Here is a 72,089-nt window from a genome sequence, read left to right on the forward strand (position 1 = left end):
AATATGATTCTATTAATAAAATATTATTTCAAGGCTATATGTATCATATGTTTACAGAAGCTTTTTTCCTAGCACCAGGAAAGAAGAAACTTCTTAAGGATCCTTATTTTAATTTTCAAAAAGACAGACTAAAATTCCTGTAATCCCAGCTTTCATTTTTAAGCATGAAGCAGGAGCCAGATAACACACCTAATCCAATGTGCTAGCAAACAGAGAGAGCAGACAGCCTGCATGGCCGCCCCGTCCCTCCTCAAGGATAAAGGTTGTCTTTGAAAGCCTCCGTTGTTCTCTCTGCAGTATCCTGCCTGTTACCACATTGTAACTGCAATGCAAATGCAAAGGTAACCGCAGCACAGATGCACCATACAGCCCATCCCAACTATGCTGTCAAGCAACATTTTTTATTACAAAGGGGAACTTTTATGATGCAAAAGCGTATTTCCTCTTTACAGCATTTCCTCACTTTAACAGTTTTTTTCTACAAAGTCTGTTTTAATCTCAGTTACAGATCATTCATCCTGCATTCCACATCCAAGGTTCTCCAGCCTTAAAAAGTTGCATGGGTTCAAACTTGTACACAGTTTTTAATCAGGCTATGCCCAATGTCCAGTGTTCTGAGTTAAACTCAAGCATGCTCATGTATCCTGAGGCACAGTGTGCCTTCCAGGCAAAGTTCAACACTGATACTACAACATCACTGATTTATTTTGTTGTTATTCCAAGACAAACAAAGCTATTCTGGCTGGGACCTGTTATCTTATGACCTTCATGAGCTTCAGAAAGTTTCTGAACTTTCTGAAAGATGATTACCCTCTTAGGCAGCAGCTAAATAAGCCCTTTTTCTGTGTTTACCCACTGGCTGAGGCTTGGCTATTTCAGGTCCTGGTGAACACACAGCAAGACATATTTTTGAGGGTCAAACAATGCCCTTAAATCTCCCTAGAACTGAGGGCGACCTGAAAGCTCTTATTTAAGTTACAGGGACTCACAGATGTCTAAATACACTCAAGGCAGTAGTGGGGTCCTTCCGAGCCCCAGAAAGCAAGAGCAGGCTGGGGACTTTTGAGGCCAACAGCTTTCCAGCTGTGAGTGACGGCAGCTTGGCTCATAGTCCTATACCTGATTACAGCTTGGAGACTGCAAAACGCAGGCATAGGTAGGAGAGGGCCTTGTGCAATTTTGGAGGGAATACGTGGTCAGCATGGATAAAAGAGCCTAATGACGAGCACTGTATTTGCAGCTGGAGTCCTTCTTCCCTCTCATGGTCATGGTGCTGCCTGCTCTGTGGCCGAGGGCATGGGCATGTTGAGAGGACCCTGGTACCTTGGGGGGGATTTGCAGTATTGGCCCTAAACTGTAGCTGCTAAGTATATGTAAGGCAAACGCCTGCTTCCTCTTTTTTCTACCTGTGGCTATTTAGGCTGGTCTGAGAGATCACTAAGTATAATAGGATACAAATAAGGGAATGGGAGCTTAGGTTGAATAATGAAAAAATTTGTAACAAATGTTAAGTACCTAAACTCGAATTATTTACAATCACACTGGACACAGCACTGGAAGACACAGCTGAAGAAAGGATGCAAGCAAACTCTAATTTCTGATCCTGAGCTGACAATACCTCTTATGTGTATAATAAAATGTTTTTGGCTCTGAACATGTGAAATAAGATAAAATGGGTTTATTTCCTCATCATATGCAAACCTATTATAATGTCCAAAGTATGACTGTAGAGAATGGCAAAACCCTGATCTATGTATACTACCTGCAATAATCCCCTTTTTGTCTTTTGTATATTTGAGCAAATCTCCCTGCTGGGTTTTCAATGGGCAGATGCTATGCAACATCTAAACCAATATGCTAGGTGTAAACTCACATGGTTATAGTAACACCTGATTCTTCAAGCCTTGTCCTTGATGCACTCTGATGTTGAGCTCAAAAGTGCATTTTCTCCAGTCTGATTTCTGCAGCTGTTTCCAGATCTTTGTCTCATATCAGATGGTGCCTTAAGGTCATGTTATCTTCCCCATGGGCTGGGTCTAGAGTATGAGTCAGGAATGTAAACTGAGGTTTTAATCAGTAGCAATTAAAGTAAAAGAATGGAAGAGCAGCTGCTGGAGTTGAAATAACTTAGGAAACATCAGTCTCATCACTCTGCATAGCTTGTGCATGATTCCCACTGTGCCTGTGTTCATTAGGCCATCTCATGAACCACCCCCCAAGAGGGCCGTGAAGGGATACTGTTGGGCTTTTTGGTCCTGAACCCTAAAGACAGGAAAATGTAACACCTCTGGCAGCCTAAGGGCTAAACATGGTAACAAGCAAACAGGCAGCCTGAGACACCCTCAGCTTTAATGGGCTGCCTTTTGAGGATGTACTGCCAGGCTGAGCAGTAGCTGGTGAGAGGGCTGGGATTCTTCTATCATGGCTCGTGATGGTGCCAGTTCATTTTGCCTGCAGTTTTGTATGGGCCCAGAACAAAGGGTTGAATCTTTCTTGATAGCACGTTCCTACTCAAAAGAAAAATCCCACAAAAAAAGGCAGGTAACCTAAACCCCATGTCTGTGCACAATATAATGCAGTATTTTCCAGAGTTTAATTCTATTTAGCAAGTGAGGGAGAAGACAAAGCACTGATATTTAGGAGCAATGGCAGTAGCAAAAATGTAGGAAGAAATGAGGAGAGGAATGACTAATTTTCTGGCAATGAATTAATGTCTATATTCTGTGGAATCCACTACAACATTATCCATACTAATTAAGCATTCCTACTAAAACAATGCAGTGAAAGGTGGTTGTACTGGGTTGTGGTTAAGACGCTATCTCAAGATAAGGGGACCCGGGGTCAGTTCCTCATTCAGCCAAAGACTTTTTGGATGCTACCCAGTATGTTTAAATTCAAGGTTTCAATTCTCCTCTCTGTAAAAGAACAAGTGGGGAGGTTATGTTTCCCAGATCTAAGACTATGGCGAGGATGATTCTAATTATGTTTGCGATCTCCAGTGGTTATATGACCCATGGTAAATTTTACTGGCAAAGACCAGTTAAGAGAGGTGAAGAGAGAGGATGCCAGGTGCTTTGATAGGCCAGCAATACTGTACAAAGAAAGCTGTAACAGATCTTGTAAGTAAAAAAAAATCATTTGCAGGAGCACTCTGATGCCAACAGGAGCATTACACAGCTTCCCTTCAGTAACACTCTCCTGTTGTAGAAAAGTCTAAGTCTCTGTACCTAGATTTAATTTAAAAATGAATTTGCCCTTTTAAAGGAAGAGGTAAGGCTCGAAAACGCATTTGCTGCATCCCAGCAAGTAGGTTCACTAATAACAACAAAGACCAAAGACAGATTTTTTGCATTAGAGAGAACACTTTATTATTTCTCTGACTAACATTCTTTGCTTTCTCTGGAGTCCTGCTGAAATGCTTTTGATTGCATACAAGTAGGAGATCAGTTGTAATAAGGCGTGTCATTGTTTCTCATCCCTGTTCACAGCTCTCAGTTGTTGCCAGGTCTGATAGACTTCGTGACTTTTGAGCACTGCTTTGCTTTCAAAGGGACACTATCATAGAACCATTTAGGTTGGAAAAGACCTTTAAGACCATCAAATCAACAGAAGCAACCCAAAAAGTTTGCATCCCCTTCTTAAGGACAACTTACCGGGAGACAGACATACTAAGTAAGGCATTTAAAAATGCTCAGCATTGGTGTTTCTTTCTTTAAAACAGCATGTGATTTTCACAGAACTAAACCAGTGCTTGAGTATTTCTAAAAGCCCCCTTCCTTAACTTTAGACTGCAGTTCATTCCTATGCTACTCTGTATTCAGGTTTACTCTTTTTATATTACTTTTGCCTAGCGCTACTTTTTGGGCAGTAAAAGTAGACTCGTTCAGGTTTCCTGGTGTTTATTCATTCATGGCATATGCAGTGTCACTTGGGTTAACAAGTTGTTAGAAGAAAAAGTTAGATTTTAATTGTCTGTTTTCTATCATATTTTAAAAAATTATAAAAACAATTTCCTCAACATGTGGTGCTGTAAGTTCCCTTCCCCTGTGTTGTTTTTGGACCTGGAGTACTTTGACAATGACCTCTTAAAAAAAAAAATAGTATTTTTAAAACCTCTTAGTGGAAGGCATTTGACCTCAGTTATTCAAAGCAAATGCAGAGGACTAACAGACCTATGAAAATGATCTGTGATGGGAAAGCAACGTTGTTTGCTCACCTCCCCAGGACACGTTCTCTTCTGCAAGCACGTGTGGGACTTCTTGGGAACCCTAGGAGAACTAAGTGCATCTACCCGCAGAATTTAGCTCCCCGATATCCAGAAATAAGTTTGGACACAGCTCAACGTCACAATGCACTCATTCTAAGTTTCTGGTAGGAGCTAGACTTTTGGCCCGGAGTGACGAAATGAAGAGGCCTGATGACGTCCTCTGTGAGGGCTCTGCTCGAAGGACTGTACATCCCCTTCTGGGTAAGAACAGCCGAAATAGCTCCCGTGCCAGCAGTTCAGCATGGGGGTACAGGACGGGCTCCGTTCGTGCAGGAAGGCTTGTAAATACATATGCCAAAGTCTTGGTTGCCCTAAATGTAGCTTAGCTCCCCTGATTTCAGAAGAGTAATGCCAGATCATGTCAGCTTATAATCCAATCCACACAGTTTTCATATTTATATATGAATTTCCTGTTGGTTTAATGGACGATTTACCTACTGGTTTGTTGAAACAAACCTCACTTACTAAAGGTATCAGATGGGGTTTTTTAGTGCTTCTTTCCCCTGTCTGAGGATCGTATCATGGGAACTGCCTTTAGGTGCTTAGAATTTTTCTTCTCCTGTTACCTAGTCCTACATGTGCAGACATAGTCCTTCAGTTATCACTTTGCACGTAATTGCTCTAGGGAGTATGATGACTTCAAGTAAGAAAATATGAAGCAGGATCAGATGAATTGCTTAAGCTGCACAGACCCTAACCTCTTGTGTGCGTGTATCTACTACTTCAAAAACAAAGGCAAGACTCCACTCCCTTTATTATATATAGATTATCAACAGAATAATTTTGAAAATGCATTTTTCTTAAAATAATCACTGAATCACCAGCAAATAACTCTTCCAGCAACTAGCAAAGAATGATGGGTCTAAGTTCACCCCAAAGTGTCTGAAACGTAGTGGTTCTAGTTAAAACTCTTTCTGGACACAGTTACAAATTCCAACAGCTATGTGAGGGAGGATGAGAGGAGCAAGGGATGATAAGACCTATGTAAAATCAGTTTTGTCGCTGTTGCTGATGAAATCTCAAAGGAAAGAGGCTTAAGGACCAGTGAGCACATGAATACAAGCAATACAAAAATAATAATTTTAACTTCATTGGTGCTTTTATAATGGAGATAGTGAAACAGCTTCTTGTGTATACTCACAGAGTCTGGAGACTTTCATTCAGCATGTGAAAAACTACTATGTCCTGAGCAGTGCACTTGATGCTTACCCACTGTAGAAAACTATCTGTATAAAATAGTCTGAAAAGAATTTGCTGCCAATCAGCATTTCAAACCTCTCTGTATAAATGGCTGTTAGAAAAAAGGCAGTCATCTGAAGCTCTGTCTAGTGGTAAACCTGGGTGAAACTTCACCTCAGACATCCTGAAGAATGCATCTTTGGTTATTCTTATATTAATATATACAGTGACAACAAGGTGAGTAGGATTAAAAACACAAAACAGCTACCCTCTGGTCACTCAAGTCTTACAAGAAATCAGCCTCTTTTTTCTGAGATACTTCCTGGTTCATGATGGCAACACCAATCATGTGAAGATAGTTACGTTAACCGACGTATAATCTCATTTGTCTTCAGTGGTGTTATGCTCTGACTCAATCCTTTAGTGAGTTATAGGCTTTTGTGGTTCGCGTATTGATGAAATCCGTCTTCTTAAAGTCAGCCTTTGGAATGAAAAAAACCAGAATAGTTCATTATCTCCCGTGCTGATTCTGCAAGGATGGGTCCAGCTGCCTAAAAGTTAGATATGGAGCCATGGTAGGGGTGTAGGCAGAGTCCTCTCCAGTCAACAGAGACAGAACAGGCATCTCCGAGGAGTGACTCCGTTCAGTCTGAGATAGGTGAGATGAATCATTGGAGTTGCTTAACTCTCTGCACTGACTGTACGGGGAGCCTATTCTTCTAGCGCAGCTCTACAGGCTCCTAACTCTTAGGTGACTAATGTTAGCTGAGATTAACCCTATCTGAACAAAGAGTACAGGGCAACGCCAAAATGACTCAGGATATTATCAGTCTCATTTGATCAAGTGATTTCTGTTGCATATTAGACTGACTTTTCAAAAACGTCAAGGCATTAGGTGGCCTGCAGTTTTCAGTGCTGGTACGGTACCAGTTACGGTATCTCTAGGGGAGCCGATTGGCACAGGAACAGCAAGTAATCAGCATTTTTTGAAACTCTGATCTGACAAATGTGTCTTTTAGGCATACCCAAAGTACCAGTGACTTCAGAAAATTCATGCCATCAGGGATATTGCCATACAGTAAAATAAGGAATGTAGTTGCAAAAAACCAGAGACAACAAAATCCAGGTACAGTTTATATGGGTACAGCATCCTTATTCTTGAACGCAGATTTCTGGTTTGTGGGGCAGTATACAGCTGAGTGTGGTGCAAGACTGTTAAAGGATAATACACCAAGTAACTTTTTTTGAGCAAATTTTAACAAAAAATCTACAAGAAGAAACAAGCTGACTAATAAATGCTAAAGGCTAGAGCTTGAAAAAATGGAATAGTTTTAGGTTATAGGGAATTTTAGGTGACAGAAATTCTGAACAGCAAGAAAACAAGGAATGAAAACAGTTTGAAATACAGGTCGAAGGTAGGTAGGTTGACGTCAGCCTAGCTGTGTGTTGAAAAAGCAGTCCTAGAGCTTCAAAAGGAAAGAAACAAACTGGCTTATTGGCTGATTCATGCTGGTTATTTTTTTGTTTGATTTTGACTGTGGCAGTAGATGTTTGCCAACGCCTTTCCCAGCCCTAGCTTTTTGTCTGACTATAGCTAACACCTGGGCTCCCAGACCATACAAACAACAAGGAGAACAAAACCGCTCTGGTTTTAAAGCACGAAGCTGCCTCCCCCTGCCTTTGCTTTTGGTGGCCCCTCAGCCCCTCTTGTGTCAGGGTGGTTCAGTCAGGGGTGGACGGATACCTACTGTGCATCACTTCTCACCATCTGACACCTCTGGCAGGCAGCAGCAACGTTTTCCATAAACTTTGCCAGTGGATATAAAACCATAGAGGGAGAGAATATGAACACAGATGAGCAAAAATTAAAGGCTTGCATTACTTGCCCAGGATTACGCACAAGTAATAGAAACACCAAACTCAGAGGCCACTTGAAATCCTATCATAGGTTGTTTCTTAACAGTGCAGAAGTGCTCAGGGCCCCAGAGGACAAATGAGAGGGTTCTAGGTCTGAAAGGATGTCTTTGCTCCAACAAAAACATGTCTTTGCTCTAACACAGATCTTACCTTTTTGTAAGCGCTGTGGAGATCGGTATGCGACCACAAGGAGTAGAGGAGGACTGAAGCAGCCCTACTAGCTTTGCTGAACATGTTACTGCAATTTTGCAAAAAGAATGATAAAACATGTTTAAATTCCCACTTCATAATCACAGTGCATGTGCAGACTTCAGCAAATGTAACCTCGTAGCATTTGTTCTGTCTCTCTTTCCTCCTAAATGCTGTTTCACTGCCCTTTAGGTATCCTAGCAGGTTTCATGCTGTCCTGACTACTGAAGCAAATGAAACATGCCTCCCTGCTTCACTCATTCTTCAAAATTAGGGAGAAATGCAGTACTTCGCAGCCTTCATCTTAGAGCAGCTATCATACCTGAATCTATCATATAGCTATCATTCCTCATTTTCAGCTGAGGAAAATAGAAGCATTCAAAAGGATCTTTCCAGCAGGTAAAATCTCTGGTTAGGTAGATAGGATATAAACTATTCAGAGCCTCATGAGGCCTCCTTTACTGAGATGAATTTCCTCTTTCATTTAGTAAAAAGAGAGGAAGGCAAACAGAATAATTATTCATAAATTAATTCTCTTTTGAGTAAATATTGGTTGCATGTGATTACATGTTAAAGAATGATTAAAGGAATTTCAAATCTATTATCTAAAACGCCACTTTAGAAACAAGTTTTAAGTACAGTTCTGTAAGTTCTATAAAATATATCCCTGTGCTTTACTGCTAAAGGTTATCAGGGCTGTGTTACAAGGAACAGGAAAGACAGAAACTTTTGGGGGACAGATAAGATCTGATGCTCAGCCACTATATCTATCAGAATACAGATAATGTGCAGTTATCTTCTGAGGAGTTATTTAAAATGCTGGAACGTGGCAAATTTAGCTGTGCACAGAACAGGTGTTACAAGAGATTTCTCTGTATTTCCCAATATGTTCAATTCTATTCAGGTCACAGTCACTTGTTTAAGCTGTCCCGTACCTTGAGATGCAGTGTTTTTTCACCCCAAGTGGCAGAAGTTGTCGTTTCTTTTTTCCCCAGGGAAAGGAGGAGGGAGAGGGGAAGGCTTCTCAACCATCTTACCTGTCGTTCATGCTGATGGTAATGATCTTCGGCAGGCCGTCAGCACTCAGGAGAAGCCGCGCGTTGTGTGAATTGCTCTGCGTCAAATTGTACAGGGTGTAGCAGATGGACGCTGTGGTTTCACAGACAATATCAGACGCCGGGACAGACTCAGGAAGTATTGAGACCAAATCAGGCAAAACTTCTCTAGCTACAAGTCGGAAGAGAGCCAAGCAATTCCATTACTAACAGGTGCAGATTTACCTCGGCGTCCTACAGGACCTTATTCCTCCCCTTATCACCTATCGGGTGCTGTGTGCTCCCACAACAGAGTCATGGTGTCATACCTGCATCGCATCCCCATGATTTAGGTTAAGCTGTGCCCACGCTAAATCGGACAGTACGTATTTAGCCTCGTACACGATACATTAACACCGTGCGTACTGTAGTGAGTCATAAGCATGGGCTAGCAGCAGGCTGCCACTTCCTGAGGAACCCCGTGTGTCCTATAGGTAATCATGGGTATAGCGATATACAGCACACTGAGAAACGGTGACTACAGCACAACTGTAAGTGCTGCACTTGCCCGTGGTTGGCTCTACGGGGATGCACCCACTCAACCTTCTGAGCCAGGGTGTAAGCTATTTATTTACGAAGAATGTCATCTTCTGAAGTCCATCCCTACTCACGAAACACCTCATTGCTTGGACCACACTGGATGCGACCCCACCGGTCGATCAAATGGCAAACAAGAGCTCTGGACAGCAGCTGAGGCCCTACCGTACACTGTGAGATGGATCTGTGCTGTCTGGACCAGAGCTAAGGGAGAAAATCACAGCAGTCAGTAAGAGCTCGTAGCCAGCTGCTCCCACTGTAAGCAGCAGCACTGGGCAATAGTTTGGGGCATTTCGGGCCATTCTCTTCTCCCTACCCTGTGTTTCACTTGGACAGAGTGCTTTGCTCTCCGTGAGTTCTGGTCATTCCTCCAGATGGGTGTGTGATGAGGTTCATGCATATTGAGATTAAACTACTTGCAATTTAGAAAAGGACCTTTAAAACTGAATGAAACACCTGCTGTGCTAAGTATCAGTCAAAGCAATTATGTCAGACATGAAGGTCTGTTTTTCCTTCCGTTGGTAAATCAAGGAAGGCGATTCTCAGAAAGTACGTTTGGAGTATCTTGAAAATGTCAGTTCAGAACAAGTGCTATTTTTTCAAGTACAATAGGAAATTTTCTGCTGCTTTTCAATCATTTTACTTTTTGAGATTTTTACATTAAATTTATCTGAATTTGATATCAAGGGTTCATTTTGCTTGATAAATATAGATACTTTTATCTAGGAAACAGTATGGACTTCCAAATGTTTTCCTTTGGCCAAAATCATTTGAAGAATTTGACCTGAATTCACACGTGTTTTCAGTCAATCAAAAAGAACACCTTTTCATGGAGAAAAGATTCACCTGAAATTCCCCCAGTTCTCTCTAACACGGGTAAAGCAAGGAAACTGCGAACGTGCGAGATGAAGCACCTTTCTCCAAAGCTTCGTGCTATTATGTCCTTCCTACATTCTTTCATCAATTGTTTTTCCTGATGAAATCCCACCTTCTCCTCAGTTTAATTCCTTCTCTTTCTGGGGGATTCACCACTTGCAATTTTTAACAGCATATGGATTATCCCTTTAAAATCAGCCCGAGAACATGTTTTAATATTTTCATTAATAGGGAATGTTCTCTAAGGATTAAACAGTGCCCAGGAGACTGTTTACAGAATTCTGGAGGTTAATCTGCCCCATCAACCAGCTGGATGCCTGTAATTTCCTTTCGCCTTTTGGTGGGAACACAGAAAAGGACGACAGATGATGTGAATTCATTTTATCCTATCAGGAGGAAAAAATTTCAAATATACATTAAAATGAAATGAGAATACTCAGAATAGAAATAGCTTCTGATGTGGAAATAATTACAACATTTTAGAAATAAGGTCCTCTAAAAAGACTGAACTATTTTTGCTATAGCATCTTCTAGCTTCCATTCTCAAAACACCTATGCAGGAACACTGTGTGAGCTGCAAGCTTCCAAAGCTTTGTGTCTAGAAGAAGAAAATACGATCTTTGCTAGAAGAATTAGAGATATTCTATGATTTCTCGCAGAGGATTGCGTAGCTTTGGCAGCACAAAACTTGGCACTCGTCTCCTTCTTTTAAGCAGAAAACCCCCTCCCTCTCCAAATCTGTGTGGATTTTACTTCCATTATGTATTTTTTGAAAGTAACATCAATGGAAATATCTGATGAGGAATACACAATTTAGAGAAAACTTGAGGTTAGAGTCTTTCTTAGGCAAAACTCTTTAGTTTCAACCCTGTATAATGACTGCAAGTATCTCACCTAAAAATCGACTATACTCACATATCAGTTTTTTTGCATGTTTTTTTTTTAAAGATGGAAACTTTAAGATAAAGAGAGCAGAGAAAGAAAGCCCAAGAGACAGCGTTAGTCTTTGCTCACCTATATCACTTTGCAGAGAGGTGTTGCGAGACAAGTTCCTGAGCAGTGAGACTGCTGTCTTTTTTACTGTCGGGTGGCTTACATGCAGCATAGTTCGAATACTTGGAAGGCCATTTGCCTTCTGAACAACAGTCCGGGCCACCGCAAACGGCATCTGTTATAAGGCATGTGGTAATAGTGTGCGATTACCATGAATGTATAGCCTCATAAAAAAATGCAGCAGGTTCTCTACAGCAATTTAAGCACGTTTACAACAGTTCAAATCCAGAGCTACATACGAGTTGCAACAGAAAAGGAAGGTGATAGAAAAGGAGTTTCGAGCCCTCTTTCTCCCACCTGCTCTCTGGCCAGTTCCTCAGAGAGACGTCATTAGCTTCTTCACCACTAAAGTGATCTGCAGTTCTGTTAGAGCCTTCCTCTCCCTACAGGACCGATTACGCTCCACAAACCCACTTTTTTGGTGCTTTTAACAACTACTCATCCCTCATTATGCAATGAATTAGCAAATTCCACACGTGGAGGTGTACACAGAGTGAGGAGAAGCAGTCCCCATATTTGCCAAGCAAGAAATAGCTGCACCACTCGTTATGACTTTCCTTTCAGTGTTCTTCGATTTGCTTGATCATGTCTGTGAGCCAGTGACTCGTTAGTGGTTATTTGAGCTCAGTGTGGTGGGCATGTTGCACTGCAGCCCTAAACTCTTTGCATTCACATTAAGAACTAAACAACAAGAAAAAGAAAAAAGCTGACTTACCGGTCCAGTGCCAGCTGTGAGGTTCTGAAGAGCTCCCAGGGATGCTTCCTGGGTATAGTTTCTGGTACTCTTTGCTATTAAGGAGAGATATATCCTGATCAGTGTGGAATGCCAGAGCGATTCAACACCTCTGGGATTGCTCTTTTCCTCAGGTAGTGGGGTGTCCTGCTGCTTCTAAACATGCAAACAGATCAAGCCCTTAGAAACAGTGACCTTATATGACTTAATGCATCACAAGCCAAACTAGCCATTTTGTAACTCTCTATGACCAGATTATTTGCAGATTGTCAAGTCGTGAACTCAAATGACAACGTGTAAGATTTCAATATTTAATTATACTGGCCTCTCCATCCACAAAAAGGAGATAGGTGTGGGGGAAGCTGCTTCTCATCTCTCAGCAATTGACACTAGGGGCTGAGGTCAATGAGAAACAGAAATGACCAGCTAGAGTTGTACTGTGGATCGAACAGGATAAGGCAGAATATGCTCCAGCAAAAACAATAGATGGGGAAGGGTCATCAATACTTTTATTTCGCTTTTGCCCTCCCCTAATACATGCTTTCCCTCCAACAGTTCCCAGTTGTCAGAATATTTGTGATCTGTACCACGTGGCATCAAAAGAAGAGGTCCTCAGATAGCGCAAAAGCCAGCAAGTCATGGAACTGGCAAGTCACTTTGTGCTGGTTTCGCTGGTGAAACCATCACAACACCCACTCGTTGGTAGGGCACTTGCACAATTGCCAAACATGGTACAGACACCACTTAGATCCATCAGACGGCATGAAACTGAGTGGCGGTATTCCTCAACTAACGAAACACTGAATTGCTATGTCATTTTCAGCACCAGCAGCTGAGCCAGATAATGAGTGTTAGGAAAGGCTATCAATAAATTTGCATTCTGGGGGCAAGTGTCACGCTACCAGATACATCACTAACAGATTAAGTAGATTACAGCCTTATTCTCCAGAAGCTGCTACAGCTGATTAATAAAATGACATGTAACTAAACATGTGCTTTACCTCTTTTACTTTTCTGCTCCGTGTTCCAAAACAGCCTGGTGTTTTATCGTTGTTAGAAACATTTCTTCTTTGCATATATATGCTCTGGGCATAGCTCTCAGGGAGCTCTATCTCTAGCTGGTAGGAAAGATTGTGAAGAATGCACACGCAGTTCTCTGTGGCCTATAATAACAAAAGAACAGAAATCTTGAAAGCTTTGGCATGCGTTGAAGGGACATGTATAGACACAGGAAGAGCTTTCATTTTAGGATCTTCAGCAAATAACTGCAGAGCTTCTAATGGCTTACAGAAGAGCTAGTCTTCATGCCAGTGATCCACAAGACTGCATTTACAGTGATAAATTAAACATGCCCTGGGATGTTGCTGAGCACTGAGGCCAACTGGCACACAGGGCTTGTGTTCGGAGCAGGGTGCATGCCTGTTGGAAATGGTCCCGGGACATTATAATTCCCGAATTGTGCCTGGGAATTGTTTGGGCGAGTGCTATTTGGCACAGACCAGAAGCGTGCCAAGGAATGTTTAAGGGCTTAAGAGTAAAGATGATCACGTACACACCTTGCCGTAGTGTCAGCAAAAGAAAAGCTTTGTATCTTTCCTAAGGAGGAAGCACTTTTCTGTGGTAGAACGCTTTTGTAAATTAGATGTGCCTTTCTGGGCACGGCTAAGGTCTGATCTGCAATTTCTGAGTGATGAGTCTAGTGGCAAATAGCTTTATTACCAGTTCCTCCCTTTTTGAAAGTAAAAAAGGAACGAGTGGTTTTAAGACAAAATGCAGCAGCGAGCTATTGGCACAAGTGTAATGTGCTGGATTCTCCCTGAAGCTAATGGCACTGAATACAAGGAGATGGAGAAGCTCAAGTAACTAATCCTAGAACAGAGCTATAAATGTGCAGTAATTACCACTACACAGCACAAGTTATAGCAGGCACGCCAGAAGTGTCTCACAGGCTGCAGCTAACCTTCTCGTAAGTGATGCTCGTCTTCTCACCCAACTTCACCCAGCTAAAAGACAAGCATCTAGTCTAAGCAACATTCAGGGTTCATCTGCAGGCAGTGGAGGAACTGGCTTCTCTAGGTGTCCATGTCCTTGTCGTTACTGGCTTAGGCAGCAAGTATAACTTGTAAAAAACTTAGGAAAATGAATCCCATTCTAAATGATGCAAGCTCCTTAATTACATTGCCACTCAAAGGGATTTAGGTTCTTCATTTCCTCAGGGGTATATAGCACTAAATATACAGGAGAGTAACCAGATTAATTTTTTAAGCTTCTAGCTAGCTAGCTCTCTGAGACACCTAAAAAGGGAATATCTGACTCTTTAGGTGTTCAGGATCTCTGCAAGCTGTGCCTTTATGTAACTTTTTTAAAAAAGAAGGAAGTTTCTAGCTCTCTCTGGTGATTCTGAAAATGTTTTCCCAATGCTAAGGTACGTTATTCTTTTAGATTACAGGATGAAAATACTTCAAAAAGCTTCTTACTGGACTTTCATCTTTGGTGGCAGTTCTAAAAGCCCTGGAAATAAGTATAAGTTTGGTAGTTACATCACAACAGTTTCTTAACACTGGTTTCTAAACAAAAAAGAAATGTTCTCTTAGCAGTTTCCCCTAGGAGAAGACCTTTCATCTCAAAGAATACCTTGTCATTAGGCTCGTGGTCCGCAATAGCTCCTTGGATATAATACACAAGAGAATCAATCAAGCCGTTGCATTCTCTCATTTTTTTCCTTCCTTCCGGGCCGGCAGAGCTCATGTTTCTGTACAGGAAGGAATATGTTGGTGAGAAGAGATTTAGTCAAAGATATTTCCTTGTGCCCCTCCGACAAACTTTTCCAACTAAATTGTAAAGATACTGAAGTTAAGGCTGACTGCTTCCTTTCTTCAGAGCTGTAAAACAATCTGAGCCTCTGCTGTGTAAAACTTTCGCTTCAGCGCACTCCCAGATGAAAACAAACGCTCCAGAAAAACAAACTGTTCTCTTTGGATGGATAAGGTAAGACCTGACTCAAATCTTCATCTCAAAGTTCAATTAATCGTTTTTAAACAGTCCAACAAACTGGACTTTTTTTCTGTTATTCCATTTTTAGGTATATTTCTAATATTTAGGACAGTAGCTGTGGCAAAATGCCAGAGGAAAGATACCTGTAAAAACATCCATGCACACAAAAGTCCTTTAGCATTTACCTACACCAAACCCGTTCTCGATCCAAGACGACCCATCAACAGGCACGGGTTCTGAGAGTTGTAGCAACATTTGTACATTAACACGTAAAGACAACCGATGTCAGTTACGGGGCCAAATTCACATGGCAATTCATGTGCTGGTGGAAACGCTCCGAGGGGTGCTAGCGGGCAGGAGGGGGGGCGAGCAGCAGCCCGTCCCCACCGCTGGCCGAGAGGCTGAGGGGGTGAATCGCGACGTGCAGCGGGAGACAAGGAAGAGGGAAAAATACACCGTGCTCAGCTGATTCCCAGCTTCCCGGAGAAGCTGCTGGCATCTAAGCAGAAGCAAGCTGAAGCCAGTAGAGGCTGCTCAGTCGGAGAGGGAAACGCCAGATGCCTTCTGCAGATGCCTTCTGCTGTTCTACCACAGCCGCTCAGACACCGCGCCGCAGGCTTTCTGCTCCCTCCAGACCCAAAGGAAGCCACTGGCTTTCAAGTAACGTATTCTGAGCTTTGTGGTAACCCAAGTACAACTTGAAAATGAATTATGAAAGTGATTTCAAAACTCTTGAAAAGCCAAACACACACTTGCTGCTTGAAGTTTGGCTCTAAATAAGCTACTGATTTCCAGGGAAGTAACAACACTTACAAGTTTGGGGTATAATTATTTTTACAACTGAACAAACTCTGAGTTATGGAATGCTGGAATTATAAACCTAGGCCTCATTATTTTGGACTCCCGCAGCTCTGCTGGCCAAAAGGCTGCACACAGTATCACATTCCAGCTTCTTTGTTTGAAATAACATTAAATATAACCCAATCTTAGCATCCATCACAAACAGAGAGGGATATGTTCCTTTAGATAGTTTCAGGGTGGTTATTTTGCATGCTTACTTTACCCGCTGGAAACTACAATGGTTTAAAATTTTATTAATGGCAAAGCCAGTAAGGTACAGCTTTAAACCTTCCTGTGGCTTATGACTGTAAAATGAATGTTGTGTTTTATATGCTGTCAATGCAGTTCTGGGTTTTTTTTTTTTTGGCCCCGGGAAGTACATATTCAAATCAAATACTAATGCATTGTAATTATAGTTTTACTTTAGGTCATGCTGTTAACAGTATCCCTATTTACGAGTTCATTTATTCTCTCATGGAATTTTATATCACAGACTCAACAGTCAGATTCCTCAATATGGCCTACTACAGACATCACTTCAGAATTTAATTTTACCTATATTTGTCACATTTGAGGCATGTCACCCTTTCATATGTTTATGGTTATGCTGACAGAAAGGTACATGTTACAGCCCTTCTGGTGCATAGCAAAAATAGTTTCTGAGGCACACAGACTAAAAATACTATTAAAAGATAAGTGTGGAATTTCCCTTGCCAAAGACGCTTCAGCTGATACAGTGTTTTGTTTTGTCACAGTATAATATTCTAAAAATCCTTGAACTTTTGACAACTACAATCATGCTGAACGGCTGTGCAAGGAGAGGCCATCACCTAGCCTTGCTGTCTAGCATGAATGTGGTGGGGCACATCGCTTTACAGCTCAGGAGGCAGAGAAGAGCCTGAACCAGAGGCACTGTCCTCTTCTGCAAAGGAAATGAAATTACTTAACTCTGTTTCACGAAGAAGCTGATGCTCAACTGTTCATCCAGTCAGAGATATCAGTGTGTGTCTGTGTGCACGCCTGTACACATATGGCCACTCTATTCTCTGCCTTTCTCTGTTTCCTTATCACCACAACATGGACTGGGAAGGGAAGAACTCCTGCTCTCCCACTCGCCCAAATACAGTTGTAACCACCTTACTCTGAACAGGGTCAGAGCTGGTCTGAAGGCAAAGAAGAGCATCTCAGCTCACAGTGTAAGTTTGTTTGCTACTTGACGCTTGAGACATTCCAGGAAATAAAAATATTATTAGATTGGGAAAAAAGAAATGTTTCTGAGAATTGTCACAGAAATGTAAATTAAAAAAAATAAATAAAATAATTTTGAAACAATGGCAACATTTTGCTTAGGAAATTGCAAAACTTACTTCATCTTGGCTTCCCAAGATTTGAGGTTCCTGACAACTGGAACACCTCTCTCTGAGCTCAGGAATTGGACTCTTTTGTAGTGGAGCTCCTGGAGGCCTTGAAATACTCAGTGCTTGGGCAATTGCCACGGTTGGGCTGGTCCACTATTGTGGCTCATGGCAATCCCCATGGTTAGACTTCAGGGCTCCCTAGAAATCTTCAAGTCTGCTGTGCCAGTTTGTTTTACTTGCTTTTCATCAGAAGTACACTGAGACAAATACATCTGTGCAAAAAAGATGAGCTGGAGTCAAGATCAAGAGTCTTCTCATAGGAAAACTCTTCTGCTAGCCAATTTCTGCTCTCTCTACCCTGTGCTGGTATTGAATGGTTGGGAGAATGCAGCCTGGGGAGAATGCAGCCTTAGGGAGATTGCTGCTTGTAGGGATGATCTCCTTTGAATGACTTGGAACTTAGGTTTTGGCATCATCTAACTACTAAAAATCTCTGACTTCCAGCATGCTTAAATATGGTAATCCTGGTGACGTGCCCAAACTATACCATATGCTAATGTGAATGCATTGTGTCTATCTACATGCCTCATTTATCTCATCCTGTACTTGCTGCTTCTGTTCTCTCTTGCACATATTCACGGTGTAACTCTATCTGTAGCTGAAATAGCTATTTGCCCACGTTCCTGTGGCGTTTGTGGATGATCAGCTAATTCCCTACTGGGAAATATTGTTTTGATCCAGAGATGTGAGGTAAATACAAAGAAATGTAATGTAGTAAAATCAAGTGTGATTTCTGAAAGAAACAGAATGATAATACATGTTTGGTTAGATTGCAAATGGCACCGAACGAAAGGGATACTCCCTTTAAGACAGCACCGAGTCACACACTGACCGACTATGTTGGAAAAAGTTTTTGCACTGCTGTGAATGATCTACATGACTGATAAGAAGAGGGCTTTTGCTCCTGGGACCCCTTCTGCTGAAACTGATCACTTGAATTTAACTCAATTACGTGATAACAATTTCCTGAGGTAGTTCGGGAAGTTCTATTCCCTTCATGCCTTACACAGTTAAAAAATGCAACAGGGAGGGAAAGGCATCCAGGGATCTACTTAGTAACTACAGGCACCAGGCTGCAAGCTGCTTGCTGGAAAGAACACAATTCCTTTCAGGAACTGGGGGAGCAGATAAACTGAAGAGGAGGCAAGAGAAGATAAGAATGGATGGAAATAAACTTAAAGGAATGGTAATGCTATGCAAGAGGCCTCAGTTCAAAGACTTGTTATCAACAGTCATTTGTTTTATGGTCTTTCTCAGAAGCTTCCATTATGAAATTGAGCTGCCATTACGCTTTCGAACACACGGTGAGAGCTTTGGCTTCACTCCTCTCCAGAGCAAATGGAAGTAGATGTTTATGCAGCCTCCTGGTCTGAAGTGCAATGATACTACTTCCTCCAACTACAGCTTTCCACCGTCCTCGTGGGTCACTCTGTAATTCACAAAGAGCTTAAAAGAGAGCATGAATAAATAGTACTGAAAAAGGCAGTGTTAATTCTATTTTACTGGCTGGGGAACCAGGAACAGAGAGGTTAGCTGACTTCTCTGGAGACAGTTGTCTAGAAAGTTTTGAAGAATTAGGATACGTAGGGCACAGGATGCTCCAATGACAGAGCAAGTAAAAAGGAGGACTTTGTAATGAAACATAGCAGTTGTGATCACTAGCTCCAACACTTAAATGAAAAGTTTTGCAGGAAGAAATATGACCACTAAACATAAATTTTGGAAAGTTCAGCATTGCAGAACTTTTGGGAACAGGTATTTCAAGGTTAAAATGGAACAAGATTATTATCAGCTTTCAGGGTATAATACAGACAGACTTCTGTGAAGCCTTCCTTTTAATCAGAGGAAGAGTCATGCCAGAAATTGACTTATGTATGTAACTAATATTCAAAACTATATATTCTGCATGCTGTTGGCATCTTACCCTTTCAGGCTCAGAGAAGGAGCATGGAGGAGGAGGCTAAGTATCTTGAAGCTTTCTACCCATTTTTATTGGAACTGGAGACAGAACTGTTATGTGTAGGACTTTCAGGCCAAGAAAAAGTGACTTTACCTTTCAAATCCAACAAGACTTGACTGCAGAAGTCTGCAATACTCCTCTAGATAGTTTAACACACCAATTTTACTTCAGCTCGTTGTCAGGCAACCAGCCTTTTGATTTGGCTTACTCTGCCTGTTCAGGGCACACTGCTTTTTATCATATTTCAGGACTGAACAATACCATTACTTATTCTAGCTGCTAATGCAGAACTGTGTGGTGTACCCAGCTTCTTTTTATTATGTTAAGTTTTGTGACCCGCGGTTTCTGCAGAAGCAAAGCTTTCAGACAAATTACAGACCTAGAGAATGGGATTAACAAACGCTTCTAACGTCAGATTTCCTTATCAGTGACTGCTTAGACTGACGCAGGCAGCCGAGAGCCAGGATAATACAATACTGCTGGCAATAACTGGTTAGCAGAACAGGGAGTGTTCTGGTCATTCACTCATTCCCGTGTTGGTATCTGCAATATGATCTGCTAGATGTGGATTCACTTCTCCTACTGAAATTCTGTCAATGAGGATGAAGAGAGCTTTAATTTACTAGTTGGTAACTGTGTGGCATGGTACATACGCCCATGGCAGATGATAGTGTTAGATTTGGACTGTGGATGTCCCTTTCAGTCAATAGGTGCATGTAAATTTTTGAAAAGTAGTTTTGGCATTCTCCTATAACTAAGTACTGCAGCATGCACTTCAAAAGTACTATTTTTACCCTGTAATAGAAGCTGCAGGCTACAGACTTTATCAACATGCACAACAAACATGTTAGTATTACAAAAGGGAAGACTAATTACAGATTTACACTCTGGCAAATATATATATATTCTTTAAACATCTTCATTAGTAACATCATTCCCTCAGCGCACAGTTTTTTTTACTTTGTGGTGTGCTCTTCTCTAGGTTTTCAGCACTTCTTTGTGCAGAGATTTTTTTTTAAAATTAATACGTAAGGAAGGAATACTTCTAGTGACCTGATTTGTGAGGTGTGTTAATTTCCAGTAAAGAGACGCAAACTGATTAATCTTAAAAATCTCAGATATTTGGTCTGTACAAATATAGAAGCCTCATTAAAAACTATTCTCTGCCAGAAAGTATGTTGGCAATCCTGCAGATCAACTTTACCTGTGAATTAACAAGTTCTTCTTGTTCTAATTATAATTTTCAGTGTTCGAGCTCTTAAAAATGAGAAGGACTAGAATATGGACATCATATAAGGCAAAACTGGGCAGCTTCCCAGCCTCTAAATTTCAAACTTAATTCCTTGTACTTTACTAAGAAGAGTTAAAACTCAGGACATGCCTTTGCACTCATACATTACTCATTAATTATTTCAGACTATGTCTTCTCATGCATTTTTGACTGTGTAAACAAAAGACATGCATCTCTGATACTCATAGTTGTATTTACTTAATGTGCAATGACTTTGAACTTACAAACACAGTTTTATGGACTGGTTTTTTAAAGGTGTTTTTATTAAAGATGTGATTTTTATACTTCAGTTATTTAGGGGTGTGTTTACTGAGGCCTTTGGTGTTTCTCTGTAGTAGCTGCTACTCTGTTCGTGAGGCTGTTAGCTGATTGCAGTAGTAAATACACAACTCTAAATCTATTCATCCACCCCATGGCTGCAGCCTGGCCTCAATTTACTTGAACTTGTGCAAAAAGTTGGACAGGGCTTACTTTGGTTTCAAAAATGGCTTTTTCCTAATTTAGGTTAAGTCATTTTATGATCAGTTTAGCTATAGATTACGACACGTCAAAGTAAGCATCGTTGGCAGCAGCTGAAAACTGAACAATCCTTTGTGCTTGTAGGTGTCATGTCCCCTTTCCGAGCCATCTATTTAGATGAGAAGTGATTATGGCTCATGATTAACTCTATGTATTTACCCAAAGGGTCCTTGGAGATGCTACTGAATGTACCTATTAGCTGTGGTTTATATGCTGAGTAGAAAAAAGACAAACTTGGCCACTGCCGAGCATGTTCTGCTTACTACCCCAAGGACTGCTCCCATGGCTGGTAAAGCTGGTAGGACTCAGCAGGTATTACAGCACGTGAGCAGAACTTACCCAGCACAAATGGCAGAAGACACTGTGGTCCCATTAATACCTAATATTGCCGTAGATGAAGATGACTTGCTCAGTCTCTTGAAAGAAAATTCCAGGTACACAAGCACTTCAGTTGTCCCACTGATGGGCCTATGACAACAGCACTAATCCTTCAAGTATGTTAGTCTGTCGGTAGCCCAAATGGCACTTACAGGGCTATACGACAGTAAAGTGCAAAGGGAAGAAACCGTGAGAGAAAGCCGCCAACTTTGTGGTTCTTATAGGAAATGCTAACACTCCCGGGTGTCTGAACCTGAGACTGCTCAAAGGAACTGCCCACGATGAGTTATCCACTGTAAACAGCATTATCGCTGCTTGAATAAAACATACATGACAACAAATTTCTGTTGAGGCTACCCTGAAACAGTGATATGTGAATATAGTGAATTTTCTTTACTCTTCATAGGAGACTAATTTCTTGTTTACATAGAATCAAATTCTCTAAATGCAGGCATGTGATGATAAAAATCTTACTACTGCCTATAACTGTTTTGCTTGGGCACAACTAAGAAATTGTGTTTCAAAGAAATAAACCTTACTGCTTTACCTGCTATAGTCTAGGATTCTTCATGGGGTTTTGCACTGATACTTTTCAACAAATGCAACCATAAATCTGTTCAGCCAGTCAAAAGTATAGACACGTACTCAAGCTACGTATAAGAGTCTTAATTATTTTGAGTTTCTAGAGTAGGCGTATTTTTATGTGACTCCAGTAGATAGTAACTTCTTATGCTTCATAAATTTTAGAAATTAAAATGAAGCAGGAATTGTTTATGAAAAAAGTATTAATAAAGTGGTTATAAACTATACTTATATGGGTCAAAGAACTTCACATCCTATGAAAGTGTCACTCTTGTATTTGTATCAGCAGACCATACAACTTTAGAGCTAGGCTTCAAAGGCTGCCATCCACTAGAGCACTGCTGTCCCCAGGGGGTGCACAAGATGGTCCACTGGGGTGTGGGAAGGAAATATTTTTGTACCATTAATAAATAAAATTTAAAAAATTAAAATACTGTTTATTTCATCTTTATATCACCCTTTTAAATTTCTGGGTTTATGTATGTTTTAAAATGTACATGATATAGTAGTACAGTAGTACATGTATATAATTCATAAATAAATAAATATACACATACTAAGGGAGCGTTCTCAAAAGTATGATCAAAAAAGTTTGGAGACTAGTGCACTAGAGTCTTAAAACAACTTTAAAGGACTCACACGGGTTTAAAGTTTCTTTTAAGTTACTGTTAGCTTTTCTCCAGTGCTAATTTGTAATACCACTCCTACAACCATTTAAAAAAGCTTTGTTCTTACTACTATCATCCTCAGTCAGGGGCTAATACTATACATCATACCAACAGCTGTTACTCAGTGAAGGATCTCTTTGACTTCAACGCAACTATGCACTGCAGCCAGGCCTCTGATTACTATCTTCTGTTACGGATATATTTAGTCTGTGGAGTACCCATCAAATGAACATAGAGAAGCCTTTTTTCATTGTACTGAGCAGTAATTCTTCCGGTCTGATGCACGTGAGGCATTTCAAAATACGATCTGTACGCAAATTCTTCTCTTGGAGCCATCAACGTTCAAAGGAAGAAAGAAAATAAATGTGCAGGCCTGTTTTATCATCACTGTTGTTTTGGGTACCTGTGGACTGAGCGCTCACCTCAAGCATCCTGTGGCATTGTAGAAGATATCAGGGTCAGGTAAAACACTTGACTTTGGGTAATCTCGATCCGGCCAGCCCGAGTAAGGGATGAGAACAGCTTCAGTCAGCGTCTGCAGGGCTTCTCTAATCAACAGGTGCTTCAGCTGGTCATTGGAGGACAAATTCCACAACAAACCTGCAATATCCAAATAAAATCAGAGTGGCAAAAAGACTCCCGCACGGTTTGAAAGACCTAATCTCAAACTCCTTGAAGTTAATGAGTGAAGGAGCCTGTCTGGCATTCGACATCCTGAAGAGGAGCAGAAGGGGGTGATAAGAGTTCACCAGCCCTGATCTGAGGACATGGAAATGGGGCCAAAAAGGGGCACAACCATCCATGCAATTAAAGTCAGATTTCTATATAGTCAGACTAATGCCCAACTGAGAAGCGCAGTTTTCCATGGCTTTGCCTATCTGCAGCAAACATCTTCTCTGTTACCAAAGCAACACAAGCTGAACAGAGCTAACACCGCTGACACCAGTGATCGGTCTCCACACTTCCAGGGAGGAATTCATCTCTTCTGGATGCCTGGCACTTCCAAGTACCAAGTGAAGACCAACGAGTGGGAGAATAAACCTGCATGCAAAGGGGGTAGATGGGAGGTACAGAGAGTGAGTTTCCAGGTCTTTGGAAATCTGCTGGAAGACAGGAGATACCCGTTACCAAGTTTCTCTAACACTTGATAGCAAAATTCCTCATAGGCGGGAAAGCTGTTAAACACTGCTTGGCCATTACTGCCCAGACATTTGTTGCTAAATAAATCTTTAAGTAGCTCTACACACCTCATCTACGCACAATCTCCAAACACCAAAACAAATCTCAAATATAATCTCATATAAGTGATTGGTTTGCTTATGTTCTATTCCAACAGACGGCAATTCTTTTTAAAGTACTCTTCCCTTTGAAAAAGACACATATTTCTGCTTTTCACTACAAAGGCATTCATTGTTTCCCCAGCTTGTTGTTCTAAATTTCACAGACCTCCTCCAAACACTGGCAGAGTATTAGTGAATGTTCCTTTCATCAGTTCACAACAAAAAATGTTTCTTTTGTATCTCCTTACACTTTGAATTTAATTTCAGCTATTGTGAGCAATGGTAAAATCAAAACAAAAGCCAGCCAGAAGCAGCTCATTCCTTCTTCTGGGATCAGCTCTTCAACTTCTGAATTAGGGGATGAAAGGAAGAATGTACTTTCCCGAAGAATAAGCAAGGCTTGTAGAAAATCAGACTTGCAGTCCAAAGGGCATTGATAAGGGAACCAGGTTAAGACAGAATGGCACAAATGCGAGGGCATGAGGAAAGACTATCATATTAAAAGGAACAAGTGCATTTTGAATTATAGACAGATACCTAGAATAGAATTGTCAGAACAGAATTTGAGATGTTGCTCACACTGTAAATTTTCCAGCAAAAATCCTACCTTTACCCACAGGTACTTTCTCACTGGGCTCAGAATAATTCTCTCAGTGGCATTCTGGGTGTGGATGAATTTGTTCACATTAGAAAAGATCTTTAGGAGAGGGCCCTTTCCTTGCAGCTATGACATAATGTATTCATAGGGGCATAGTTTTCCCTTAGATGGTTATTTGGGAAAATGGGTGGGGTCTCCTTTTAAATTTATGTTTCTTTTAATGACAGTTCTGTTTGTGCTGTAATCTTCCCTGCAGGAAAAATTTTCTTTCATTTCTTAGATTTATGCTGCATGATAACAAGATCAAGAGGTTAGATACTCCCTGGAGGCTCATCTGGCTTACCTTCAAAAGCTAATCTTTTTCTTTTTTTTTCATGCCACAGCCATTTTAATTTCTGTTCCTCAGTATGCTCTCCAAATACTACAAAGTGCCATTCCTGTCTCGGCTCCTGCATTGTCTCCAAGTGACATCCTCTCCTACTATTCAGGAGTAACCTCATTCCTTTTCTGAGAGATTTGCAAGAAGTTTGTTAGTATGTCAAACAAAGGACAAAGCCTATGGTTCCTTTATTTGTATCAATGATTTTATGAAGCTAGCAAATTCAGTCAATGTGATGATCTTGAGGAGCTCTCATTCCCCCTAAGAAGAGATCATAAAAGCAGAGAAATTGCACAGAGAAAGCAGGCAGCTATTTTCTGCATAGAGGCATTAGGTAAACTGGTCCACAGCAGCTTTCAAACCACTGTCATAAGCACAAAGCTACTTTGGTGGGGGTACTGGTTTGGCGCTTTTTGTGTGTTCTCCTGGGACACACAGAGCGTGAGGCAGGACACAGCTCTTGCTATAATCAGCATTTATCTCCATACACTTTCATTGCTTTCAGTCTTTTCATAGGACGATACAAGGCAGACTGCATGACTATGCTCAGACTGTCTTCCTCAGCCTAGGTCTCGAACAAAATATAGCCCATCAAAATATTCTTTAAGAAAATATGACATGATATGATATGATAAGATATGATATGGCTTAATATCAGGCAAGTGTTTGACTGTATGAACACTGCTGGTACTAATAAGTCAGTGACCTTAAAGATCAGCTTCTAAGGCTGAGATGTACTTATCTCTTGTGCATTAGATCATATTTCTGACAGGTAATGAAGTATGGTATGAGAAAACTTCTGTGTCTCGGAGTTTAAACTTCCTCTCTCCAACAACTTCCTTATCTTTGTGTATTTTTGCCAGGTGGAGTGCTTTGGTACCATGCTTCCTACACAGCAGTAGAAACAAAAAGCTTTCCTCGGCTCAGCTTAGACATATTTATTAATGAGTATCACATGCTTTCGATCCTTGGCCAGAAGTCTTTCACTGGAATTCAGCGTGGTATTACCAGGAACCAAGATTATTTTACTAATCCCTTATGGGGGAAGACATTCAGTTAATTATCATATCACACATTTGGAAGTCTCTAATTTACAGTCAAAGTAGGCAAGTAACAAGTAGGACGTGGAAAGACAGATGGGCTACTCATGCTGACCAGGTGGAAGCTCAAAGGTTCTGCATTAATCTTTTCCTGGAAGTATTACAACACTGCAGTGCGATTGCATGCATAGCTACGATATTCCACTAGTCCTGTAGGAAGCCAAAGGCAATGCAAGAGAGGAACCAACACTTGTAGGTGAGCCGTCAGTCAGGGAAACTGTTGCTCAGCAGGGTTTAACCATTTTGGTAGAAAGGCACCCAGAGGTTTGCATTGTGCTTGGAAAAGGCCTATGTTGCAGCCCTTGTCGGGCTACACAGTCAATCTGTAGAGGACTGTAATTCCAGTGTTTCCTAGAGATCACTGCACATGCCAAGATCATCTGGAAGCACTGACCTTAGTAAACACGCTTAACAGTGACTATCTGCCTCCTGTCTGCAGCCCACTCCTTGCCTGCCTTTGAAGCGTGGGCTGGGAAAGAAAGTGGCTGGAAGCAAAGTTAATATTCTCATAGAAATTCATTCAACCAGGGTGCCCTTTGCCCTGTTGGCTCCTTGCAGCTTGCTAGGCAGCTGGAAGAATCGCTCAAGTGATGGCAGAAAGTATGCCCTAGTGCCATTTTCACCAAGCGACCCAATGTACTTCCTCCTGACTGCACGTTTGGGCTTGAACAAAGCGAGAAATACTTCTCTCTCGGTGAATTTTTAAAGCCATCCCTTGCAACTGATAGGCACAAAAGTGTATCAGAGTATTTTGCTTTATGCAAACTACAACATCCTGCTTGATATCGCTTAAATATTTTGTTGGTGTCTTGTATGTTTCGTAAGTAAATATTGATGTTCAATGACAGCAGTAATTGCAGAAAGAAGGTGCCCCTTCATCCATTTTCACAGTAGTGAAGGGGAAGACAATAATATTCACAACATCTATACGAGTTATCCTGCACAGTCAAAGCTTTTGTCAGAAATGATGAAGTTGCTAGCAAGACAAGAGCATGTGCTTTCTGGCCACTGTACCACCATTTTCACTGTTTCCCTCACTGGTGTGTAACAGCACTGAGAGACAACACACTGTACAATAAGTTACTAAGTGACCCAAATCTGCGTCTGATGAATGTGAAAAACTTTAAACCATTTTCATGTTGCAGAGCTGTAGAACTGAGCCAAAAGTCCCAACAAGACAAAGCTTTGTTCTCCAGCTTAGGGAGCACAGTATTTCAAATACTTAAAAGAATGCAGAATTACAGAAGGTCTCAACATGCCTTTGCTTCAAGGCAGGGCTGCTGGACACCTTCTGTATTTTTTCAAGCACTGTTATTTTAATAGCTTGTGTTCCTGGTATCTGTAAAGATCACTTAAACCAAATCTCCATTCATTTATTCATAATGTTTTCTTCCATTTATAAAATATAAGCCTGCTCTTCCTTTGCACGCTAACTAGAATGAATGTGGGTCACAAGCAGTTGACCTCCTAGAGACACACTCCGGCCAAACAGGAGTGCAGGGACAAAGTGGTGGGTGTTTCTTAACTGGCTGCCGCAAAGCCAACAGAGCAGAAACTGCAGGTTTCTTTGTGAGCAATGGTGGACATTTCTTCCCACCGTTCCTTCCGCTACATTGGTGTACACGAGGTGTAATATGGGGTTTCTGATCCAAAGGGCTCTTCCTTCAAAATTGCAATGGGCCCTACTGTTTTTCAACAGTTCTTCCTCAAGGACAGTGGAAATAAAAGAATGAGAACATAAGCCCTGCAAAGACTGATTCCAGAACGCAGGCCACTCCACTGACGGTGCCGTATGATCTTTACGGCCAAATGGCTGGCCTGCAGGAGCTCTCCCCCGCACACAGAGAGGAGGCATGCTCTTGCTGGGGCAGAGTTTGCTGCTTGTCACAGATCTGAGAAGACAGACTTGGGTGTGAACAGCTAGAAGCGAGAGAGCTCAGAGTAGAAACTGGGGGCAGGAGGGTTTGTGGGGAGTAGGACGACCACTCCATCCACAGCACCTGACTGTTCTGGGGGACAGTCTTCAACAAGGGGCTCCCAGTACGCCCTGGCAGCAGTGTCAGAGAGCGAGGGCTGAGCTGCTGTGCAAGTAGCGGGCATTAATTATGGTCCCAGGCGCCCCTGGGACTGCTCCGATCACCGCTCACCGAAATGGTTCTACAGAATTTGCTATTTGGAGCCTCACTTTCTTTTCTGGAATATCTAGGACTTCAAGCTTCCTGCAAACAAATAGATTCATGTCATTTCTGAAGATGCTTTAAGAGAGGAAGTTGCAGTTAGTTCCTAGTGTCTTCTTACTGTCTTAAGGACTGGTCTTGAGTAAGGACCTTGGAATTTCACCCTAAGGGAAGAGCTTAGAATAGGTGACAATATTCGTGTATTTAGTCACTAAACGTGGCCTAAGTAAACAACCATGTACCTCACGTGGAAAGCTTGTGTGCTACTTAAAGCACTTCATGCTCAACTGCACAGAAAACTCTACCTGTTATTTGCTTTTTAGTCTCTACATCCCTGGTGTGGCGGAGCAGGCGCAGCAAGAGTGGGATCCCTTTCTGCTCTGACACTTCCAGTTTGTTGTCATTGTCCTCAAACACCAAGTTTCTCAGAGCACCACTTGCTGCCCGCTGAATGTCCTCATTCTGAACGTCAAGAAGCTGTAAAAGTTTGGGGATACCACCAAGTGAGAAAACCTGCGAGGAAAACAAAACACAGCAGAGAATAGTTAGATACTGTAAATGAAAAACTCCCCCCGCTCCCACAGCAAACCTTTAAATAGTCATAGGGACTTTTTTCGTTTGCTCCTATTTGAAAGACATGAAGCAGAGAACATTAATCATCTGGACATGACTGTTAACTTCTGGGCTTTCATATGAGTCATAGTTAAAATCCACAACTAAGGGAGGCATCATATTTTAATAATTAATGTCAGAGAATGAAACTAATTCTCTTCCAGCTTTGCTGCATATTTGTACTCTCTGACAAGACATTTAATTGCTCTGTATTTTAGCTTCCATGTTGGTGAAATGGATATTTGAGATTTAACTCTGGAATATTTATAAACTGCTTTGAGATTTCTTGATGTAAAATGTTCCTGATACGCCAAGTTTGCTTTCTTTCCTCAGCAGCCAGCCTGATGGAAAGACAATATTTTTCTCTGTTAACTTCTGTGCATGTATTGAAAGTGTATTAAATAAGAATACACTATACTTAGTACTTCTTATCTGTGGCATATTGAGAAAAAAACAGTAAACTAGTAAACTTTGAAACATAGACCATTAAACATTGTAAGCTAGTTAACTACTGAACCACCCATATTCAACAAAAAACTACTCTTCAGTGTCTAACCCTTTAGAAAATGAGGTTTTGGCCCCAAATGAATGAAGAATAAAGAAGATGTTATTTTACGGCAGCTGTATGGAAACAGATAGTATCCAAGTTCTACTTGTTGTGGCAAATGATGAATCCCATATGAGCTGTGATGTGGTATAAGCAAGCCTTGGCTCATTTAGGAATGAGTTTACTATGGAAAATACTTCACATTCATGTACAATTGAGGACAGTTTCCTCCAGCATCTCAGAATGCCATATGGTTTTGTGGATAAACTCATCCTTGTGTAGAACCAACAGCATGTGAAAGACTTAGAAATCTGATACAACTGTTTTGAGTCGTGCAGAGTTTAATGATAAAAAGAATTCAATACGACCGACAAGTGTTGGCAACACGAAGAAATGAAACATCACAAAGCCTTTTGCCCTTCATGCCCTGGCAAACTACACCGCCTGCCTGCCTTTCCTCTGATTCAGTTGTACAAAAGGCACAGTTTTCTTGCTGCTGCATTGCTGACCTGATTCCCCCTGGATTCATTCAGCAATCTTCTAGATGCTGGCAGAATGAAATACAGAAATATATATCCTGAGGTAAGTGGAGCATAGAGCATGCTGAAGGCACATCAACCTATTTTATTACAGTAGATAAGCCCTTTTGACACCGATACTGTAGCTAGTTGGTTTTTTTAAACATTTATGGAGACTTTCTGTTGGTAATTTCAAGGGATTTATAGCTCTTGTAAAAGAAGGGGTGCTATTTCCACCTAATGTGCAGAGGAGAATTTACAAAAGCTACCGATTGGTCTTTCTAAATTTTCATTGCTAGACAAAATTCACCAAAATACTGTAAGACCACAATTTCACGAGAAAAAGAAAAGCCACTAGACCCACAGACTATGAAGCAGCAGGCAACAAAGCATCGGGAGACAAAGAAAACGAATGCAGGCTAAAAGGCTAAAAAGGGGAAACAAGACAATGCCTATGTGAACATGTCTGATGGGCACCAAACAGAAAAACTCAGCTAGGATATGTGGGATAGACAGGAAAATAAAGAAGGCTTCAGGCTAACTACTCCAATTTGAACTCTTTTACTCATCCACTTGTTTTTCCAGGAAGCTGCCTGAGAGAGGTCTGAATAATAAACCGCCTTCGAACATTCAATTCTGAAGCTCTGTCCCAAGACTGAAGTTAAAGGCTTCTAATTGTACTGGTGTTTTTTTCCAAAACAGACTTTGATCTACCATGAAGCAAGTTAAAACTACCAAAGGGTTGAGTGATGTTTGGCTGTCACTGAACTGGACGGCATATATATGAATATGGCATTAAGGCTGAGATTATGTATGAATAATACCAAGCATATTACAAAACAAAGCAGATGTAAGAATTTTTTTTTAAATGGTTGAAATAAACAACCACCTTACACATTAATGTACAGAACTGTTCAGTAAGGGAACCATAGTTGTGTTCGATAGTGAAATTTAAAGAAAAGCACGAAGAGAATATTTTTAATATGTTCTTTCAAAAAACTTGTAAGAGACTTAACAAGTCTCTTGTAAGAGACTTAACAAATTTGGTTAATCCAAACAATGTATTAATGCATTTATGCAGTCCCAACAAGCCCTTACCAGTTTGGCAAATCCATACACTGTATTAACACATTTGTGCAGTCCTAGAAAACCCTGAAGCTTGGACAAGTTTGCACTGTACTCCCAGAGTTTTCTCTTCTGGGATACTTCTGTACCAACGATGTAAGCATGTCAGTCAAAAATGAGACACAGGAGCAAATATATTGACCAAGAAGTTCAGACTCTACAACTTACAAAGGCTGAAAGAGCTATGTTCGTTTGGCCTGAAAAAGAGCAAACTGATTGGGTATACACCTAGCAGCCTTAACATATATGAAAAACCATTATCAAGGAGACAGAAAAATAGACATTCTTCTCCATATCCATCACGATGGAATAGAAATTAATCAACTCAGTTTGCAAAAGGGAGATTTAAGTTATACTTTGGGAATAACTCGTAAAGGTAGTAAAGCTCTTTGCCTGCAGGAGCTTGTGGGATCCTAATCAATGGGGTTTTTTAAAAGTTGGTCACAAACATCTGTAATTATAGATGGTTTGGGTGAATTCTTAGCCTACATTTCTATGCCTCGTATCACAAAATGCTAAAGACCAAATTTTTGCTAGCATACACCAGTGCCATTCCACAGATTTAAAAGAATCTGCAGCAAAAAAGCATCAGCATATTTTAGGGGATATATTCAACATCAGTATCCTACAAGGTTTCTTGGAGTGTCTTTTTTTTTTGTGTGTTGGCACACAGTGCCATACAGTATAGAAAGTTATTTGCTCTACCTGATTGTAGCTGGCATAAAAATAATGACTTACTTTTCTTCTGGCATCTGATTTCTGGAAGCACTCATGCTGTATGAAAGTCACTGCAGCAAGAATCCTAGGGGTGGACTGTGTATTTTCACTCTTCAGTATGCTTACTGCACGATCCAGAGTCATCTCCCCTTCTGGGCTCCTTAAAAATATAGACAGAGGAAATATAGTGAAGCAAGACTGCAGAAAAAATCATTTAGCCTGTGAAATTTCTTGTAAAACCAGGATTTTCATATTTTTCAAGTAACTTCAGCTTTTCTTAGAAAATTATTCCCTTTCCAGCAGCAGAAAATATTATAAAAGCTTTAAGACATACTAAAATTCTGGGGGAAGAGAAAATCATAAATGGAAGTGTTGCAACAATGAGAGCTTCCGGACAAAGCAAGTCATGCTTCACATTATAAAAACAAAATGGAAACATCAGTGGATGAAGCACTAAGATCCAAAGGAGGCCATAACCAAATTAGAGCGTCTTTTACTGATCAAGAAGATACCTTGATGTTTTTCTCAGTAATGTGATGATTGCTTTTTTATATTTGTTTTCATGCCTTTCTTCAGTTTCTCAGGTCCCAGACTCCGTATATGCAAGGCTCAGTACCTGCTTTTTTCAAGCTTATAGAAATTGTTCTAGTTTGAAATAGAAGGGCAAAACCTTTTTTTAGGTGGGACAAAATAAAAACACCACTCATTAAATCAAGGATGTACATTGCCTGTGGTAGGATTTAAAATATGTGTAGCTATTTTTGTCCCAACTTCCAGCATGTTTGCTTGAATTATAATTGTGTTAGACAACAATATACAGAATTGAAAAGAGAGGTCACCAGACCCATTTTTTCCCCAGTAAATGGAACATAAAACAATTCATGGCACAATCAGGTGCACTAGCTCTGGGACAGGTGGTTATGTTCCCCAGACTTTTTATTTACTTTTTGTTTCAAATACTCTCCACCTAGAGGAAAAAAAAAAAAAGGGGGGGGGGGGGGGGAGGCGGAAGGGAGGAAGCAGTGGACAAAATCATGAGTATTCTATTTTTTTAAAACCAAATAATTTTGTAGAACCAGATCCCAGGCTGGCCAGACAGGAATGAGAGGACAGTCTGTGAACCACAGTGAAACAAGTAGTCATTGGCAATAACTCCCTACTTCAGAGCTACCAGAATCAGAATGGTTTACCTGACAATCATCTCAGTAAGTGCATCTAAAATTAGAAATTTTGACACAATTACCTCTTATGTTAAAATAGGTGCCTGGGAAATAAATTGGTTTAAATTGAAATTTTGATTTTTTTTCTTTTAACTAAGCAGAAATATTAAATAATAAACAATATTCAGAAACGTGAAATACAAAATGTTTTGATACTGAGAAAAAAAAATAATTTCTAAAGCATGTGTTTGTGGACTGCCCCAGGAGTCACCCAGTTCTTCAGCTCTGAGACCGTCTCAGTAATGGACTGGCAGCAATGAAAGAGTCTGGAAGTCCAGGCTTGCCCAGAATGGGCTGCAGAGGAGCAAGGTAGACAAACGAGGCAGAAGTCAGGCAGATTTCTCACAGGGAATCTTGCTACAAATACATTGAAATCCAACTCTTTTCTCCAAAATATTTATGATGAACTCATGAGCTCTGAGACAAAAATGGATTTTGTTGGAATTTTTCCTACCAGCTACACTGTAAATGAACATCTGGTGCTTGCTTTTGCTGAGGCAAAAGACAATTAGTATGGCTGCGAGGACAGCAAAGAAATGAAGAAGAATTTCGATGCACCTGTTGCAACTGAAATTATACTCCTGTACCCTGAGGTTTCCACTCGCCTTTATATTTCCCTTTGGTATAAATCACGTTATTTCTTGTCTTCTCCCCTCCTCTGAGATAGCGTTTTGAGCAAATACGCTGCATCTATAGGTGCTGAGGCACGCTTGTGCAAGACAAAGATGAAATGAAGGGGACAGTGTGTTGAGGATGTCAGTGGAAAGGTTAAATAAAAGTGAAATTAGACAGAACTGTGGTTAGTATCTCTAGTGCCTTGGGCTCTGGTCTGGCAACGCTTACAGCTTCCAGATTTTCAGAGTTTACCTCAGTCGGGATTTAAAACACAGTAGCTAGTAAGTTACTCTTAAGTTGCAAGTGGAATGTACTGATCAGAAACCTACTTAAACATCTTGAACAATGAGTAATGGAAAAAAAGCCAAGACATAGTTCTTCTTGCTCTCTCCAAGTGGAACAGAAGAACAGGAATTTCAAGCTTGGGTTTTAGTCAGGTTTCTTCAATCAACAAGGGATTTGTGACCATGTTATAGATGTGCACATGTGAGCATGCCTACCTGCCTCTTAGTCACTGCAGTAACTTTGGAGTCCTTTGACCAAATTCGGTCACCTTCTACAGAGCGGCAGACATCTCCGATGTATTAAATTGTGAGTCATTTCAGTGACTAACAGCAGAGAAGGACTCTATCCACGCCCTTGCCAAGGTCAAGACTGCCGCATGAGCTGATCCCTCGTGGGACACCAGAGAATCCACGTGGGAGCTCAGCCTCAGGACACCAAGGACGTCCCAGAGTAGTAAAGGTCCACCAGCAGTCACTGCCAGGCTGAGATAAACACACGTACAGCCAGAGACCAAATTTCTAAGTGCTGGGTGTGCGGATCTGCACTGTGACCGGGAGCAGCCCACATTCACCAGTCACCCCTTCATGGCTGACACCCCTTCACGTGCAGTAGCCAAAATCTTTCTCTGCTGTTGTTCACTGCCATACTAGGATTGCTCTTCACTGGATAAAAATAACTTTCACTGATGTTTTATCTGACAGTAATAAAGGATACAATATCATCTTTGACCCTCAATGGTATTCATAAAGTTGCAGCACCCTAACTCTTGTCAAAATAGAATTTGATGCAATGATTCCATCCTACCCTCAGAACATTTACAAGCAAACTTAATAGCCACGTGGCTGATCAGCATGTGCAATGACAACAAACAAATGGATATGCAGGCAGCGGTTGTTGAACAGAACAATGATTTGACAAGTTCTGACTTCACCTTAATTGCCAGAATGTAACATTTTTGAGATATATGCACTGTGTTGTCTAATCATTTTGTGACAGCTCTCAATACATCTAGAGGTCAGACTCTGTGAGGGGCTGTTTCTCAGACAGCTTCACGTTGAATCTCTCTCTTTCCCAAGCCCTTGATATAAGGATGCTTTTAACTGCTTCATTTTACCAGAAGATACAGAGACAGCATCTCTATACTCCGATTTTTCTACCTTGATTTCATAGCATGAGCTAATTCTTCTACAGAAAGTTTGAAAATGCTTTCATATACATTTCAAATACTATACACAGCTAGTCCATTGCTTCTCTTTAATGTTACAGAACTACTTTACATCCTCTTAATTAACCTTGGAAAGACCTAAATTTTGATTTGCATAAAAAAGTATAAATTTCTGGAAAAAATTAAATTACTCAGAAAACAGGCTGACCTTTTTTCTCCCCTTCCATTATTAAGGGAGCAAGAGGTAAGGGAGCAGTATATCAGATAATGCAGTCTTAAAATCAAAGAGAATGGGAAATGACAAGAAATGTGAAAGTCCCTACTAACTTCTTAAACTGAGAAGTCTTGTCAAAAGAAATTATTGCACTACTGGTGGAATGATGGACTTGAGTGAAATAGCTCTGATTTGACAGCAGTGTATACCCCAAAGCAAAAGGTTGGCTATTACATTTTAAATACTTAATTCTACATTAAACTGTGCAGTAGCCAGATGTGGATGAATCAAAGTATACTACAATAACAACAGGACTTCTGCATGAAGCCTTTCCAGTGGTGAGAATTACAAAGGGATTTATTACACGTGTATTTTAGATGTCTGAAAACGGTAATAATGTATTTCGATACCATACCCATGTCATTACATAAGCACGTGTAACAAATACTTACTTCAGTCAGCTAAAATAGCTACCGTTTCTTCCTCATCATTTAAGAATCTAGTGGTGCAAATCTCTTCTGGAATTGTATCTTACATGCTGCTTTTCATCAGCCTCTTCACTAATATAAGCTATTATATTTTACAGAGAATTTTTTAAACTTTGGGTAAAATAAAGAACCCCTTACTCCCCCCAAAATGTAGCTATGAAACTAAACTAGAACCAAGGGTATTTAAAAATCTGAACAAGATATGTACAAGTAAATTAAATAGAAGCGCTGAGATAAATGAAATCTGTGAACATCTGCAAAAAGAACTTTAGAGGCTTTCACAGCACTTCCAACTGTTTTCCTCTGTAACTTCCAGCAACTCTGAACTTAAAAACTAGCACTTAAGGAATTATGCTGTCAAAAAGATTTCCATTAGGTCACAAATCTTCCACCTGAGTTCAGCATGGTCTCAAGCACGCCACTTGCACAATGACTGAAGATAGATGTTTACACCTGCAGGTATGAAAACCGCTTTGGTTGATTTTTGTGCAGGCAGACAACCAGACTCCAGCGTCTGCACCTGCCAAAGAAGAACCAAAATTGCTCCTACACAAAATTAAGTATCAGAATTGCTGGTTGTGGCTCAGAAATGCACTCGAGGATGTGCTTAAAGTTAAGTAAATGATTAAGTCGATGGGATATATGCCTGTTTGTAAATTGTCCTACTGAGAAACAAAGTCCTCCCAGGCACCTATTTTCAACATTACTACTCCCAAATCTTTAGCTGTTGTGAGCTCTCAGCTGTTTTTTCTGGACTTACTTGCGGTAAAGACTGAATACTTACAAGTCACATCATTAATACCAGATCTCTTAACTCCTGCATCACCCAGAGGTGAAAATTTTGATCCAGATCAGATGTGGGCACAAGACTGTGTATATTTGGAAATCTAGTCATAGAACACAACATGTAGTTGATGACAGAAAATAACTGATCTGTACACAGCAGTGATATCGGATGATATCTCATCTCACCTCACACAGCAACAGATTTAGAAAAAGAAGAAAGGCGGCCTTCAGAAAAATGAACATAACAGCTACACAGTAATGGAAAAAGAGACATTTCTTAATAACGCTGTTGTAACTTACACCGTGATTAACTTACAAAAGAAACCTTGGGATCCTATTTGAATTATGAAAAAACAGAAATCACAGTAAACACTGCAGGTAACCATCCCCTGTTTACCAAGTGGTTTGTTCTGTCCATTGAACCTTAAGAGCTCTGGAACCATTCAGGATTATTCTAAAATGAAAAAAAATATTCGCTTCTGAGGGGAATTTCAGAACTGATACATTTTCTCTTTTGAAAATGGAACTGATCTTAGACATTCTGAAATCTTCTGTGAAAGGGAATTTCAGGGGAAAAAAAGAAGTAATTTTGGAGGAAAAAAAAAAAAAAGTACTTCTAAGATTTTAAACAATTTTCCTGAGATCGGGGGCAGCTTTGGGAATTTCTGCCATGGAGCTAACCGGGCTTCAAATTAAGATAGCATCCTCAGAGCATGTAGGATCTCATGGTATTAAAAAGCCCTGAAATTCAGAGCAGTTTGTATTTGTTCCAGGGATGGAGAGTGCTACAGAGCTAAGAGAAATTCCTGCCTGTATTTTAACTGAAGTTTTTCAAAACTAAAAAGTTTCCTTGAAACCATGAAGGATTTTTAACTGGAAATCGTCAATCTGCCAAAAGCTGCTTCACTGGTAGGTTTCTGACCTATTCTCACAAGAACCAGCGCCGAAATCATCCGATCTCTTATGAGCACAAAATTTGCCGATACATTACCGTGTATTGTGACTTAAATTGTAAATGACTCGGTGCCTACTACGTGCGTCCTTATAAAATTGATTAACTCTTGGCAAAAGGGGGCCCCAAACCTGAGCAGGAGGAGTGGACCCTGCAGTATGTACATACACATACATTTTTTTCTCCCTTTCCTCTGTTGCACTGGAAGTGGATTTTTAAAAGCGGATCTACGTTCTGCATCCTCTGCACTGACATTTCATACACTGCGTTGGCTGCTGAACCATAACCTGTCCGTTCACTTTCTAAGCTGTCAGTTCACTTTCTATTTTTAAACGAACAGGTTCCTTTCAGCTGTGACACCCCAGAACCAACGCAGGCCCTGCCTTGTGCTTACCCTAGCTGAGATCCATTGACGGTGACTTGTTCACTCTGCAGGAAACCATTTCTCCCTGCTGCTGCCACGGCAGCTGTCAACGGCATCCTCTTCCCATCCGTTTCTGCAGCGACACTGGTTATCGAAGCTGGCTGGGAAGCTTCCCTCCTGGTCTGCGTGCTTCTGAGAGTAGTTTGGTACCAGCTGGGCCTTAAAGATTGCCTGTTCTGAGACCCCAAACGGGAAGCAATTGGTGATCTCACTTGTCCCATCGCACTGCCTGAGGTCAGGTAGTTCTCCTTCTCCAAAAGGTTGGTCATGCTGCGGCTGTTGCCTGCTTGATGGTACAGAGGGACAGCGGGGCTGGGGTAGACACCATCAAGGACGGCATCATTAATAGGGCCCATGTGGGAGTGTCTCTTAAAGAAGCGTCCCCTGTTCACTGAATCACGAAGAGTGTACCCAACAATCTCAGACCGAGCATATCTTGGTGGGATGGTCCCGCTGGATCTCCTGCTATCTCCATGCCTCACGGAGAATCCAGTTGAAATCCCTCCGTCATAGTGAAAATCATTGGACACATATGACAATCTTTCAGGACTTCGTTGGGGTGAAACCTCTAGTCTCTTCAGAGGCTGCCTTTGAGCTCTCTCTTCCATTGTCTTGTAAGTAATCCTCGTCCCCCAGCCATTTGTGTAAGAGGATGGCGAGGCCACCTATTCAAGGGTGCATAAAAGAACAGGAGTCTCAGTATGATCCCAGCATTTAGGACTAATAGCAAAGAAACTAAACGAAAAAAGTAAAGATAAAAATTCTAAGGTCTGCTCTCAGAATCAGAAAACAAAACGTGAACATCGCCAAAACTGTGCATTAAATGGGATTCTGCAACACTTCTTTGTATCTGCCTAACAAAGGTCTAAACATTAGAAGACAAAGCCTAATCTGTCATTAACTCAAAATAGGTGCACAAGTCAATTGTGCCTGGTAGCAAACAGTCTGCTTATTAATGGAGATTTCAGTTTCAGTTTGAAACTCCTCAAGGATTAACACCCACATCTGCTACTAAAATTAAATTCAAGGTTTTCCAATAGACAGAAGAAAATTAATCAGTCAGATATTAAAATATTATACTAAAGTGTCTGCATATTGCTGTTAGCCTTATTAATATAAGGTTATTAAGCCCTCTTGTTCACTTTGGGGTAGGATCTAGTAAAAAGAGATAGTCCCTTCCCTGTTTGTCTAACCTCTTAAAAATGAAGGAGATTACATAACGTTCTAAGAAAACCATCTCAATGGTTTCCCTAATTCTACAGTTGCAATTTAAGATGATTTTTCTTTTCCTGTTCCTAATGGGCATGGACAGTAATGGATCATCATCTTGCTTTATAATTTTACAAACCCACTTCCTTCAACCTTTCTTTGTAGGATGTGCCTTCAAGAGTCTTACTCTTTAGGTGCCATTTGGGGCCTCTCCAATTTTTCTACCTTTTTCTTATGCTCTAAATTGGACATTGTACTCCATTGAAGACCTTTCAGAACTAAATCAACTTGGGAGACTATCTGGCCTTGAAATAGAAAAGTCAAGGCCCAATTTTTTTTTTTTTTTTTTTTTTTTTTTTTTTTTTTTAAGATCAGTAAGCACAGTGGCATCCAGCCATTAATCAAAGCCCCGTATATTCCATTTCCATGTCGTATTAAAGCTTTGTAATATTAAAGGCATTTTTTAAGGTAAACTGAGAAGCTCACACAATTTATTAATTGAAGGGACAGTGCTTAGCAGATAGTTGCCAGACTGAAATCCCTTAAATTCACTGTTGAGGAGTTACTGAGGGTGATAATCAACTCACAAAAGGAGTAAAGGTTGCTGAAAATAGTAGGCTGAGGCAAGGATCACTGGATACATCTGTTTATTCTACGGAAGCTATGCAAGGATATCTTTATCTTTTGTTTGGGGACAAGGAAATTAATGTTTTAGTAAAATACTAGACCTTGTGGCTTTTTCTGGCTCTCACACAGGACAAATAGTCTCTCTCTCTTATTTTTTAATTCTCCCCCCAACCCCACGTGGAAAACTGTAGTATTTTCTTGCAGTTCCTATGGCACCTCCGGTTTCCCTCTTGTTGCTCTCCTCTAGACAGAAGGGATTCACGTTAAATATTATGGACTGGATGATAGGTGAGAACAGAGGATAGGAGGACAGAGAAGGAAATGTATTTAAGTAAATGGTTCTAACTCTCCCCATACAGAGCCAGAGTAATCGAAAATTAAGAAAGAATCGGCCCCTCCGTATATGGTCATTAAAGAAATATTTCTGTTCTCAAGCTGAATTGCTTTCAGTTTACTAATGTTGTTCATGCAGCAGCATTGCTATTGAGCTGTGTGTTGATTTCCAAATCATGGTTGCTCCCTCAAATAGGTTCATACCAGTTATGAGCTGTGTCACAAACCCTGCAGGAAACCAATTATTTATCTTAGCATTCAGGCCACGACCCAAGAAAAGCTGGTCAAAATAACAAGGGAATTTATGATTAGACAGTTTAGAAACACCATTGTATTGCAAGGACTATACTGCTCAAATTCTTGTAATGCTAAAACAGGTTTCAACAGGATTATTTTAAATGATAAGGAACACTCTACCTGTCCTTGTGAAACTAAGGCAATCTGTTTTCTTGTGGTTTTGGATGCTTAATTCCCTAACCTCTTTCAGAACATTCCCAGCTCCCACCCATGTCATTTGTTACCCCACGGGATCGCTGAACTTCTTCTAGCAACCTCCAACTCTTGTGAGCGGCAGCATGGCCTCCAGCCGCTTTGAGCTACAGATGTGAAGACTGACCGGCTGCCTGGTGGGACGGATGATGATCTGGCTTGTCACAGCCTTTGCTTTAGTGGGGTGTTCATATGGGTTTTAATTTTCTACCCTGATGCCAATTCTCACAAAACCAACAGGATTGCAAAAAGCCTGTCTGTACGACTGAGTTGAATTTAGCCACTGGGCTCAGAAGTCACTGGATGGGGGTAAAACGTTAACAGATCTCAGCTGTAAAAACCTCATTTTCTAGAAATCAGGCTTTAAAAAGCAAGCAAGCAAGCAAACAAACCTTGAAACACCATCTACATGCTATTATTTGTGGTAACAAAATGAATAAACTATGCATGTGATATATTAATTTCTATTCATTGTCGTCTTTTCCTCACCTGGTTTGACTGGTAATATGAAAAACCATAGGGAGTTCTTAGTGCAGAATCATTTTCAGTAATCCCCATGTTATAGACACGCTCTGGAACACTGGATGCACGGTGCAAACTGCCTATAACCAAACATCAGCAAGATTTTAACGAAACATGATATTGTTATAAAGGACGAGTTACAGTACTAGGAAAATGTCCCAGTCTACACTGCCACTAATACATATAACTGAAAATAAGACAGGGAAATGATGGAAATACATTTGCATTCGGTGTATCACATTCAAAACATTGCTAAGCAAAGCTTTCTGAGGATACAAGCCAGTTTTTCAGTTTCCTACTTACGACATGTTTTTAACTTTTAGAAGTCTTGTTGTTCATGCAGCTATTTAATGAAAAATGTTTTAACAAAGCAAGCTGATATTTTAAATATCCCAGATAATGACAGATGATTAAGTACTGAGAAATGGTATCACTGAGCAGTGCCTAAGAACACTTATTTTCCACTGTAACCACTCTGAATATATATGCGTGGTTTATGTTAGAGGCCGACTATAACATGCACAGCACACAAGAAATTCAAATATTGCAGCTGTAGATTGTAGATGAGAATCATGGGTTGCTGTGTATACCCCTGTTACTCTGCACCCTAGAGAGGCAATTTTCACAATGTACCACTGTAAACAAATAGCATACGCTGAGTATAGACTGTTTATTTCACAGTCATCTACCTCAACTGCTGACGTTTCTTCTCCCTTAGGTGCTAGTATAAAGACGAGATACTGGAGCAAGTAGTGCTTCACTAACCTTCTCAGTGCTTCACCTGAAGAGCACAAAGTATCTACAAACAAATTCTATGGCTTATGGAGGCACGTTGCATATGATGCTGTAAAGTAGGGTTGCTTAATGACACTATAAATCTGCACCTGAGAGGTTCACTAATCCTACAAATAATGTAGAAGATGATCCACAGTGTATCATCAGCTCCGATCCTTTTTTTCCGTGACCCAGCTTTGAAAATAGAACAGTGCATTATGATTATTTCTTTCACTAAAACTGCATTCTTCTTCTAATTAAAAACAAACAAACCAACCAAGCAAAAACTTCAGGCTGTTTCTTTTTCACTGGTACAATGCATAGTCAAAGAAAAAGTGCTTCTATTAATTTTTTTTAAAGCAACAGATATCCGTGATAGTCCCATGTTACTATGAGAATCAACATACAGGAATATGAATAACACAGATGGGTTTAAAGAGGTGAAGCAGAAGTTGAAAGCATGATACACCTCAAATCGGTCGTAATGGGGCCAGTGGGTGCTGCAGAAGTTTAGGCTGAAGAGATAACAGTGGTCAATAAAGAAGTTAATCGGCCATGAATTTTCAAAATAGCAGATACTACCTAAGATAGTAGAGAAATCTAAAGAACCAATCACGAACTTGGTCAAACTGCTGAAGTCTCCACTTCTAAAAATAGTAGGAGTCATATGCCCATGGGAATTCAGGTGCCAAAACCACGCAGGCGAGTGCCTGTTGGGATCTCTGAAAGCAGCTGGTGTACGTGTGCCAAAGAGGTGAGGTTTTCAGTTTGTGCCGTTAGACTCTGGGCTTCATTAGGTGCACACGGGTATCCCTAGGAACTTCAGTACACCCCTATCTTTGATCCTTAGCGTCCATAGCTAGTAAAGGGCTTGACAAGGATGAAAATAAACAAGAGACTCATGTAACAAGAATAATTTATGAATGATTCTCACTAGCACATAGCTACCTGGTTAAGTCCAGATTTGTGCATAGTATAATATATTATTGTGTTATACTATATTATATACAATATAATAGCAGTCATGCAATAATTTGAGGCCTAATTCAATCATACTTTGCAGTTATTTTGCTTTAATCATACTTTCCAATTCTTTCATTTTGGCCATGAGAGACAGATTTAAACATGTATTAGGTGATTTGTTAAGACACATTGACGGTAACTTTGCGTCATGAGAGTGGAATGATGCAGCTTGGTCAAACTCATGATGTGGATTGTAATAATTCCTTTGTGACATTACAAGGTTACCATAGCCCAAGGGTTATCCAAGTACATGAGAAAGCAGTAAGAGCAAACTGTTGTTTTATACTGCAAAAAAATCCTGCCAGCGTACACTGACATCCAAAATCTACAAATTCATATAAATCTCTCATTTGTGTGATATTATTCCCATATCAATGTACTATTTCAGGTGCCCAATAAGACTCCATCTTAGCCTATCACCTGTGCCTGCTTTTTAAAGATTCACTTTATGCATTGCTGCATATTAAAGTACTTTCATATAAGTCTTTAAATACAAATACACAGACATTTCTGTTTCTCTATGGTTAGTATTTTTTGTCCATTTTACTTTACTAAGTGAGAAATTACTCTCAGTTATTTTTCTACTTAGGTCATAAAGATCATTTGAGCAAGTAATTTGTGCATGTTTTAGGTAACTCTAAACGCCCTGTCTTTACTAAACAAATAATAATAAAAAAAGGATAAATTAAAAATAACAAGGCTGTCCATGAACTAACTGAGGATAAATTGCATATCTAACAGTCCCTCTTTGCAAAAGCAACATACAGTCAAGCAGAAATTGTAAGTCAGTTATCTCCAAGTAGTCCTCGTTTTTTTTTTTAATGTCTTTAAGAGATAAACACAGTATACGTTAGCTTATGGAATTTCACTTGCATTTACAGTATCTCTTGCTTGCTCTTACCACATCAGTAAATTATTTTGCTAGCAGTTTACCTGTAGATTTATTAGGTAGACATAAAATGTATGTCTTTTTATTGCATGCTGTTTACTTCTGCCAAAAGCCAGTGTGTTAAAGGAAAAAGTAGTAACTGAAATGCTGTGTCTTTCCATTAGTTATGAGATGCAGAATAGGTGATCTGATCAAAACTTGCCTCTGCCAGCAAGGCTTCCTTCAGCTTATTTTCACTATACTACAAAAACCTATATGTCTTTCCCACCTCTCAGATTTGCTCAGTATTGCATATATTCAGAAATCATTAGGCAGTCCCTATACACTCAGTGCAATGGTTTAAAAAAAAAAAAAGAAAAAAAAAGAAAAAAGACATGAATGATTTAAAAAAAAAATAATTATGGGTTCATTTATTGTTAGGATCAAAATTTTCTAACTGTGAGACTCAGTGTTTTAAGTCTCACAAAAACTCTCTCTTGAGTAAATATGCACACGATCCAGTTACTCATCCGAAAGGGACAAATGCTATTTGAGAGGCCATAGGATACCACACTCGATTTCTAGCAGCCAGTCAAAAAAAAGGATGGGTTTCCTACAGGCCCTGCATCATGTCTGTCAACCCAGGAGGATATTTTGGAAAACTCAGGCATCTCAGACAGCAGCAGACACCCATGTGTGGGCAACTGAGTGGAACCGTTTATCACAGTCTCCCCTCTCCCCTGTCAGCATGAACCAAAGCAGCCCAGGAACGCTTCGGATGCGGTCGGTGGAGGAGGAAAACTAAACCCTTTCGCTCTTCTCCATGCCTAAAATAAAAGCTGTGTAAAAATCACTTGATTTTGCAACAGTTATGACAAAATTTTGAGTCCTGAAAAAATAATTACACTATCAGGCGGGAGACTGTACCGATGACCGAGCAAAACCCCCATCCGTCTTCACAGAGGCTCTTCTCAAGGCCCCTTTGTTCCCTGGGACGTGACAGGTCCAACATCTCCAAAGACCTTGGAAGGTCCTCCCCAGCAATCACTGCCTATGGCTGCAGACAGATCAATCACCTGTTTGCTTGGCTTTCAAAAGCAAGAATGACAAGAGGCATCTCTAAGATATACGATATACGAGAAAGACAATCATTCTCCATTAGGAGTTAGCTGTATCAAATTCCCCTTAAGTCATGTACGGTGTTAACTCTCAGTTGTCAGTTTTTTTCAACGCTTTTGTATTTGAATGGTTACCATGAAAGCCAAATTTTGGCTTTAAACCCCCCACTGCAGGCGTCAGTGCAGCTGTACCCTGTACACAGAAGTCTATTAAGGACCACGATATTTTCATGGATCCTGAGTGCCCACCTGCTGAGTACCCACTGTCCGCTCTTGCTCAGAGCAGGTGGGTGATTACATCCCCAACAGAGACTCCCAAGTGTTCCCGGACTATCATCTTTTAATCCTTTCTTACACTCCACCACTCACAGTGGACTGAGATGGTGACATTTAAGAATGGCATATCAAAAACTTCACTGAATCACTTCACCTAGAGATCAAAGAGCCTTCTTTTTGATCATGTGCCGTCATCACTCTGCCAGCACATGCCTGGTCCCAAAGGAGTTTTTCTATCATTTTTTTACTTTGTGCTGGTCAGTACATTTACACAAGTACTCAAGCTTAAGAAAAAGATTTCTTCTGGCTCTGGAAGCAGAGGTGAGGCATTTAATGAAACCAATAAAAAGTGGAAGTCACCAACAAGGAATTTTTTTCTACTTCCTTTTCCCACAAAGATATAAACAGAAAATCACTATGAAGCAGTTAACACAGTCAGAATTCTGCAAAACAGAAGGCTAAGGATAGAACACTCCCCCAAACCCCTAAAAGCAAGTTTAACAAAAAATACTACTAAGAATTTTAGAAATGAAGAAACACAAAGAATAAATAAGGCTCTGATTGTAACAGTCTTGTATCTGATGCTGTTGGTTTGGACATCACGTTGTTAGAATTCTGTTTTTTATAAACACACTGTGTTTATAAAACTCTGTGCTATACACAGACAGCAGTTCATCAGACTTGTTTTTATGATACTGTACTCAATTCCGCCCTCAATTTTTACGATGGAACTGATAAGGATGTACAGGATGTAGAGAAAAGTAGACTTTAGTCCAGGGTTTATACTAAAGAAACAGAAATACCACAAGTTAATTTAAAAAGCCAATCAAAATCCAAATTGAACAAGATCAGAAGCAAGTGGACTCATAAAGAGAATAAAGTTTAACAGACTCCTAAATTGCACATAAAATAATCAATAGTGTTGCATCATATGTGAGCTGAAAAACACCAGTTATTAAGGTATATGATTCTGAATGACATTTGTCTTTGATAAGGCTGAACCATCTATCATTCCATTTCCATTTCCATCCTTAAAAAGTATTCAGACATTTCATACAGCTTCTTTAGGTGTTCATAATTTTTAAGGGCAGCATAATCTTTAATTTATAAAGGTTCAGCATCAGATGAACTGGAAAAGTTGCAGCTGTTGTTAAACTACTGCTTGAAAAACTACTAAGAATGTTCGACTACGTCTTGAAAAGTCACGGCAGCATGTGACTTCAATCATTTGGCAGCCAGTGGAATCCTCAAATCTGAGAACAACCTGAATTTCTATCATAAAAAAGAAGAAATACACCCTCCAAAAGGTGAGGAAAGGGCATGAAACAGCAAACAATATGGGGGTAGGAAGCAAAAGGATGTTCTTCCATTTAAAGGTAATGCTCAAGGCTAAGCAGACACCTTTAATTTGAAACTCTAAGGAGAAATTATGCTGCCTGACAGAGTACTTCTTGCAGCTTCAAAGCTTCAAGTACAGTCAGTGGAAAATAGGTGTGCACAGACGATACTAGGCAGGACCTTTACTACCACTGATTTTTCATACCCAGTGGTTATGTACTTGGCTAATTTTAGGCATGTATGTGAATACGCTGGTTAGGTATGTGCTAAGTACCTTGCTGAACAGAGTCTGAAATACTCCTACAGATAGGACAGTTATCTTACAGAGGCCTGCTCCTGCTCCTTCTAAATCTTTGCATCATCTTCGCTGCAACTGCAAACAATATGGGACCCTTAGTAAATGTATCTAGAAAACTGTTATAATTCAGAGAAAGTGAGTTTTTTGCATGTAAAAGACTGCACATTTTTAAAAAGTACCCCACATACAAGAATCCAAATGTTCTCAAAGCACAGTCAAATTTTGAGCAAGTCTATATAGGAAGCACATTGGGATACACATGCATATATACGTACATTTTTCAAGAATGTCAACATGTTAAATGCATGATAGGCATTTGATTCACATTATATATATTTAAGATATTGATAGATATACATATACATTATACATATATATATATAAAAATACGTGGAATACATTCCAGGTCCATTTGTTTTTTCTGAGCTTTGCAGTGGGACTAAAAAAACGTATGGCGAGTTGGGCACAGGAATACATTCGAAAGAAGAAAAGTTCATTTTATGCATGAACAATACGTGTAACAGACATGTCATTTGCCACTCCTGATCCTGAAGCTTAAAAGTTTTGCTATCTCAGAAATGCAGAGGGATCAAATACTTGACCTTTAGAAAAACAAAGCAAACCAAGACAACTATCCCCAAATCCATCAGGTCTGTTAACATATTCCAGATAAGTTGAGTTAGGAGGAGGGGAACTTTGTCTTAATAGTGTTTTATGCATGGTTTAGAGACATGGTCTCACGTTCATGACACCATATAATTTATTAACTATTCTTAAAAAGCTTTTCCCAGGCTCTTTGTTGAGAGAAAAAGAAATTAAGTTACTCTAAAAGTGTTTAGAAATCTTATTTAAATGAGAGCAGCTGAGCTAAGGACTCACATGCGTAGCTGCACATTGCACAGCTGTGTGTACCTGTTTATGGATTTGTGTACCTGATTTTTCTGAGCAGAGTATGTCCGTTTCTGCATTGTATGCATTTTTCGCCATGAGGCATGTTTTAGATAGAAGCCAGATGAAGGACAAGGAAACATTCCTCTGTCTGACAAGATAGGCGAGTGAAGTATAGTTATAAATTTAAAGACCTTTGGCTCACAGCTTTTTGCAAATGAAAGGGGGCAACTTCTTTAATGACAACCGAGCAACAGGGTATGTAGCCTGTAAGTCAGTCGTGTCTTCCTATTTAAAACCAGGATTAAAGTTTTCACGGTAAGGGCTGCTTTTTTCCAATCTACTTTGAAAACAACACATCTCTTGGTCATTAATAGTTAAGACTAAGCCCCTCGAGCAGCTTGCTTTTAACCCTCCGCACCTGACAAAGTCACTCTGTGGGTGCCAGACCCCGGTTGGGCCAAAAGGCACGACTGTGCGGACCTGGCTGACGCATCTGGCCTTTGGGCTACAAGGTCTTGGAAGCAAGGATTGACTGATGTCAGGTTGTGACATGCACGTCAAAGAACAGGGCAAATAATGTCTGGTCGCGATATTGTCCCATGTTTCCCATTCACGTCTTTCCTAGAGTTACTTTTCCAAACCTCCTTTTGTTTTGGTGGTGGTTTTTTTGGGTTTTTTTTTTGGTTTTTTTTTTTTTTTTTGGGGGGGGGGGGAAGGGGGGGAGGTTGGTTTGGGGTTTTTTTGTTTGTTTTTTTTGTTTTTTTTTCGGTTGTTTTTTTTTTTTTAATTATTTTGAGGTGAAACAAGGAAAAACATTTCCTACGTTTCTTCCCGGTTTATTCTACAAACAGGGCCAGTGGGGAAGGCAAAGGTATTCAAATAAGCGCAGTGAGCGGTTGCTGGGTGAGGAAAATTTCGGCTCGATCCTTGCCCGGGGCAGCCCCCGCCGCTCACCCACGGCCCGGCCGTCGGGAGGGAGAAACTTCTGACTCCCTTGGGTGGGGAAACACGGAAAAGGGAAGAGGCGACAGGGCCACGCTTTTCAGTCCGAGCCCGTAAAGACCGACCAGCTACGGTAGTACCGGCGGCTGCCCCGAGCGGCTCGGGTCTCCCGCCCCCGGGGCCGCCGCCCCCGGGGCCCCTTCCCGTGCTCCCGCCGCCGCCGCCAGCGCCGGACGGCACCGAGGGGGCCGGGGCCGGGCACTCACCGTTACGCAGCGAGCCCCGGCTCTTCCTGGCCAGCGTCTGCTGGACCTGCCGGTGGATCCGCAGCGCCTTCTCCTCCCCGGCCCGGCTTCCCGAGAGCTTGAGCCTGGCCTCGGAGGGCAGCGCCAGGCTGGAGCTGTCCAATTCCCCCAGGATCTGCTGGCCCAGCACCGTACGGATGTAGCCCTGCTCGGCCACGGGGCCGCGGCCGGCCATGGGCACAGCCGGGCGCCGCTCCCCTCCGCTCCGATAACCTGTTGCGCCGCCGCCCGCCGCCTGCCCCAGCGCCGGGGCTGAGCCGCCGAGGCCCGGGCCGGGCTCTGCCCCGCACCCAGCGCCGCCCCGGGCTCTGCCCCGCCCGCCGCGCAGGTGCCAGGCACGGCCCCCGCCCCGCCCCGCCCCGCCCCGCCCCGCCCCGCCCCACCCGCCGCGGCCACCCGGGGCGGGGCAGGGGCGGGGCGCCCCCTCCCGTTCCCTTCCCTTCCCGCTGGGGGGGGAAGGATCCGGCCCCGGGGCAGCGGGAGCAGATACACGCGTGTTTCTGTCCTCGTGCTTTTTTCCCTTATAGCTCCTTTGCGTTGCCTTACCATGCTTATAGGTTTTTGCAGGTAGCTGCGTTTTGTGCGTACGTATGGGAGTTTCAACCTAAAACGTCAGACGCGAAACCGCTTTAAGTATAGCGGGCCCGGTGAAGATTCAACTTTCAGGCGGGTTTGTGTCGGGGGGTGGGTGTAGGGCTGCGGGTCTGGGAGGTTTGCCCGCTCTTGGTTTTTGGTTTTGGGGTGGTTTTTTTTTCAGGCTGTCCTGAGGATTTGCAGAGAGATGGATCGAAGCCGCCTTCTCTCCGTTTCGTTGTAAAGAGGTGCTGAGGTTGAAAAATCTCAGCCTGGCTCTGTCCCTGCAAAGGTCCGTGCCTGGCTTCTCACACGGTGAAAGACGGCGGGTGTGAGCAGGGGAAGGCTGAAGTTCTCACACTATCTCAGGACACAGCTTGGAGTTACTGTTTAAACAAACGCTCCGCTCACCGTGGGTTGAAAGGAGGAGGAAAGAGGGACCATAGCATGGCCTGGGGAAAGGAAAGGGCAGTCTTAGAAAAAAGAAGTAGGTGATCCAGAGTTGCACGATTAAAAAAAAAAAAAAAAAAAATCCTTAGCAAACGAAATGTAGGTGTTTTAACAGAAAAGCTAATGTTTCTTAAAAGCAAATGAAAATTAACGTGGCTTTTAACTTCATGTGTTGCTATTTCAGAGGCACTCTGGGACTCAAAATGAGCTGGTGCAGCTTGTTTGTTACCAGAATTTCAGACAGCAGTGAGGGTACAGGGTGACTGGGGAGAAACTGGGGCCATCCTTCTCTTAGGGTATACTGTAACATAAGAAACTGGGGCACCTCCTTTATTCTCGGAAAACTCAGGATGAGGGGAGGCACCGGCTCCAGCTGAGGAGTCCAGAATCCTTTTGCCCCTGATTTACTCTTTGTCTCTCTTCCATTTTTTTTCTTTTTTTTCTTTAAGAGGGGGAGGGAGCTCTGGCCTTTCTTGTCACTTGGTCTCGCTAATGTCATCCCCTTTTGTTCTAATTTGGCATATCAGAGGAGAGGTCACGTTGACGATACGTGAGAATAGTTTCACTGGTAAAGAGAAATGGAGTGACAGACTCCTTCCTTATAAACAGGGAAAGGTGATGTGTGGGAGCATAAGGGGTGGAGGTAAGCTGTGGGGGTACCGGCTGGGAAAGAGGAGCAGGAATTTATGGAGAGGAGGAAGGTAGAGGTATGTGGTGGAACTGCGACAAGCAGGGAAAAAATGTAACAGAAAAGTCGAAGGATAAAAAAAATGAAAGAATGGGCAGTAGAAGGCAGGAAAAACAATGGGGAAGACACATCACAGCTGGGAAGGAATGTGAACTATGTTAGACCCTTTTGCTTGCCACACAGTCACAAAAGCATTTCCAGTAAACAGAAGATACTACATTCTCCACACATATGAGTAAGAACTACTGAGGAGATTACAAAATAGTTTTAAAAATGTGAAACATTTCCTCCCCTCCTCCTTTTCCCTGTCCTCTTCTCTGTTCCCAAACTTTAGCACAAACATGAATTCTGGATAGTTGGTATAGTTGAAGCCAGTTCGGTTTCATACAGAAAATACACCTGAAACGGATTCAGGATTTAGAAAATACTCTTGCAGTGTGTGTCCTCAGATGCCTCGGACACCATATGTAGGTTTACAAGCTCTTGGTACATTGGCATTGCCTCTGTTGAAAGAAATGTTAAATTTTTATTAACTTTATTTTGCAAGTATGTACATTTATTTGTGCTTCCGAGATCCATGGCAAAAGAAATGGCAGTTTTCTCTGGGCTTTAAAATCTTTAATGAGATTTCTGAGACAGATTTCTCTCCTTGTAACTAGGAATGCTGACTGGAAAGTTTGGGGGTTGGGAGGAGGGGAGGGAGAAAGAATTTTGCCTGCACAGCAGTTCAGACAATGCTTAGCCAAGATCTGAAACAGAAGTGAATTAAGGCTTTTTCTTACCTGAAGAAAATAAGAAAATACCATGTAACTGATTGTCCCATCGATAGCAATTCCTTCAAGCTGACTGACTTTGGGTTAACACCTCTTCTCGACTGAATTGCAACAAAAACCCCTGAGTCTTTTGAGAGGGAAATACTTTATCAGTGCCATTTGCAGATGCAAAGCAACATAGCTGGGATTATCCCTGAAAGGATTGCAATTTGTGATGGATAATTTCTCATTAGTTTTTTGAAAACTAGATTTAATGATGATGCATATAGTGACTAGGGATGAGGAGTCACGTACAAAAACATTTGCTTTCTGTCCAGTGTCTGACGGAGTCAAGCAGATCAGAAAACCAGAAATTTCTTTATAAGACTTATTTCTATTCTGACCAGGTGTGCTCGGCCTAAACCATGTAACCTTTCTCAATCAGAAGTCCCCCACAAATAATATTTATATTAAAGTTGTGGCAGTTGGTCCTTTCACTCTTGTTCCGCCCCACTGTTAGGACTGAACGGAACAAAGTGGATTTGTACCCTGGAAACAGATTATTTTCAGCTGCAGGAACCTTAGAGGAAACGGGTGTAAGTATGAGCATTGAAGTGTTCAGTTTAAATGTGAAACAGCTTGACAACAAGGGCTTCATTTTAAATACAGACACTATTCCTACGTGTATCTCTAGGACCACACGGAAAATGAAGTGCAGTTTGCTCAGGGTTTTTTTTTTCCCCTTCATCTTTTATTTTCATCCCCAGGTTGCAGGTGTTACATGCAAGTGCAGGACCACACGGAAGATGAAGTGCAGTTTGCTCAGGTTTTTTCGTTGTTTTTTTTTTTTTTTTTTTTTTCCCCTTCATCTTTTATTTTCCTCCCCAGGTTGCAGGTGTTACATGCAAGTGCAGGTTAGTCAGGACTAGCCGGGCCGTTCCTACCTCTGTCCTCTTCCTTCTGGTTTCATGTGAGCCCCCCGGGAGGGCCAGAACCGACTCTTCCTCCCCCGTGAGGAAGACCCTGCGAGGAGCGAGCGGCCACACCGCCACCGCGTGTCCCCTTGCTGGAACGGCACCGCCAAACCTGCTCCCTGCCGCTGCTCCTGGGAAAGTAAAACTTGCAAAGCAGGCTTGGAGAGTACCCAGGAAAGAGTTAACTCCGTGCTTAAAGATCCGAGATCGGCATTTTATTGCAATTTTGTTTGCCGTAGGAGATACAACTGAAGTTCTGTCTTTTGCACCAGGCTCTGGTATCCTGAATTTTCTCACAGTAACTTACACATTCCTTTTATCCTAGCAGCATTTTTGGCAGCAGAGAAACAGAAGATCATCTATTTTGTCCTGTAGGATAATTTAAAGTCAGGACTTTTTTCAGACCCACATCAGGGAAAAATGCTGCTTTTGCAGTGGTAAAATGAGTGTGACAGCAGTTCTCTGCTTGACAGAGATGCAGCAATAAAAGCAGTACGAGCTGTGATTGAGGCTCTCTACCTGACCCAGACAGAGTTCAAGGGAGCAGCAAATTGCCTGAGGAAAGAAAACACACACACACACACACGCTGACGATGATCCTCACTAGAACATCAAAAACCTTCATTCACTTTGATGAGGTGAGTGTGCAACTGGTGGTTTTGGAAATCCAGGCCATAGCCTAGAGCTGACTAAACATCCAGACTTGAGAAATGTCATGTCACAACTGCCATATGGCCATGAGCCTTGCTTTATGTCTCAAGAGAGTCAAGGGCTGCAGGAATTCAGGATGGTCCTGAAGCTGCAGATACCAGTGGCTCCTCAGGCTTACGGCTTTTTTGTCGTGTAGTAGGGCAGGACTAACTTGCATCCCGCCCTGGGTGCTAAAGCAACGTTCATTTCATCAGTCTTGCCTCAATTTGTTTCCTCCTGCAGCTGGAGGTGTTGGTTACCTGCCCACCATACCAGGGTGGCGCCTGATGTTGGCCGATGCTGGAGCCCTCAGGTGAAATCTCTGCTTGAGCCACAGACTGTTGAGCAGTTTGGCGTGCTGTCGCTACCACGCGGAGCTTGGTCTGATGGGAATGGGATGCTATTGCTAGAGATCTGCTAGAGGTCTGTCTACATGGGGTTGCAGTCAACCCGGGGATATTTTTGGATGCTATGCTCAGCACGAGTTGTGGGGTTAGAACATACTCTGATACGTGAAATAGAGCAGTTTCCAAGAGAAAGGGGGGGGGGGGGGGGGGTGCGTGCCTGCCGTTGGGTATGATGATATCTGTCCTTTGTAATGGTTTTGATGCAGTGGAGGAGACAGCAAGAACAGAGAGAGCTGAGAGAAGGTTTTTAACAGGCCTGACTCTGAATCACCTCTGTGGAGATTCCCCAGCGGGTTCCAGGTCTGTTTTACGTGTTACTGGGCTCCTCTTCGCACTGCAGGTAGGAAGGAGCCTGGCTGCACAGTTCCATTGGGAAAATATTGTTCAGTGAGCAAGAGCAGAGGAGACAGGGTTAGTCTAGATTTTCCGTCTCCCTCGGATCGTTTGCGTTGCGCAGGGCCAGCTGCACGCTGTGAACTGGAGCGGGGGGAGCAAGGTCTGGAGGAAGGTGGTGAAGCCCGTTCTGCCCTAGCCAGTCAACATCTCCCGGATAACACTCCCTCGACTGCTCACTTCTTACACAGTTTATCACAGCTGGCTCAAGGCTTGCTAGCAAAGCAGGCAAAGTTGGTAATGCTGCATTTAGGCACTGATAAAGAAACTGCATGGCTTGTCCCTGTGTCGGACTGTTTGCCGCCCCAGTAGCTGCTGCCCTAGGCAATTGCCTATGCCTAAGGCTTACTCTCTTGGCCTCATTTCTTTTCTTTCCAGGTCCCTGTGCCATTTTATCCTGCTATTCCGAGTCTCTCTCTTTAGTAATCGAGTGTAATACTTTAAAAGTGTGATTTTCCCCCCTTTCTTCTTCTTCTTCCGCTCAGAGACGCACACAACCAGTTACTGGAACAAAGGTTGTGCTCTGCATCTGTCAGTTCTCCAGTCATCTGGGCACTGGGGAGACAGCCAGGAAAGATCTGGGAAAACATATTCAAATGGTCTTATCAGATGCTACGCTAAAAAGAGCAACAATGTAATGTGACTTGTTTGCAAGGTTTGGAATGAAAGGAATGAGGCAGAGCTAATTTCAGTAAGATGCTTATTCAGTTGTCTCAGGCGCGGTTGTTTTTCCCTGCATTAGCATTTTGGTCACCAGTAAAAGAAAGTGGTGTATATGTAGGTGGAGGTACAACTACTCTTGAACTGTTGACACAGGAGCACAACACCAGTGTTTATTTGAGTTGTTATTGCAGGCAGTATCATCTAGAGGCTGTGAATTTTATCAGGGCCCTCTTTTGTTAGGGCCTGCATGTGAGAGATTTTTGTCTTCACCTTATGGTACGAGGAAACAATACATCCAAATGACTGATGTTTCATCTTTATATACAAGTCAGGGATGGAGGAATTAAATACTATTCCTGAAGAAATGTGGTAACCCAGAAATTGAAAACCATTTTTTATTTTTTGGCTCCTAATTTTGAGATGTATGAGACGTGGTTATTGAGGGCAATGGTGGAGCAACATTTTAAACCACTCTTTTTTCTAGTGCTAGCGGAAAGGTTCTTATTGATCATATTTCCCCCATCAAAGCATCTTTTGAGATAAAAACTAACTTTTTGCGGATTTTTTTTTTTAAATAAGAGCTGTCAACACCCCTCCTCCATGCAGAAATAAAATTACTAATTTCATTTAAATATTCTAATTTATTTCCTATTGTATTTAGTGAAGTTGTAGAAAACAGAGGTAAAGGGACTTGAGGAGGGCATCTACTCCTTTCCTGCTGTAAAGTAGGATTAATGGTATCTAAAATATCACAGATATCTATCTAATCTGCTTTTAATATGTTATTTAATGCATGATGGGAGGCTACTTCTAAATCGTACTGTTTTTCCACAACCTGAGGATGCACACATGAAAGATCCGTTATCATAGAGACTCATCTGCATAATGCCAAATTAATGCGTCCAAACCAGTCACCATAAGAAAATGACAGAATGCACTAAAACATAATGGAGATTAAGTTGGAAGAAAACCAAAGTGTACATGCATATTAATTTGGGGTTGGATCCTTAACTCTTCTTTAGCGGCTTTGTGCACAAAGCAGTCACAAAGCTGGCTGGCCTGTTCCTTGGGAAAGGAAAATCTCAGATAACCTCCAGTTGCCAGAATAGTTTAGAAGCAATCTGTGTTTAAAAGCAGCGGGTCCAGCTGGCCAGCAAGAACTCCTGTCGAGAGCTGCTCTATGAACACAATGATTTCCCAGTGGTCTTTTCTTCTCCTTTTCCTTTTCTCTTCTTTCTTTTTTTGGGGTAAGTCAGACTGATTAGCTTCTTACAGGCACATTTTTGGTAGTAATTTGCCATGGGTAAGCCAGGTCAGGAAAAGTACAGTCCCATCTGATCCTGGCTCACAATAAATGCAACCAGTTCTGCAGTATAAATAATTGCCTTGTTTCCTATACTTTTTGATTTTTATCTCTCTCTCTCTTTTTTAGGTATTGTTGTTAGCATAGACAGCACTGGGTATAATACAATGAAAAAGTTCATATACTAGGCATTTCCAGCAGTTTAGGGAGTGACATAAGAACAGAAAAATGTCTGTCCTGGATCAGACCAAAGATCTAGGTCGCCTACCATGCTGTCACGGTGACCAACAGTGGATGCCTGGTTTAAAAACAGCACAAAGGTGAAATAGTACTCCCTTAGTATACTTCTGCAGCTTACAGCAATGTGCAGCTCAGGGATATCTTTAGTGTGAGGTAGTACCTTTGTGTTTAATTGTCTTTAATGATTTTTCCCCATGAATTTGAATAACATCTTTTTGCATCACTATTGCCCTTTTGTAATGGGTTATATAGCTTAATTATAGGGTATGAGAAGATATATTCCCTTTTGTGTTTTTTGAATATGCTAGATGATAATTTCACTTGATGTGATCTATTTTTGGTATTATGAAAAAAAAGTGAATAAGAGTTTCTTATTCATCCTCTCTGTGCTACTGATGATACAGTGCACTATTATGTTCCTCTGCAGTTGGTTTTCCAGGCTGAAAAGTTTTAACCTTTTAATTGCTCTTTGCACGCAAATTGCTTCAGTCTGTAGATCGTCTTTATCAGCCTTCACTTTTCTACCGCAGCTCTACCATTTTTAAAATGGGACAGCAGAACTGCATACAGTATTTGAGGTTCTGAGACACCTTGGATTTATACAGTGATATATTTATTATTTCCTGTTTTCTTCCTTATTCTGCATCTCACAATTCCTTTATGTTCAGTTAGTTTTTTTACTACTTCTAAGGTGACATTTTGAAGTCAAACACTAATGCAGAGGATTCTTCTTTGGCCTTCACGCTTGCTGCAAGGATGTTGAATATAAACACATTTTAGTTACTATTACAGAGTTAGTCCTTGATAGGAACATTGTGACACAAGCCAGAAATACCACTGGGAAGAGAATCAAAACAGGGCTCTCCCCTTTGAGTTGCCTGACTGGCTTATCCATGAAACATTCATGTACAGTGTCTAAAAATACCCCAGTGTGACATTTAAATCTACGTGAGAGTCATTACAATATAATATTATGGTATTTCCAGTCCTTGCAGACTCTCTGAATCTGATTTTTCCCTAGCTTGTCACTATTGTTAACAGTCCTTATCTTGACCTGACTGGCGGTAATGTATATACTTTGCCTTGAGAGTTGTTTTTAAATATTTTGCCTGACACTTCTGTATGAGAGCTGAGATTTGCAATTGGACATCCAACCACTGTTCTAGTTTTGGTGGCCTCACAAGGTGTCCATGGTGCTGTAGAATACACGTCAGCTTTAACGAGGAAGGTCAAGTGTGTAAACACACAGACAAACACATAGTATTTTTGTCAAAAAGAGCCACAGGTCAAAAGGAACTAAACCAAAATATTCAAGAGAAACATAGTCCTTACCTGTAGAGAGTAAACAATGGAAGAAATCTAAAGTTGAATTGCTTGCTTTGTTCCAAAGGCTGTAAAATGTTTTACACGTATTCATGAACTAAACTTGACAACGTCACCAAAACAGAATATTTGGCAACTAGTTCTGTTTTGCAGCCATCTGCAAAATGAAATTAAACTTTGGGGATTTTTCTACAAACACGCTCTAGCTGTGGCTTGATCAATATGCTCAAGCACTTTTACATCCTCCCTACTCTTGCTCCTTTGTTGCATAATAAATTCATGTATATTTATCAGTATCACAGCATCTGCCATCTGTTAATCCAGGTGCTGGGTCTAAACAGTAGAAGTTCTCTGTGCCAGTGGACTGTTCCTTGCTATGTGCTGTGTCTCTGAAGTTAAGTATCATTTTAATATTAACAGGAGATAGGATGTTGTTGCTTCCTTTGCCAGTTTGTGGAATCTTTTAGATAAATTACAGAAATGTATGCAGTCCCATTTTGGTCTCTGTTGTATCCTGTTTCATTTTGAGCTTGATGAAAATTGTAACTATAGGAATTTCCTTCTCTTGTACACTTTAGATTACTCTGACATACTGTGCCAGCAGCCAGTGGATTTCACTCCTCTTTGTCAACTCCAGACAATAACTCGGAATGGGATATGGGAGCTTTGTAAAGCACTTCCTGAAAATCTGAAGTAATCCAGCCAAATATCTCCCTGATGGGAAGCCACAGTCAGTAATGGAGATACAGCAAGTATGAATACTGCCTCGGTGTCCACTAAATCTATTTCATTTAGTTTTGGCAGTACGCTTATGAGTTTGTTTTAAATGAATCAGTCAGTCTCGTCGTAATCTGAATCCAGGCTGGCTATTCTTATTCCAGTTGTACTTTTTCTGACATTGATGGAACTTAATTGATCCCTAGACATGCTGTTGATGATAACTTATTTCCTGCTGCTGCAAAAAGCCCATATCTCAATAGGCAATTTAAACTGGAATATTCAGCTGAAGAGCAGTCCAAGCAGACAAGGACATTTTTTGTCTGGATCTTAGCTGGAAGAAGGGACTGCACAAAGTTAAGTGGTGCCTGCCAGTTCCTGGGAATGCAGTGGCCAGTAATTTAACTGGAAAGATCACCGTGGGAGTCTTCTGTTACCGACAGGCCTCCTTCCAGCCCTTTCCAAAAGCCCCGCTGAAAGATTTCCTCACTAGACCTGGAATCATGGGCGGCTAAGGATTGGAATTTCTTCCCCAAAATCTGGTTTTTAACATAGAAAGGACACCAAAGGCTTCCAGTTATTAAATCAATGTTTTGTTTAGAATATAAAAGAATAAATCAGGGCATGACAGTTATTTAAGATGTTTTTATGTTTAAAACAGGTGAAATATAATAAATGTCCTCCCTCGCCCCATCTGATTCTTGCAGGTCTGGTTGTTTCCCCTTGTCCATCAAGTGTCATTGAACAAACCCATGCAACCTCTTCTGGATTGCTAAGGAAGCGTCTGTCCCAGGGTACCGTTTCATGCCACCTCTCACATGGGTTGCCACTGAAATGATAGTTCCCACTTCTTCCCTCGCGCTTTCAATTAGATGCTTCTGCTTTTTCCTTTGTGCTGGGTGCAGGAGTTTGGCCACAGGGTGAGAGGACTTACCTTGGTGCTGCCGAAAAACTAGAAATTTCTTTTTTGTTGGGTTAGTTTTCTGTGAGATTGGCAGATGAGGGAGCAGGATCAAATCTTCTGGCAGCAGCAGACAGGTGACTTGAACGGCACAGCTCTGGGTCTGCTCCCTCCTGCAGGCTGCCCCTCGCTTCTCTTGGAGTCTCTGAGTCCCTGTTGCCCCTTTGTGCCTTTTTCTCCTTTCTCCCTCTCTCCAGAGAGTTCCGTGTAACTCAGAGTGCAGTAGCCTAGATGAGACAGACCATACTGTCTTGCAAACATAAGAGAATGCACAAGAGTATTGGAAGAAAATTAAATAGTTTCATCAAAAATATATAGGCACACATTTATGTAAAATGCATACACGTAATTGTATGCAGTTTAGATGAAAAAGATGAAAATTAGTGTCTGTGTAGAAGCTGCAGACAGTTGGAAAACATGCATGAGTTACTTTCCATTAGCTTTCCTCTCACTACTGGGATCCATCATCAACAGCTTGTTTATTCCTTTCTGCCCTGAGTAATTTAGCTCCTCTTTTCTCCATCATAGGGAAATGTTTGAAAAAAAGGCTCTGTCTTCACAGGATATATACTATATTCCACAGGTCTGAAACAAGATCTTGGCAATATTCCAGTTCAAGAAAGCCGAACACTGTTTATATAGATCTCTGGTGCTATTATCAGCTCTCTAGGATTGTTTTTTTCTCTGCCTTCTCTCCTACCCCGTTGTGCAAGCTGCTCTGAGCTTCTTGAACTACTCTTCAGTGCTGGGCTGTGTTCTGCTATGAGGTATGGCTGTACGTTAGTAATAAGTGATGTGACTTCTTTTTTGTGTATGAGCACACAGAGGTATGCACAGACAAGCGCAGACTAATGCTCTCATTCTTCTGTCCAGGGGAGTTCACCGGAGAGGAAGAAACTGTATTTCCTGTCTGCTCATAGCTATGGAACAGGACTGCAACTAGTTTTCCAGAGACCTCGAGCTTTTAATCAGTTGCAATTCCACATGGACAAAAGACCAAAGAACAAATGATTTATGAGGTGAAGGGCACAGGTTTATGCATTCATTTGTTGCATGTGGGACCAAGGAATGCATGTTTTATCCAAACCAGTGTAGAAGTTTCACCCTTTTTTATTGACATATTCCCCAAACCATAGCAGTATAGAGCTCATTGTTATATCTTCTCATGGATTGCCGTTTGCCCTGGGGGTGGGGGACAAAAATGTCTTGGGTTGCTGCCTGCTGTCCTGGTGTCCTGGTAATTTGATAGGGAATTTGGCCACCGAATAACACGGCTGCACAGTATAATGTTTAGCTTCGTGTGGCCACACTTCCTTCCTCTGAAAGCCAAGGCGTGAGGAGGGGAGTGAGAAGGTGGGGCTACCGTGCGATGGATCCTTTTATGAGCCGGGATTTGGCCAGGGCACTGTCTGTGTCTGCCTCAGAAACACTCTGGAGTCCATCAGTGCAGAAATAGCCACAGTAAGTCAGTCCAGCAGACAGGGCAGTGAAAAGCTGTATGACAACTCCCAGCCTGCCAGTTAGAAAATGGAGAGAATAGAAATCTCTAGGCGATCTTCTACTTCATTTTGCCTAAAGTCATACAGGTCTTGAATCCTGAGCTCCAGTCCAGGACTCTAACCCTTCTTCTGGCAATTTCTTTGTTCTAATTATGAATTTCCTTGATTCTTTGAGCCATTTCTGTTGTATTTATCATCAAATGGCTCCTTATCTTGTAGCAATAATGCTGTTCAGCTATGTAAGAGAAACTTCTATCTTTATTTTTGGCTTCTCCTTTTCCAGAAGGAGAAGTACTTGAGAAGATAAATAGTATCTTCTATTTTATAAAGGCTAATTATATATATTTTACAGGCTTCAGCATGAAATAAATGTGATTAACAAAAAGAAGGAATCTATGCATCAAACACTATTTTGCTTAAACACAACTACAGTTGTCAGGTCTTGTCTTTTTCAAAGACTGGTTTATAATTGCTGACATTATTTCTTGGCGATTACTGTACATGGAAAAAAAGTGTGACTGCACTTCTCAGCCACTTTACCTACACAGTGATATACTTTTTCAGAAATTATGCAACCTTGTAGCCTACTGAGAAGTAAATTAAAATCACTGAGATTTATTCCCTGAATTGAATCTCCAGTTGAAGTTACGATTGCTCAAAGTATTGTTTATTTTCCTTTTACAAACTCAGAAAAAGGCTACTTAGAAAATGGGTAATGACATTTTTTGATGGAGTTAGAAGAAAATGTGCTTATATAATACTTGACTTCAAAATCACATGGAAACATAGCAATTAAGTTCTGCGAGACTCACTATACGCTTTAGTTCATTATGTTTCTTTATATGCAGATTAGAGACCTTATTCTCCTTTCCCACTTATATATAATTCCACTCAGACATTTGGAGCTGCACTGCTACAATACTGTTGCCAAAAGAAACAGCAGCAAAATGTGAGTGGAGACTGAATACCTGGTGAAATTCTGCTGATGACAAAGTAGAGTTCTGCTGGAGGGACACCGGCAGAAACAGTCATCAGACAGGGCAGACCTGGCAGAAAGAGAGGAACTGACTCATGGTCAGCACTCTCTATTCTTTGTATCAACAGCAGCTGGCATGCTCTTGATGAGACAGAAGAGGACCAGACTGAGAAAAGCACAGCTGAGGGTTAAAAGTCATCACTGAAAGATCAGTCAATAGGAATTTATTGCTTTGTTGTGAGGAGTATGTTTCATGACATCTGAAGTCCAGCTGAAGTAAATTGAAGAGGTGTTATAGGGCTACCAGAATAAAAGTAAGAACCGAGGTAAGCGCAAGGGGTAGGTTTCAAGTTACTGGGTGGAATCCACATGGAAATAACCAATTGGAGCAAAGAAAGGTTCTGTATGTTTAGGGATATCTTAGGGGATGCCCACTGAGAACTAAAGACAAGAGCTATTGAGGTAGTCCTCAGAAAGAAAGAAGAAAAAAGATAGCATCATTGGCCCTACCAGTGGTGGTCAGGGTTCAAGGGATATTGGAGTTCCATATGTTCTGGAAGGGGACATTTTTACTTCAATGTCCTCTTCTTGGCTGAGAAGCATGTCAGCTTCTTGACTTCAAACAGGCAGTGTCTGTTAGGCAGCACCAAAGACCAAGAGGAAAGGAGAGGAGGAGCTATGGCTTACCTGGAGCAAAGTGGAATCTGCTTCCAGCACGTAGACAGGGAAAGATTGACATTTTCTGTTCTCATCAAGAGGAAATAAGCTAGGAAAGAAAGAAGAAAGAATAACAAAAAGAGATGGGAAGAGGTGCTAGTTTTTATTCATGCTGAGAATAGAGCCTTCATATGCTGTGTAGTAATAGCAAGAAAATATTTGAACTTGGGTTGAATAGATCTGCTCCAAACTTTAATGAACTTTGAATTGTGCCTCTGTGTTGTTAGTGCTTCTTTAATGGAAAAAAATAAAGATTGGAAATATAGGCAAGTTACATGTTACAATAAGCATAGTAATGAGACTATAAATACACTAAACTGTTGTAATAAACATAAATCTGAAAATGTAAAATAAGTTTCTGAAAGCAGAAATGTGTTGAGATAACATAAAATGTCTCATTAAAAATTTGGATACTTTATTTTCAGATTTCCACTTCCATACTTTTTTAATGAGGCAAATAATAAAGAAAAATGGCAAGTTCTGGTTGGTCACGCAGGCTACTAAAAGTTCCAAGGAAGTTGTTTTATATAAGAAAGAATGAAGGGTGGATTGAAGCTATCACACTATAAACTGAAATGGAAATTCATAAAGTACCAATGAATTTGCATCTTTCGTATCCACTGTACTATATTCTCCAGAAACAGAAGGTTGCATTGTGGGGTCTTCTCTCCTGCTGAGACCAAGTTGATACCGACACAATTTCCGTAAGGAATTGCAGGTTCACCTTTTGCTATACGCTATGGGGTTGAGGCCTGAAGAACATATAGATTGCAGTATCCTTTCACTATAACATGGAAGTAAAAAAAGACATTTACACTCAGAGATATTATAAGGCATCCAGGAGCTTACACCTCTTGAAAGGGATTTCTGCGTAAGTACAACACTTCAGGAGAAATAAGGATAAAATACGATGGTTATTAAGTAATGACTGGGTAGTGTGACCTGGAGGCCACTGAAGGTGGAAAGATTGCTGTATGATTTATTTTGAGCAGCAATACCATCTTTTTTTTTTTGCATTGAAGTAGCAGTGATAAGTCATGGCTGAAATAATGACATTTCTTGCATGTCAGACAAAATGATGGATTGAAAGATGTGAGCTTTAACCATGACCATCAGGAGAGCTTTTAGCTTTACTTTTAGCCTCCATGAGATGCATCTGAGATGAGGGAAGTAACCATGAATGGTTTAAAAATCTCTCACAAAGGTAGATGGCTTCTACTGAGAAAAATGAAAGGGTCACTTTGGTCATTCATCTATCAGAGATGCTTCAGTTCACAGAAATAACCTGTACTGTGTCAGAGGCAAGCTAAATTGAGCTAAGTCAAGACTGAAAGGTACCATCTTGCTTGAAATATTGATGGGTAGTATGGAAAACTCCAATTCAAATAATTGAATGAATCCTTAAAAATAATCCTCAAGTAGGCTTCTATTCGATGCAAGCACTAGACGGTAAAGAAGATATAAGAATATACAGAAATTAGCAACATTATCATTACCAAGTAACTGCTTGTGTTACAGTGCTGGAGGCAAGCTAAACTGAGAGCAAGGTAGAGAGTGGGGGATCAGCCTTCATTCTTTCTTTATATCAGATTAGGTTAGGAGCCACGGAAGTAAAAATGAAACTATAGTCCTTGAAATCAGAGGAACTACTGACTTATTCTCAAGCACATTTAAGGAGAATCAGGCTGAGCCATGGCATAGAGATTTCAAATCCATGCTAGCAGTGTTATACACACAGTTCTTCCGCAGGACTTTCTGCTGCTCTTTGTGCTTCCTGCGCTGCCACACAGTGCCTGCATGACTTTCCGCACGCTTTTGGGTCTTTACAAAACATGGGTTTTCTTCTCTGGCAGTTGTCGACTAGCTAGCGTTTATTAGATTTTACCCCTCTCCAGTCTGTAAAGTCTACGACAGGATGGCATTCCCCTGAACTTCCCAGAAAAGCAACATAAGAAAGCGAGCTCTTGCAGGCTGCTGAGCATTTAATTTTCTGCTTTGTGTGTACAGCGTGGGTCACAAGAACGTCGCATAGTTTGCGTGTGACTCTTCCATCTTTGCAGGTCGGTATTAAACCAAAAGGCTCGGATGCGGTGGTTTTGGTGGTTTTATTTTGTAAAAGGATGACTGGCAGGGATGAGAAGCTCCAAAGGGAGCAGCAGGGCGACTGAGACTATGAGGAACGGCTGGTTGGGCTCATGTGTTGGTGTTTATTAGCCACGCATATGCCATCTGCTGAAAGAAAAAAAGCAACAGGGGACCAGTCACGCTGAGCAGAAAAGATGTGAGACCAGCGCTGTGGCTGGCCTGGATGGCTCAGCGGAAAGGGAAAAAGAGACAAGCAGGGTGGGAGTGCAAAGGGAGAGGGGGAGGAGGCGACCCAGCTCTGTGAACACAAAAATACTTGCCAGCTTCTGGTGTTTGTTTTTTCTGACTTCGTTACTGAGGACTAATTGCTGAAATAAGGCAAGAGTGCTCACGGTATTAGGACTGGAGATGGCGCTCGCTGGATTTTGCTTCTCTCCTTTCTTGAGACTTTTCTGTGAAACTGTCAGAGGAAAGAGGACTTGAAATCACCACTTCTAATCACGGGAGACAGTTAACATCATTGAAAGGTCCTTTGCCTTGGGAATTAGTACCTGGCATAAAAGTTCTCAAATCATCAACAGATGACGTAAATTAGAGTTTGCAGCTTAAATTAAAAGGACTACAGAGCAAGGTTACAAATTCAAGGATTTTGAGTTAAGGAAATGTCAGAACTAAGACACATAGAACATGTCCAGTTCTAGTCTGACTAACACAAAACTGGTAATAAATAACTTAAAGGAAAATTTGCAATGGGAAGGGTCAAAGTAAACAACTAAGGGCAGAGGTACCTTTCAGCCCTAGGAGGCAAGAGAGCAAACAATGGAAGGAGAAACAGCATAGGGCAGTGAATGGCTATTCCAAAATATTGCAGAATGACTCATCTGTTGTTTAAATGCCTGTTGATATGATAAGAACTTTAGATTTTGATCAGTACATACAGCAGAAGGAACCTTGTATGAACCTGACTGCATTAAGCTGAATTTTCAAAAGTACTCAAATGAAGGGTTGTCCAATCTCAGCAATAAACTGCAGCTTCTTTAGGAAGTAAGACTTTAATGCTGTGATATTAATCTTGCAAGTACATTTTTATTCCACAACTAAAAATGGAGAGAAGAAAAGAAACTACAATATGAAGGAATTGGAATTGAAGAATTAAAATGGCTTTGCCAAAAAATGTTGAGAGTGAACATTCTGTGTGTATTTTCCATGTCACTTGGAGGCAACTGAGTGCCCAGGGGGCTGTTCTCAATATCTATCTTGGCCATCAACTGGAAAGTATAAATCACAAATCTGACTTAATTCTTATGGATAACAATTGACCCGTAGTATTTCTTTGTAATCTCACAACATTTTTGGGGAATTAAATATAAAATGGAGACACAATTCTGTTTTCTTACATGTTTGAAATCTTAAAGAAGCTATTTCAAAACTGTGAGTGAAAATCTCAATATTGTACGTAGCATTTGCTAAGAGCAATGCTACAAGGAGTTCATTTTATTATATTCTTTGCGTCCTAATGTGTGCTAGCAGCATTCTTAAAACAACTCTTTAATTTTGCTGTTCTACATAGTTCTGCTTCAGCTGGATAGTAATATTAGCTAAAATAACACTTCCTATCTCTAGCACTCCTGTGTTGTCAGCTATGCTTTCATGTTCTGATTTATAGTGCTTTAGACTATCTTCTGCCTGATGCCTGCTGTAGATGATTTTTCAGTAGTGTAACCCACAGTAACATCAGGAGTGTCTGAAGGAGTGTTAATATTTTTTGCAAATAAAGAGAGAGGGCAGGGTACTTTAATTACTTGGGAACAGAGAAGCCATCAGCATATTTAATTTCTGAAGATTCATAGGTCTTAAAACATTGATTACTTAGGACTTTCGTTTGATATCAAATAAACAATTGCTTGCTTGTTCTTCCAACAAGATGCCCTGTAATTTTGAATGATAGTTGAATCCTATAGGTTTTTAAAGATAGCAAGAGAAATATGTTATCTCTCTTTCCAATTCGTTTTGTTGGTAAAGGCCGAGAAAGATGGCGCTTTGTGGGGAATGAGCTAAAAGATTAAGGGATTGCTGCAGCCCACCTTTTTCTTTTTTTTCTTTCCTTCTTTTTCTTTTAAAAAAAATCTGCTTTGAATACGAACAGTGGCACATATGCTGTCAAGGCTTTTATGCTCTTAAAACAGGGAATGTTTTTTGTCCCAGTGCTGAGTCCCATACTTAAGTGATGAGCATAAAGAAACTTGAGAAGGCAGAAAAACAGGTGTTTTATAAACTTAGGCTCTTTCTACTGTACACTTTTTTTGGTGGAATTAACTCTAAATCTGATTTCCTAGGTTAAATTAGGTCTTTCTTCATATTATTTTTTGTTTTCGTTTCTTGCTCTAGGTATTTCAAACCTACACAGGTTGTACTGTATTAAAAACCAAAGCGTGAAGCTGATTTAAACACCAATTTAATCTCATGCTCAAAGATTATTAAACTATCATCTGACAATCACAGATACACTAATTGCCCTGCAGATGACAAATAAAAAAGCATTTTACAAGTATTATGTGGGATGTACAAGCTAGTATCAATTCGTATGTTGCCTAGTTATAATTTTTAATTGTGTTCAGAATTATTTAATTAACTTCATAATTGTCAAGTAAAAAGAAGTGAAGCATACAATCCAAAATCATGCCAATGAAAAATCTCAATTAGCTGTAACAGACTTTGGCTCACGTGTGTACTGCTATGGCTGTCAACAAAACTGTAGTTAAAAAATAAAAGATTAAAATTAGGAGGAGCTCAAAAGAGGATCCTGGAGGAGCCTGTGGGCAGAGGGAGATGATGTTAAGATTGCCACGTGGGTAACTGATGTCACTAAACTTGCAAATGCTTATGTCAAAAATATAATTGAACATGTGTCATATGGAAGAAAAAACAATGTACTCCTAAGAAAAGGAAAGCAGCTTTCCAGGTGAATACTGGTCTGTATAGTGAACATGGCACAAAAAGTGCTCTGGAAGAAGTGGTATATGGTCATGGGTCATGATCCCTCTGTACAACCCTTTTTAGTCTTCTCTTTTTCCATGAAAGGTTTGAGATCAGTTAAATATTGCCACGTGCTATCCAAGGGTATGGTAAAAAAAAAAAGAAAAGATAAAACACAGTTAGGAAAGGCAATATAGATATTGTTGAGGTTCAAAAGTCAGTCACAGCTCTTCTACCACAGGCTTCCAGAAAAGGACACTACAGAACCTGCATCGTACGTCTCGGGTAGGACAAGGAGATGGCCAAGGCTGAGGAAAGGCCTTTCGCTTCTGTCGTTACAGACGCTGACCCAGGAGCTGGAGAGCTGTTCATTCATGTGTTCTCCAAGCTGTGGTGACTGTCATGAGGCAAGAGAAGGGGGAAATCAAAACTGTCTAGGGCTGACAATTTAAGGAATTTATAATACCAGTTCAAATCCCAGTGCTGGCCTCTCAGGGACTGGAATTTATTGCTCTGTTGCATTCGGCTGTTTGTGTGAGATAAGATGAGGCCATGAGGCCAGTCTTTAAATGACCAGGGTAATTTTCACAAATCATTGTAAGTGACCTTTATTCTCAGCCTCAGCAGAGACCAAAAATGCAACGGACCATCACAGCTTTATTTACACTCTTTTCTTTGGAACCAAAATCCTCTAAACCTTGGTTAAGTCAGATGACAAAATTGTAATGTTGGACTATCTTACACTTCAGTTCCATCTGCCATAACATTTCTGTGATAAAGCAGGGATCCTGATCTTAAAAGCACCTAATCGTGTCACTGTCATGAGTAATTAGAAAAAATCAAAATTTAAAATTTCAGTGATAAAATAAATCCAGCTTCATGTTCCCTCAAAGTATTAACTAATACCAGGAGTGATACATTTTCTCAAATGCACTTATCCTCACCTGAGTAAGAAGAAAAGAGCTGAACAAATCTCTCTGGAATTCAAAAGTACAAGCTGCAAACTGGCCTAGCGCTCACCTGTAAGCAGATGAAGTACTGTCCAGACAGACATTTTCCCTTTCATTTCATCAAGCCTTCCTTTGGTTTGTGCCAAGTCAGTATTAATATAGTCTTTCGGCATATTCCTGAACTACTTCTGTTCTTCACTTCACTATGGATTTTATTTTCCGGGAGTAAACTATTGTTAGAGCCCAAGTAACCACCTGCTCCATCAACAAGACGCAGGCTAATATAAAGTAAGGGAAAAAGGGTCCCTGGGTTGGTCTCCCCTCCAGCTGGGAGAATTGGGAGTGGGACAGCCTCACCCTGCAGTCTTGGAAGTGCTGGTATGAGATGTCCATGGGGCGGCAGAAATACCTGCTTCAGTCCTGGACAGAAGGACAATCCCCCAGCTGAACACATTATAGTAGTGGAAGGTGCTCACAGAGGAATCTGGCTTGCATGGGTGTCTTTACGTGCAGGCGATGCTTCCACGTGTAGCCAAAGCTGAGGAGACTTTACGGTGACGCCAGAGCTCAGGTGAGACAGCAATGCGGCAAAGGCGTGTAGGTGTTGCACACTTTATACTAAAGGAACAGGCTGAGACCGCTCCGAGACATGACCTTTGGCACCAGGAAAGGGACACGGGGGCCAAAATAGCTTTGCATGATGAAGGCTGCTGGGAGGGACTTGGCTTGGACGTCCTTTCTCAACTGGGCAGCAAGGAGTGGAAAATATCTGTGTGGTACCCACCCTGCCTTGAGCACAGCTGAGGGTCTGGAAGCCAAGACACACTGGCAAAGAGCAGCCCCCCTGCTCCAGCCCCAAATGTGGTGAAATCCTTCCCGTCCACTCTGGATGAGTGGGGAAAAGGCGATCCGGTGGGGATCGCAGATCTTGCTGGTTTTCACTGAGTCTGTGCCAAGAGTCTCCGATACAGACGCTGCCACTTTTGTCACTCGGTGGTATCTCGGCGGTATCCAGTGAAAGAGTCCTGTGAGGGTGATTGTCCACTGGAACAGGCCGTGGGGTCCCATCCTCAGGGGTGTGCAAAACCTGGCTCGACACAGCCCCGAGCAACCTGACCTTGCTCTGAGCAGGGGGCTGGACGAGGTGATCTCCCGAGGTGCCTTCTAACCCCGACTATCCTGTGAGTCTGTGATTCTGACAGTCCAGGTATCTGCATGCCCAAATCAAATTCCAAAAGGTAATTGAAATAATATTGTCTAATCTCGAGGTATAATTTGCTTGGAATTTAATTTCTGACCCACCTGTTCAAGGCATGGGCAAATGCGTATAGTAATTATAATGGCAAAAAGTTATGTCTGTAACACAAATCATATCTCACAAACACTCTTATTCCTGCAGAAACTCAATTAAATATACATCTTTTAAGAGAAAATGGCTGAATGTAAGTACCTAATAAGAAAGTGTTACCAGGTCATTTTGAGGGAATGCCATTCTTGATTATGTTTATTAAGATTTGTTTACTAAACTGGTCTACCTATTTTCTTCTCACCTAATTAAAATTAATTACAAAAGAAGTAATTACGCTTGCAGTCAGACCTGCTACACTGAGCAGATTATTTACTTGAGCTCTAATTTTACAGCTGCATTTGATTTTGCAGTACTGGATTTTAATATGTGGATGCTCATCTTCCTTCTTGTATAGTTTCTAAAATGAAATTACTTATGTTGTGTGTAATTACTGAGACTTTCTAGAGACATTTTGATCAAGAGTGAGATAATTTGCTGCTTTACCATGGCGAGATGGAATTTAAGCTGAGGAGCTAGCTGTGTTGTAAATATACACTTAGCTTATGTTACTGTCCTTTCTCTGAATAGTATTAGAATAATCATTTTATAAATATATACATGTACCACTGGCTTATCCAGGGCACATACGGAAACATCTGTTCACCTGACAAATAGGACATTTATCATTTGAACAGGGTACAAGCATATTGAAATCGGTGGGCATGGGTTCAGTATCTTTCGCGTAAGGAAATTGGTCTCTCATACTAATACAACTGGTTTTGTCTATTTATAAAGGCATATTATATGTTTCATTAAAAATCTTAAATGTTTAAAATTATGGTTTAGTTTGCCTAAATAAGACAGGTTCAGCCCTTTATCTGGTAAATAAAAATAGGTGTTTCTATCTTAGTAAAATATAAATGTTCATCTTAGAATCAGAGGCAATATATAGAAATTAAAAGCTCTAAAGAATTATAAAAATATCTGCTAATATACACATCGACCTCAACCTGCAATATGAGACTGATATCAAAGTTGATGTCTAAGTAGATGGAATTGTGTTTTTAAAAATTCTTCTGGTGAAAAGGAAAAGAACGAGGTAAGTGCCGGATCCGCTGATCAGGGGCTGGTGGCACGGCAATGCTCAGGGCAAGAACAGAACCGAGGCTGCCGTTCTCTCCCCATGCTAGTTCTTTCTAGTTCATTCTAGTTAAGGGACAAAATGTACACTATGATTACTTTATTAAGAAGTAATACAATAATTTAAAGAACAAATTGGTCAGTGTCTACGGTGCACCAGTGATGAAATTAATGGAACATAGCCACTGAGAACAGAAACCGAACTTTATTATCCAGGGGGTATTGGCTCTATAAACCAAAACCATCTGAATAGGACTAACCTATTCAGACACAGCAACTGGCCTCAGAATGAAAGCAAATAATCAACTTTCAAAAGTGAGATCCAGTATAGTATATTTATTTCAAATTGTTAAACCAATTCTTTACAAGAGTTCTGTAACTGGAACACCCATTGTCTATAATTATTTATAAACTATACTCCTGCAAGCCTAATAGATATGCCTGCTAAAATTAAAGGAGTGTTTTGCTTATCCTCATTGAGGTAGCTCTTATATATCTAGGATAAAATGCACAGCAATTTGCTCATGTAAGCTGAAATAGGTTGTTAAAAATTGAAACAATATAATGGATGTACCATATTGCTTATTTGGCTTCTTTTGTGTATTTTAATGTCTAGGTAATGTTGCAAAGCAAAATAAAAAATCTAATGAGACTAATCAAAAACTCAGACATATATTTCTCCTTCATTGAATTTTCTGATTATCTTATACAACCAGAACACACTAGGCTCTTTAAAAATGTGATGCACAGCAAGAAATGGAACTTTGGAAATGTAGCAATGATATTACATATATACAATTCATTAAAAAGGACCTAAAAGCAAAATGTAATTAAAAATGCAGAATTGTTTTAAAATTTCTTTAATGGTATTAGATCAACACCATTTTCTTTTCTTCAATGAATGTCCTACTGCCCTAAGAATGCTCCAAGCATTTTTAAAGCATGTGAGGGTAAAAGGAGAAAATTAAGAGAGACACTATGTCAAACAAGCATTTTAATCTATAGAATTTTGATAATAAGGTAAACAAGTCTTTAATATCATGCTTTAGATATATACCTAAGAACTACTACTTATTTAGTATTTAAGTAAGAGACTTGTGTTCCTTTCCTTGAGAAAAAATGGGAAATTATTAACTAAAGTCAGCATCATCCATTTGCAAATCTTTTTTTGCAGATCTCCAAATACACAGTCTATTTGTTTGCCTTTTTTTTTTTTTTTTTTTTTTTTTTTAAACAGGAAAGAAGAACAAAGAGAGGATGACATCAGGGGAACTTTCTGGTTTATTCTTCTTGAGCTATTTGTCTTCATAGCTATTGAATGGTGCCCTTCTTAAATGGGAAATATTCTGAATTGGAAATTCCTGAACCACTCTGCTTTTCCATGTGTTTCTTCATATCTGCTTGACCTTCTCTTAGAAAATTTGAAAACAGCATCCTTTAGTAAGGTTTCTAGACCAATCTTTTCAAATAAAAGGAGAAATTTCAGCTCCATGGAAGTAAATTCAGCAAAGGATTCTGCTGAGATTTCACTGAGAGTTTAATGCCCAGATTTTTTAATCTCAAAGATTTCGATAACAGCTTTTTGTCTAACTGTCCTATTTTCTTGATTGCCTC

General features: G+C 40.8%; 1 protein-coding gene across 2 annotated transcripts; it reads right to left on the reverse strand.

Annotated features, from left to right (window-relative positions):
- Window positions 1-3,352: 3,352 nt before the first annotated feature.
- Window positions 3,353-48,944, reverse strand: PKP2 (plakophilin 2). 2 transcript variants are annotated; one of them, XM_049822159.1, is made up of 14 exons: window positions 48,672-48,944; window positions 40,845-40,957; window positions 37,668-38,362; window positions 31,570-31,708; window positions 28,335-28,542; window positions 22,918-23,095; window positions 21,207-21,335; window positions 14,480-14,597; window positions 12,847-13,008; window positions 11,828-12,001; window positions 11,074-11,227; window positions 8,590-8,779; window positions 7,514-7,601; window positions 3,353-5,927 (listed from the first exon to the last, which is right to left on the reverse strand). In XM_049822159.1, the coding sequence occupies exons 1-14, from the start codon at window positions 48,883-48,885 to the stop codon at window positions 5,859-5,861; spliced, it is 2,631 nt and encodes an 876-aa protein (XP_049678116.1). In that variant the 5' UTR covers window positions 48,886-48,944; the 3' UTR covers window positions 3,353-5,858. The 2 variants fall into 2 exon arrangements, with proteins under 2 accessions (XP_049678116.1, XP_049678117.1); XM_049822160.1 differs by lacking the exon at window positions 21,207-21,335.
- Between the last annotated feature and the right edge of the window lie 23,145 nt (window positions 48,945-72,089).

This window comes from Accipiter gentilis, chromosome 18 (assembly GCF_929443795.1).
Source record: "Accipiter gentilis chromosome 18, bAccGen1.1, whole genome shotgun sequence".
Lineage (NCBI taxonomy): Eukaryota > Metazoa > Chordata > Aves > Accipitriformes > Accipitridae > Astur > Astur gentilis.

What these genes read in the sequence shown, in the direction of transcription:
- PKP2 (XM_049822159.1), bottom strand. Translation starts at nt 48,885, where the DNA reads ATGGCCGGCCGCGGCCCCGTGGCCGAGCAGGGCTACATCCGTACGGTG. An exon ending in AATCAGATGCCAGAAGAAAA is followed by an intron (nt 28,543 to 31,569) that starts GTAAGTCATTAT and finishes TTTTCCTCGCAG; the next exon opens with GTTTTCTCACTTGGTGGTAT. An exon ending in ACCATCAGCATGAACGACAG is followed by an intron (nt 7,602 to 8,589) that starts GTAAGATGGTTG and finishes GCAAAATTGCAG; the next exon opens with TAACATGTTCAGCAAAGCTA.